This window comes from Lissotriton helveticus, chromosome 8 (assembly GCF_964261635.1).
Source record: "Lissotriton helveticus chromosome 8, aLisHel1.1, whole genome shotgun sequence".
NCBI classification, from domain to species: Eukaryota; Metazoa; Chordata; class Amphibia; order Caudata; family Salamandridae; genus Lissotriton; species Lissotriton helveticus.
In genome coordinates, this window is record NC_136069.1 from 655,024,450 (window position 1) to 655,096,538 (window position 72,089).

The following is a 72,089-nucleotide window of genomic DNA, read 5'->3' on the forward strand; positions in this document are numbered from 1 at the left end:
TTTGAATGCGGTGGTGTTGGACATTATAAAGGAGATGTCAGATGCCCAAAGAGACCACCCCCTCCCACCGGAGGAAAGTCACCGGGAGTAGCTAGTGTAGCGCTCGGGGAGGAGTTGCCCTTAGATAAGGGGGGTGAGTGGGCGGGTGTCACCTTAGTGTCCCTGGGAGAGCGGGAGATGGTTCCAAAGATCCAGGTGCCCCCAAATACTACAAAGTATGGGCAATGGGTTACCATCAATGGCCAAAGAGGGGAGGCTCTGAGAGATACAGGAGCCAGTATGACTATGGTGAGAAGTCAACTGGTGTCTCCAGAGCACGTTGTTCCTAATGTACTCCACCCCGCCGCGATGGCTGACGGCAGAATGGGCCACGTTCCCTTTGAGTGGGAAGGGGTTGCAGGTTCACTTCGAGTTGCTGTAAGCCCTGCCGTGCCAGTTGATTGTCTGTTGGGGAATGACATGGAGCACAACACTTGGAGAGAGGTGGAATACCGGACGCATTCTGCGATGCTGGGTACACCTGACTGGGCCTGTGTAAGCACACGGTCTGCGACTGCCCGGAGAGGGAGTTCGCCTGGGTTGGAGCCTGGAACAATGGCCCAACCCGCTGCCAAAAAGGGACAGACCCGGAGACAGGAAAAGCCTGCTTCGGCTTCCACGCCCCATGTGACAGATCGGCCACCTGCGGTGGTAGGCCAGGAGTCCATTGAGGGGGAAGTAGACTCTCTGGAGGATTTACCCATCCCTGCTGAGTGGCATGTGGAGGGAGGACCTACCAGAGAGGAATTCTGTAAGGGGCAGAGGGAGTGCCCTACCCTTGAGGGACAGAGGCGTCAGGCTGAAGCCCAGGCAGCAGGTGATGCTACGGGACACCACCATATTTACTGGGAGGATGGACTCCTCTACAGTGAACCCAAGGTACCCCTACCTGGCTCATCAAGGGCCTTGGTGGTCCCGCAGCAATACCGAGCCTTTTTGCTGGAATTGGCTCATGCGATACCACTGGCAGGACACTTAGGCCAGGACAAGACCTTTGCACGGCTTGTCCTCCACTTTTACTGGCCTCAGATGAAAGTGGCGTCCAACACATACTGTTGGACATGTGTATCCTGCCATGCCAGTGGGAAAACAGGGGTGAAGCTAAAGGCTCCCCTGGAACCACTCCCAGTCGTTAGCACCCCCTTTGAAAGGGTGGGCATCGACATTGTAGGGCCATTGGATCCACCAACAACAGCTGGTCACAGGTTTATCCTGGTTCTGGTGGATCATGCCACACGGTACCCAGAGGCCATCCCTCTGAGGACTGTTACTGCACCTGTGGTGGCTAGGGCCCTGATGGGAATCTTTACCCGTGTAGGATTCCCCAAGGAGGTTGTGTCCGACAGGGGGACCAACTTCCTGTCAGCTTACATGCGGACAATGTGGAAGGAGTGTGGAGTGACCTACCGGTTCACCACTCCTTATCACCCCCAGTCAAATGGACTGGTTGAGAGGTTTAATAAGACCCTGAAGGGCATGATAAGAAGTCTGCCGGAGAGCTTACGGAGGAAGTGGGACGTCCTCCTGCCTTGCTTGCTGTTCTCTTACAGAGAGGTGCCGCAGAAGGGAGTGGGCTTCAGCCCTTTTGAATTGTTGTATGGGCACCCTGTGCATGGGCCTCTCAGCCTGGTGAAGAATGGATGGGAGAAGTCTCCCAGAAAACCTCCTCAGGATGTGGTGAGCTACATGTTGGCCTTCAGAAGCCAGATGGCCAAGTTGTGGAAGCAGGCTTCTGACAACTTGGAGGCCAGTCAGGCAGTAATGAAGGAATGGTACGACCAAAATGCTCACCCGGTGGAGTTGGAGCCTGGCCAGAAAGTATGGGTGATGGAACCTGGAGAGCTAAGTGCCCTTCAAGATCGTTGGACAGGCCCATTTGAGGTGTTGGAGAAGAAGGGTAAGGCCACTTACTTGGTGGATCTTAAGACCCCGCGACAGCCCCTACGGGTGCTGCATGCCAATCGCCTAAAACCCCACCATGAGAGGCCAGAGGTCATCCTGATGTTGGTGACTGATGGTGCTGAGGAAGCAGAAAGCGAGCCTCTCCTAGATCTCTTTTCATGCCAAGAGAAGGATGGGTCGGTGGAGGGAGTGATTCTCTCCCCATCCCTAACTCCTGAGCAACGAGAGGATTGCCGCCAGGTATTGGAGCAGTACTCTTCGCTGTTCTCCCTTGTCCCGGGAAGAACCCACCTGTGTACCCATGATGTGGACACAGGAGACAGCCCCCCAGTGAAGTCCAAGACCTACAGGCTGTCAGACAAGGTGAAGGCTAGCATCCATGGCGAGGTTGCCAAGATGCTGGAGCTAGGAGTGATAGAACCTTCCAACAGCCCTTGGTCCAGTCCGGTGGTGCTAGTGCCAAAAGCCGCCCCACCGGGCACCACACCAGAACTGAGGTTCTGTGTGGATTACCGAGGACTGAACTCAGTTACAAAGACTGATGCTCATCCAATCCCTAGGGCGGATGAGTTAATTGACCGGCTAGGAGCTGCCCAATACCTAAGTACCTTTGACATCACTTCAGGGTACTGGCAGATCTCTTTGACAGATGGAGCAAAGGAAAGGTCAGCCTTCTCCACGCCTGAGGGACACTTCCAGTTCTGTGTAATGCCCTTTGGGCTCAAGAACGCCCCTGCCACATTTCAGCGGCTGGTGAACCAGGTCCTCTCTGGAATTGAGAGTTTCTCTGCTGCCTACCTGGATGACATTGCTGTCTTCAGTAGCAGTTGGGAGGACCATTTGCAACATTTGCAAGCAGTTCTCCAGGCACTGAAAAAGGCTGGATTGACAATCAAGGCCAGCAAATGCCAGATTGGGCAGGGGTCGGTTGTGTACCTTGGACACTTGGTGGGTAGGGGGTCAGTGCAGCCCCTGCAGGCAAAGATTGAGGCAATCATGGCCTGGGAACCCCCCAAGACACAGACTGAGGTCCGAGCTTTCCTGGGCCTCACAGGTTACTACCGTCGCTTTGTGAAGGGGTATGGCACTATTGTAGCGCCCCTCACAGAGCTCACCTCAAAGAAACAACCTCGACGGGTAGTTTGGACGAGGGCTTGTCAGCAAGCCTTCAAAAAGTTGAAGCAGGCCACGTGTGTAGCACCGGTCCTGAAGGCTCCCGATTTCTCCAAGGAGTTCATTGTCCAAACAGATGCATCCGAACATGGCATTGGGGCAGTGTTATCGCAACTAAATGAAGAGGGCCTGGATCAGCCTGTAGTCTTCTTATCCAGGAGACTGCTTCCCCGGGAACAGAAGTGGAGTGCAATTGAGAGGGAAGCTTTTGCGGTGGTGTGGGCTCTGAAGAAGCTGCGGCCATACCTTTTTGGCTCGCACTTCCTAGTTCAGACTGACCACCGACCCCTTCGTTGGCTGATGCAAATGAAGGGGGAAAATCCCAAGCTGTTGAGGTGGTCTATCTCCCTACAGGGAATGGACTTCCGGGTGGAACATCGGCCTGGAGTGGACCACGCCAATGCAGACGGTCTCTCCAGGTATTTCCGCCTTAGTGATGAGGACTCCCAAGGGGTTGGGTAGTTCTCCCCACTTTCAGCTGGGGGGGACGCGTGTTAGACCTGTCTGGATTTTTTGCGTAGTCCCTCCTCATTATTATTTATTTTGTCCCCTTTTTGCCCCTCATACCCTTAATAATTTTTGTGTCTACTACTTTTTATAGGTATTGGTCAAGGGGATAGGTGTTCTTTTTCCCCTCAAAATCTTTCACCTCAGGCCCAGAGGCCTGTTCTGACAGGGAAAGTTGGAACCACAAAATGGTGGCTACCAACTGCCCTAACTGCCAAGCCTAGAACTTGTCCATAGACTAGTATAGGGCGTTCCAGAACCTTCTGGTCCATTCTGGACCACTGAGGGGGCAGCCTATATAAGGCGGAATGCTGGACAGCCATTTGGTCTGTCAGTGAGGAGCAGCTAGAGTGAAGGTTGAGGTCTGGCAGGGGTAGGATCCTGAAGGGTGGTTTCCTCTACAAGAGTAGCCCTCTAGCTAGGTTTCTTCCCCCCCATTTCCTGTTGTCCTAGCCAAGTTAGCCCATCCTGCTGATCCTGGGCAGATAGGTGAAGGGGTTAATTCTGGTAGTTTTGGAAACTGAGAAGAGCCCTGCCCTGGGAGCTGAATTAAGAGTTCCCCTGAGCCCCTAGTCTGTCCAGTAAGGAGGGATAGGGGATTAGTGCTAAGAAAGTGCACTGTGGCTTTATCTTGAAGGAGCCCCCCCCCGTTTTCACCCCCCTCCTCTTCCTTATAGTGAAGAAAGGAAATACCTTCACTGAACAACTGTAATATTTCCTTACCATTGACTGGTCCTGTGGCGTGTGGCAAGCCCCCCTGCCTGTTGGGTGGAAGGTGTGAGGTGAAGAACTTGTTCCCTTCCTTGGACTGGGAGCGGGACCTCTGGAGCACCATTTGCGCTGTGTGCCAGCACCCCCCCGGGATCCACTGAGCCTGAGAAGCCTGGCGAGGCTTCCCTTCGAGAGCGGGACCCCGGGGGCGCCTACTGCGCTTAATCGCGTTGCCTGTAGCGACCCAGCTGAAGGGAGAGTGAGGGCGCCTACGCGCATGCCCCGTTGGATGTTGATGTCCCCGGAAGGAGGGGCAAAGAGGTGAGCAGGCCCAAGAGTAGCGTCCGTCTTCGGAGCGGGAGCAGTGGGAGGCGGCAACAGCAGGAGCGCTACCGCGCATGCCCGCCGGAGGAGTGTCTCCAAAGATCAGCGCTGAGGAGAGGCGCCGGAGGTTCCTTCAGCTGGCCGAGTGATCGGCTCGTTTTCCTCCTGCTCGAGCGCCGCGCTGAGGAGCCGGCCCGAGCTGAGGGGGAGAGATACAAGGCCCGGTAGAGGCCTGGGGGCATTGTAGTGTCTGACTATGTTGCTGCCTGCGCAAGTGCAGCGCGGAGGAGTCGGCCCGAGCTGAAGAGTCTTCTGAGGCGAGAGAGCCTCGTCAGCCTTGATTCCCCAGCCCCTCGCATTTGTGATTCCTCTACCTCTGGCGCAGGACTATCCCATCATCAACAGTGACAAGTAAGGAGGTAGTTATGTGGGGAAGTGCCTTCCACATGAGAAACTGGTGTCCTAGCTAGATACCTTACCAGTGAGTACACTGAGACTCTGTCCCCAGGAGTACAGGGTCCATGAGGAAGTCCAGGCAGGGCTTAATTAAAGGCTGATTTAAGTGGTTCTTAACCAATTGCTTTTAAACAGGATTAGAAGAAGAACTGTATTGTTATCCATGTAAAGGAAAGTGTTACTCTGATCTGATTTAAGTGTTGATCCTGCCAAACTTTAAAGTAATGCTGTGATGAGAGGTGATATAAAGTAAGCAGAGTACAGTAAATGCCTAACTGAGCTAAAAAAGTGTAAGAGTTACCTGCCAGTTTTGGTTAAGCGATCTGTCTATACTATAAGTGCTGGTTGTTAATATGATTTAGACCTTAAAAGTATTCTTGCTAAATTCCAAACCAACTGAAATGTAATTTAATAGTGAACTCTGAAAGTAAAAGTACAAAGACATTATTTTTATAAACCAGTACATATTTTTACAACAAATTGGTGTAGTGTCCTTTTTAAGTGCTATTGCGTGGATTTACTGCTGGGTGGTCTGCAACCTTCACACTGTGCCTCTAGAATTGCATGCCTTACCCCTAGGCCAGGCTACCCTAGGTAACCTGACATCCCAGGTTCCAACACATTCCATCCTCAAAGACTGTATGGCACTGGATAAAGTCAACAAAATCCCATGGTTGGCCTATATCAAAAACATCTTTTTTAAACTGGGGAGGCCATAATTATACCTTGCCGCGAGCACCATCAAGAAGGGTGACGTACTTTGAATCAAGAACAGTTTTCTGGAACGTGTGGAGATGGAACGGAGGAAATAGAGGTCCAAAAAATGGGTGTTAGGGCTAATTATATACTTCAGACCACCCCTAAATTGGAACCCTATTTGATTATTGTGACTAGGCCTTACCATCGTAAATTCCTTGCGAGATTCAGACTTAATATCATCCAGTATTCCTTGTGGAATTACCCAGTATGTCGAAAATCTGATACATCTACCCCCTGTAGCTGTGATAATTTTTCCGAACAGACACTAATGCACTTTATTATGTTTTGCGGCCATTATGATGAATGTAGGAAACTGTTTTTAATACCTATTTTGAGAGAAGCAGGGTTTACACAAGTTCGTCCCGCTCTCCGTTACCTACAACTTCTGAGTAGCATCAGAGTAATATTTGGGGTCGCAAGCTTTTTGGTTGCTGCTATGCGTATTAAGTCTAGAAAACTGAAGTTGAACAGTCCCCGACATGTGCTAATAACTACTATTTGTTAGTATAAATATGAAAGGCCCTAATTAATGTAAATATATGAATTGTTTTTATGAAATGTTTTTAATATATGGACTGTTGATTTTATATGTGATGGAACTGCTTTTATGATTTTAAATAATCGAATAAAGCTTGCATTGACTTGACTTGACTTATGGGAGATTGTAAAACTCTGAATATCGCCTGAAAGGTGCTAACTAAACCAGAGCAGATACATTTAAAAAAGTGACTACTCCTTTTGTATCAGACATGTTAAAGATACCTGGACCTGATCTCTAAAATGCAGCGGGAAATTAGTTTGGAGTAGAGCCTGTATCTCAGATGAGGTCCTTGCAACCTGGAGATCAAAAGTCTCTCTTGCTGAATTTAAGGCCACATCCTCTGTAAAAGCATGGCTTTCAGTTTGCTTAGGGAGTCCAATTTTATGTTGGAAAGATTTATCAAAGGCGATAGCGCTACCTCCCTTACTGTGCGGACAGGTGGAAACAGAACTTGTGTACAAAAAGTGAGTATGGAATTAACCGTTACTAGATAAGGGATGCCCGGTTCCATTCTACAGCAACCCTGATAATTCAGCATCAAAGAGCTCCCATTCGAGAGCAGCCTGAACACAGGATGAATCACGGCAGATAGCAAGACAAGTTCGCCATTGAAGCATGCATGCCCCATGGAGAGAATTGTCCTTGCAAGCTAAGGAACTGCTTAAGACATCTTCACTGTCATACTTGTACACATATCCTTCACCTAGCGCTTCATATCTGCCTACCTGTATGTATTGGAGACAATATTGGAATTGAAAGGTCGTGACCAGTAGGGTGATGTAAACATGGATTATCCAGTCAGTGGAGGTGTCTCCCCCACAGAGAAAGGTAATTTGTCCATTTTTCAAAGTGCAACATGGTATATTTTGCAACTCTATGTGCCAGTGTCATCTGTCTGTCTGTTAGATCATATGCTGAAAACAGATTAGTACTGTTAATGTAACACCATGGCACATGGCCAGAATGTAGCATTTGTAACGTCCAGCTAAATATTACTATTGCCCGTAATTGTGAAAGTCCCTGTTGTAATGTAGACATGTCTTGTTGTATTATGTCAATTGCAGAAGACACTATGTTTTCCAGTGAATACATTCTGGACGATAAGGTGGTAATACCGTTTTCAACCACAGCCAAAGCCTTTTCTAGATTCACTCTATCAATCTTTCGCAATCTCTCAACAGCTTCCTGTTGAGAAATCTTCCACAGTACATAGGATATTCCGTACAAAAAGCACTTTTGGCATGAGTTCTGGGGATTTAAACACAAGAAAACCTAGGGGTCTAGAGTGTGGTACCTTTCGTACACTTAAACCGCAGCGCCAGCTTGCTGGAAAACTCTAGTAGGGGTGGAAAACAGATGCATCGGAAATAAAGAGGTGTAAGTGATTGTAACAAAGAAACCCGCTCGGTTTAGAGGATTCCCATCAAACACTTGTATGATCAAATTCTATCATTTGGTCATCCTCAGGGGTCTGGTGTCTCTAGATCATTGAGACCCTGATATCCCCTGTAGTGGAGCGGGGTCAATGCCCACAAGCACTCAGTAACCAGTGATAGACTGAAGATGGGTATAAGTGCAGTGCAAAACTAAAGAAAGTGGTGAATTTAAAATAGAATAGAGGACAGAAAAGTAGATTTATTAAGACGCTGTCCTCTTCCTAATTAAAACAGCATGAACAGTGCAAGGATGCAGTATGGAAACAAATCACTGCATATCAGGCCAACATGTTTCAACCTCAAAGGGACGGACCCAAGGTTTTCATCAGGGCCCTGTTCACAACGTTGCTACTGCATAGTGAGAAACAAATAATTTATTTTCAAATATTACAGATCCAGTATAGTAACCAAACAAAAGGATACAGCGTTTGGGTTCAAAACTCCGCTGTGCAGAAGGTTCCAAACAGTGATCTACAAGAACAACACAGACACCCCAAATTACAGAACATCTCACATTTCAATCCTACACCCTCCAGTGTTTCATAAGGGTCAAAGAGTACCACTCACCCTATTCTGCCGGGGAGTAGACCTCACCTCACCTGGACTCTAACTCAGGAATAAAGGGGAGGCCACGCTCTAAAAAGGAAATACGAGGCGTCAGGAGTGGAAAAAAGTGCAAAGGTGTGCTACCCTGCTTAACATATTCTCCCTCCACATAAATGCGTCAAGCCTCTGTTCCTAAATACACTTCTTCGAACAGTTTACTCAAGAAAAACTAGCTCTACCTCATAACACTCCTCTCAACTAATAGTTAATGACCAATATGATGGTCAGCGAATTATGGACAATACATGTAATCATAAGTCCATCAAAGTACTACTCTTAATACACTGTCTGGTGAAAAGGTCCCAGTGTAAATGCAGCAAAGGCATGCCAGGCAAGTCTACTCAGATAAGCCCCAGTCTGCCCGTGACAAACCTTACCTCTCCGTCGTTGCCCCAGTCAAATGCTGAGTCAGGGGGAGGCAACGAGGGGGAGAAGTTCCGGTCATTAAGAACCGGCGCCGGGCCCCGCCCGAAGGGAGGTGCCCTAAGTTCCCGTCAATCGCGGGTCGTGTACCAGTACTGACCGCTTTAGGTGGAAAAACGGCCCCGCCATTACTTGTTTACACCGCGAGCCTCAGCGGTGATAGTGTGTATAACTACGCGCATGCGCAATGATGATTGGTAAAGTCGCGCGAGACATACGAACTATAGAATGACGTCAATCACGTCTCTTCTGTAGTTCGCCCCACTACGATAGCCCAAGGGGAATTAGAAAAGCACTATAGGCATAGCGGAACATTCTCTATTGTGCTAGGGACTATGTGGGCAACGGGTTAGTATACTAGAACACCGTAGTACCCACTCTCCGCTGTATGGAGAACTCCCAAGTAGTATTTAAGAAACTCTGCGCCTCTTCCTATAAATACAGATATCGCCCGCATGGTAGGAATCCCAATGGGGGCTTCAAAACCCAACCAATTTGCTGAGGGTGACCTACTCACGAGTTATTAACAGACAGTGTCTGCCTGGAAAATCTATAGGCAAACAGTACCTTGAGAAACCCTTTGAATAATGCACAAGTCTAGTGTTAAATGGACAGTACTACCAAGGTCCTTACAGAGTGGTCCACGGGATTTCATCATTAAGTCCCTGGCTCTCTAAACGTAATACATAAATCCATTTTTGTTCTTTCAAATAAAGAAAACGTGTAGGGTTCGTCACATGATTGGGTATGAATGGTTTCTCTAGAACAACCCAACTGAACTCGTCCTCTTTGTGATTGAGCTCCAAAAAATGTTTGGTTAGTTTGGACACCGTTTTCTTGCATTTGAAAGAACTTTTATGTTCAAGCATGCGGGTGCGTACTTTACGTGTTGTCATGCCCACATATCTTTTGTTACACGGGCACGTGAGAATGTATATAACATTTATGCTGTTACAGTTGGAAAAATGCTTTAGAATCCACGGGCGCCCAGTCCCTATATCAATTTGGCTTGTCTTCTGTGTCAACCCACACATTGAACATCCGCCACAAGGGTGGTGCCCATGTACCGGTGGTAGTTGCCACAGAGTGTCATTAGTCTCCCGCCGTACTTCACGTGGCCGGGTGTGTATCAAGCAATCCTTTAGATTCTTAGAGCGCTTGAAAGCGAACAGTGGGGGTTCAATCTTATCTGTAGTACTGTTAAGAATACGCCAATGACGTCTGACAATTTTTTGCACTTGATTGGATTTCTCATTGAAAGTGCTGACAAAAGTCATTCTGGTTAGAGGTGACTTCTCCACCGGTATCTCCAGGAGGGCTTCGCGGTTGTTATTGCTGGCTCGTTTCAATGAGCGCTTTACCAGGGTGGTGGGATAATGTCGAACCTGCAGTTGTCGACAGAGATTGTCAGCGTGTTTGCTATAGGTCTCATGCGTGGAACAGTTCCTGCGAACCCGGAGAAACTGTCCATATGGGAGGTTTTCACGCAAGGACCTCGGGTGTTGACTCTCGAACAGTAAAAGTGAGTTCCTCGCCATGGGCTTGCGGAAAAGTTCGCTGTGCAGGCCCTCAGATGTTGCAAAAATGGAGAGGTCTAGAAAAGTGATTCTCTCCTTATTCGTCTTGATCGCGAATTGCAAGAATCTGTTCCGGCTATTCAGCCATTCATGAAAGCTCATAAGGGAATCTTCATTCCCACGCCATACCATGAAAATATCATCAATATAGCGTTTATAACAAACAATTGATGATAAGAAAGGGTTGACAGATGCAAGTGTCTCCTGTTGTTCAAAAGTATGAACATATAAATTCGCCAAGCTCGGCGCAAAAATGCTGCCCATACTTGTCCCGGAGATTTGTAGGTACAGATTTTCTTCGTACCTAAAATAATTCTCTTTCATCGCCATTCTAGCTAGCGTCATTATGAAAGGAACCGGTGTAATGGTATCCAAGGTAGCGGAGTTCAAGATGGAACATATGGCGTTCAGAGTGTCATCCTGGGGGATGGAGGTGTATAGAGATACAACATCCATAGACACAAGGATGGCAGTCTCTTGGTTGACATCAATCCCTGGCAGCAGGCGCAAGACATCTTTAGTGTCCTTTAAATAGGAAGGCATGGTCAACACTATAGGCCTCAAGAAATAGTCCACGAATTCTGATAGCGGCTCCAGGACAGAGCCCTGCCCTGAGATGATCGGTCTGCCAGGCGGTGGTCTTTGTTCCTTGTGCACCTTAGGTAAGGTGTAGAAGTAGGGGATAACAGGATGTTCAACCTGTAAAAATTGAGACTCATGTGGTGTCATCCAGCCCTCTGCTAAGGCTTCTTCCGTAAGTAAACGGATTTCACCCATCAGTCTTTTCGTATGGTCAGTAGTCAGTAGTCTGTAGGAGCTCTCAACACTCAACTGGCGCTGACACTCTGCTCTGTATACCTCGGTGTCTTGTAGCACTATGGCACCGCCCTTGTCGGCAGATTTTATAACTATCGAGGGGTCACGCATCAGAGTTTGTACGGCCTGCTGGGCTGCCCTCGACATGTTGCAATATCCATTAGTGGAACCGCCTGTCCAGATGGCTTCAATGTCCTCTTTTACAGCCTTTTCAAAAGTAGCCACATGTGGCGGAACAGTGTGAATGGGGGGTAAAAAGGTAGATTTTGGCCTCAACCCTGTGTTTTTGTCGACAACCTCAGAAGTTTTGTCCCTGAAGAAGCAGTGTAGCCTCAACTTCCGAAAGAACTGCGCTAATTCAGTTTGTGTTCTGAACGGATCGCCTCGGTCAGAAAAGACAAACCCTAGGCCCTTATTAAGGACATGTTCTTCACTGTCACTCAGGGCGCGACTGCTCAGATTCACAACCAAGTTCTCCGCAGGTACATTCAAGTCTGCGGCACATTCCTTGCCGTCTGACTGCGAGTGCCCGTGTGTGGTCCAGTTGTGTCTTCCCAGTGTACCTGTTGAGGTGGTGGGGGTAGGTTTCCCCTTCTGCGGCCTCTTGCCCTCCTGGGGCCAAAACCTAAAAAAGACTGGTTATTCAAATTCTGGTACCCAGGATAAGGGCCCATCGGTGGTTGGAACTGGTAAGGAAAAGGAGGCGTGGGGCCCCATGGAGATGGTTGCCACCAAGGGGGAACTGGTCCTGGTTGGAAACCGCTGTGGTTCTGGAACCCACGCGACCTACCTCGCCCTCTGTTCCCTGATGGTGTGGGATTGTTAGTACCCTGATCGCTATCAGAGTCCGTCCCTGAACCTGAATAATTTGAACCATTCTTCCTGCCATTACTTTTATATTCTGGTGCTTTGTAAGAGTCACTAGTATATGGATATACCACCTCTAGTTTAAACTTTGCCAGATCTTTCTTAAATTTATCAATCTTTACTTGTAAGATATGATCAAAAAAGTCTTTATTATTTTTGTCCGACTCGTCCTTCTGTTTTTTGAACACAGTAGTGGTAGAAATGGTGGTTTTAATGTGTGCCTCAAGGACTTGGATCTCTATCAGTAAGGTGTCACATGTACGTTTTGCGGTACTTATGATCAGAATGAGCCAATCCCTCGTGCATCGCCATGCGATGAGGGACCAATCTTTTAGGAACACTTTATCTGTTAGAAAAAGACGGGGAGCATTAGTGACCAAAAGGCCTGGTGGTGCACAGCTAGCCCTCGCATATTCAGCCATCACTAATCCGTGTGCTTGGGTCCGGGAATGAGCCTTTTTTAACGTCAAATCCTTTGTCCAGTCATCCGCTGTCTGAACTATTGGTGTGGGGATGGAATCTAGGATACTAGGCATATTGTCCATAATGGACTGGAAAACAGAGTCATCATACGCCAGGCCACTGCGTTCGGCCATAGTGTTACAGTTAATAATAGAGTGAGAGGAAGGGTTTAGAGGGAACCAACATCCCCCGAGCAGTTGTAGGAAAACAAGGAGCTCAATTAAGTATAAATATACCTAATGTTGAATTATCAAGATAGTATAATCAGATGAAGACCCGCAGCCATCAGCTGCTCACAAAATATTACAAAAACAGGAGAACAGGGTCTAAGGGGAGTTTAACGACCAAGCCTAGGTTGAACCCCCAATGCAATGATTTAAACACAAGAAAACCTAGGGGTCTAGAGTGTGGTACCTTTCGTACACTTAAACCGCAGTGCCAGCTTGCTGGAAAACTCTAGTAGGGGTGGAAAACAGATGCATCGGAAATAAAGAGGTGTAAGTGATTGTAACAAAGAAACCCGCTCGGTTTAGAGGATTCCCATCAAACACTTGTATGATCAAATTCTATCATTTGGTCATCCTCAGGGGTCTGGTGTCTCTAGATCATTGAGACCCTGATATCCCCTGTAGTGGAGCGGGGTCAATGCCCACAAGCACTCAGTAACCAGTGATAGACTGAAGATGGGTATAAGTGCAGTGCAAAACTAAAGAAAGTGGTGAATTTAAAATAGAATAGAGGACAGAAAAGTAGATTTATTAAGACGCTGTCCTCTTCCTAATTAAAACAGCATGAACAGTGCAAGGATGCAGTATGGAAACAAATCACTGCATATCAGGCCAACATGTTTCAACCTTAAAGGGACGGACCCAAGGTTTTCATCAGGGCCCTGTTCACAACGTTGCTACTGCGTAGTGAGAAACAAATCATTTATTTTCAAATATTACAGATCCAGTATAGTAACCAAACAAAAGGATACAGCGTTTGGGTTCAAAACTCCGCCGTGCAGAAGGTTCCAAACAGTGATCTACAAGAACAACACAGACACCCCAAATTACAGAACATCTCACATTTCAATCCTACACCCTCCAGTGTTTCATAAGGGTCAAAGAGTACCACTCACCCTATTCTGCCGGGGAGTAGACCTCACCTCACCTGGACTCTAACTCAGGAATAAAGGGGAGGCCACGCTCTAAAAAGGAAATACGAGGCGTCAGGAGTGGAAAAAAGTGCAAAGGTGTGCTACCCTGCTTAACATATTCTCCCTCCACATAAATGCGTCAAGCCTCTGTTCCTAAATACACTTCTTCGAACAGTTTACTCAAGAAAAACTAGCTCTACCTCATAACACTCCTCTCAACTAATAGTTAATGACCAATATGATGGTCAGCGAATTATGGACAATACATGTAATCATAAGTCCATCAAAGTACTACTCTTAATACACTGTCTGGTGAAAAGGTCCCAGTGTAATTGCAGCAAAGGCATGCCAGGCAAGTCTACTCAGATAAGCCCCAGTCTGCCCGTGACAAACTTTACCTCTCCGTCGTTGCCCCAGTCAAATGCTGAGTCAGGGGGAGGCAACGAGAGGGGGAAAATCCGGTCATTAAGAACCGGCGCCGGGCCCCGCCCGAAGGGAGGTGCCCTAAGTTCCCGTCAATCGCGGGTAGTTGAGAGGAGTGTTATGAGGTAGAGCTAGTTTTTCTTGAGTAAACTGTTCGAAGAAGTGTATTTAGGAACAGAGGCTTGACGCATTTATGTGGAGGGAGAATATGTTAAGCAGGGTAGCACACCTTTGCACTTTTTTCCACTCCTGACGCCTCGTATTTCCTTTTTAGAGCATGGCCTCCCCTTTATTCCTGAGTTAGTGTCCAGGTGAGGTGAGGTCTACTCCCCGGCAGAATAGGGTGAGTGGTACTCTTTGACCCTTATGAAACACTGGAGGGTGTAGGATTGAAATGTGAGATGTTCTGTAATTTGGGGTGTCTGTGTTGTTCTTGTAGATCACTGTTTGGAACCTTCTGCACGGCGGAGTTTTGAACCCAAACGCTGTATCCTTTTGTTTGGTTACTATACTGAATCTGTAATATTTGAAAATAAATTATTTGTTTCTCACTACGCAGTAGCAACGTTGTGAACAGGGCCCTGATGAAAATCTTGGGTCCGTCCCTTTGAGGTTGAAACATGTTGGCCTGATATGCAGTGATTTGTTTCCATACTGCATCCTTGCACTGTTCATGCTGTTTTAATTAGGAAGAGGACAGCGTCTTAATAAATCTACTTTTCTGTCCTCTATTCTATTTTAAATTCACCACTTTCTTTAGTTTTGCACTGCACTTATACCCATCTTCAGTCTATCACTGGTTACTGAGTGCTTGTGGGCATTGACCCCACTCAACTACAGGGGATATCAGGGTCTCAATGATCTAGAGACACCAGACCCCTGAGGATGACCAAATGATAGAATTTGATCATACAAGTGTTTGATGGGAATCCTCTAAACCGAGCGGGTTTCTTTGTTACAATCACTTACACCTCTTTATTTCCGATGCATCTGTTTTCCACCCCTACTAGAGTTTTCCAGCAAGCTGGCGCTGCGGTTTAAGTGTACGAAAGGTACCACACTCTAGACCCCTAGGTTTTCTTGTGTTTAAATCATTGCATTGGGGGTTCAACCTAGGCTTGGTCGTTAAACTCCCCTTAGACCCATTTCTCCTGTTTTTGTAATATTTTGTGAGCAGCTGATGGCTGCGGGTCTTCATCTGATTATACTATCTTGATAATTCAACATTAGGTATATTTATACTTAATTGAGCTCCTTGTTTTCCTACAACTGCTCGGGGGATGTTGGTTCCCTCTAAACCCTTCCTCTCACTCTATTATTAACTGTAACACTATGGCCGAACGCAGTGGCCTGGCGTATGATGACTCTGTTTTCCAGTCCATTATGGACAATATGCCTAGTATCCTAGATTCCTTCCCCACACCAATAGTTCAGACAGCGGATGACTGGACAAAGGCTTTGACGTTAAAAAAGGCTCATTCCCGGACCCAAGCACACGGATTAGTGATGGCTGAATATGCGAGGGCTAGCTGTGCACCACCAGGCCTTTTGGTCACTAATGCTCCCCGTCTTTTTCTAACAGATAAAGTGTTCCTAAAAGATTGGTCCCTCAACGCATCGCGATGCACGAGGGATTGGCTCATTCTGATCATAAGTACCGCAAAACGTACATGTGACACCTTACTGATAGAGATCCAAGTCCTTGAGGCACACATTAAAACCACCATTTCTACCACTACTGTGTTCAAAAAACAGAAGGACGAGTCGGACAAAAATAATAAAGACTTTTTTGATCATATCTTACAAGTAAAGATTGATAAATTTAAGAAAGATCTGGCAAAGTTTAAACTAGAGGTGGTATATCCATATACTAGTGACTCTTACAAAGCACCAGAATATAAAAGTAATGGCAGGAAGAATGGTTCAAATTATTCAGGTTCAGGGACGGACTCTGATAGCGATCAGGGTACTAACAATCCCACACCATCAGGGAACAGAGGGCGAGGTAGGTCGCGTGGGTTCCAGAACCACAGTGGTTTCCAACCAGGACCAGTTCCCCCTTGGTGGCAACCATCTCCATGGGGCCCCACGCCTCCTTTTCCTTACCAGTTCCAACCACCGATGGGCCCTTATCCTGGGTACCAGAATTTGAATAACCAGTCTTTTTTAGGTTTTGGCCCCAGGAGGGCAAGAGGCCGCAGAAGGGGAAACCTACCCCCACCACCTCAACAGGTACACTGGGAAGACACAACTGGACCACACATGGGCACTCGCAGTCAGACGGCAAGGAATGTGCCGCAGACTTGAATGAACCTGCGGAGAACTTGGTTGTGAATCTGAGCAGTCGCGCCCTGAGTGACAGTGAAGAACATGTCCTTAATAAGGGCCTAGGGTTTGTCTTTTCTGACAGAGGCAATCCGTTCAGAACACAAACTGAATTAGCGCAGTTCTTTCGGAAGTTGAGGCTACACTACTTCTTCAGGGACAAAACATCTGAGGTTGTCGACAAAAACACAGGGTTGAGGCCAAAATCTACGTTTTTACCCCCATTCACACTGTTCCGCCACATGTGGCTACTTTTGAAAAGGCTGTAAAAGAGGACATTGAAGCCATCTGGACAGGTGGTTCCACTAATGGATATTGCAACATGTCGAGGGCAGACCAGCAGGCCGTACAAACTCTGATGCGTGACCCCTCGATAGTTATAAAATCTGCCGACAAGGGCGGTGCCATAGTGCTACAAGACACCGAGGTATACAGAGCAGAGTGTCAGCGCCAGTTGAGTGTTGAGAGCTCCTACAGACTACTGACTACTGACCCTACGAAAAGACTGATGGGTGAAATCCGTTTACTTACGGAAGAAGCCTTAGCAGAGGGCTGGATTACACCACATGAGTCCCAATTTTTACAGGTTGAACATCCTGTTATCCCCTACTTCTACACCTTACCTAAGGTGCACAAGGAACAAAGACCACCGCCTGGCAGACCGATCATCTCAGGGCAGGGCTCTGTCCTGGAGCCGCTATCAGAATTCGTGGACTATTTCTTGAGGCCTATAGTGTTGACCATGCCTTCCTATTTAAAGGACACTAAAGATGTCTTGCGCCTGCTGCCAGGGATTGATTTCAACCAAGAGCCTGACATCCTTGTGTCTATGGATGTTGTATCTCTATACACCTCCATCCCCCACGATGACACTCTGAACGCCATATGTTCCATCTTGAACTCCGCTACCTTGGATACCATTACACCGGTTCCTTTCATAATGACGCTAGCTAGAATGGCGATGAAAGAGAATTATTTTAGGTACGAAGAAAATCTGTACCTACAAATCTCCGGGACAAGCATGGGCAGCATTTTTGCGCCGAGCTTGGCGAATTTATATGTTCATACTTTTGAACAACAGGAGACACTTGCATCTGTCAACCCTTTCTTATCATCAATTGTTTGTTATAAACGCTATATTGATGATATTTTCATGGTATGGCGTGGGAATGAAGAGTCCCTTATGAGCTTTCATGAATGGCTGAATAGCCGGAACAGATTCTTGCAATTCACGATCGAGACGAATAAGGAGAGAATCACTTTTCTAGACCTCTCCATTTTTGCAACATCTGAGGGCCTGCACAGCGAACTTTTCCGCAAGCCCATGGCGAGGAACTCACTTTTACTGTTCGAGAGTCAACACCCGAGGTCCTTGCGTGAAAACCTCCCATATGGACAGTTTCTCCGGGTTCGCAGGAACTGTTCCACGCATGAGACCTATAGCAAACACGATGGCAATCTCTGTCGACAACTGCAGGTTCGACATTATCCCACCACCCTGGTAAAGCGCTCATTGAAACTAGCCAGAAATAACAACCGCGAAGCCCTCCTGGAGATACCGGTGGAGAAGTCACCTCTAACCAGAATGACTTTTGTCAGCACTTCCAATGAGAAATCCAATCAAGTGCAAAAAATTGTCAGACGTCATTGGCGTATTCTTAACAGTACTACAGATAAGATTGAACTCCCACTGTTCGCTTTCAAGCGCTCTAAGAATCTAAAGGATTGCTTGATACACACCCGGCCACGTGAAGTACGGCGGGAGACTAATGACACTCTGTGGCAACTACCACCGGTACAGGGGCACTAAGCATGGGCGGATCTAGCGGATCTCGCGTACGCGAACTTGCGGATTTACGGATTCGCAATCCGCGAAGATCCGCGAACTCTAGCGGATTTGCGGATTTTCCCGTTTTTTGTGTTGGCGCGCGTTCGCGCCGATTTTGGGACAAGTTCGCAATTGCGAACTTACTTTTCGGCTCGCAACGGCCGCGACTATGTTGTTTCTACGTCTGGTTTATCATCACAGGTTCACAGCACCCTCTGTTTCACCACTGCCACCCTCTGGGACACCCATGCCACCCTCTGGTACATCCTCACTGCCACCCATTAGGTTTATTTATCACTGTAGATTATGGTGGTTGAAAAAAGCAAGCACACCTGCCCTTCTTCAACTGCCATCAATTAATTTGTGTTTCATTAATGTGTCAGTAATTTTGAAAGTTCCAGTCTGGCTGGCACCTGCTTCCTTCCTTATCTGTAATTTGCTTTTTGTTGCAGTGAAATTTTTTTTTCACAGGACCTTTATGGTGTACTTGTAGCTATTCTATGAGCCTGCTGTTTGGGTCATAGCAGGGTCATAGAATAGTTGCAAACTCTGGAGGGGCCCATCAGGAAGCACTACCTTGAATGATACTAATGTTAAGTTTGAACTTTTGCACCTGCTCATTGCTTTCAGTTTAGCTAAAATCGTTTTTTTCTGCAATTTCGCACGTTTTTTGGGGCGCGAATCCGTGCGAGATCGATTTCGGAAGCCGCGAATACGTGCAAATACAAAATTGTTTTTTTTGCGACGTGTATGTTCGCGTGATCTTGCGCGTGTTCGCGAGGCGCTTCTAGCTATACGTTTGCCAAGTTACCCTATCGGTCGTACACGGGCGCGGCCATCTTGTTGGCGTGACGTAATTCCGTTTCCGCCCGCTATGTGTAATCTCGCAAAGTGTGCTGCTCGCTAGTACAATTTCGCGCGTACTCGCAAGGAAAATCTCGCGCGAACTTACCCACGCGGTCGTGAACGGGCGCGGCCATCTTGTTTCTCATTCATTGCTATGGTTCTGGGCATGCTTTCTCTATCCTCTCTCAATCTCTGCCATCCTTTGCTTGTTTGAAGTTTTTGTGATCTAATTTTACTTATTATCTATCCCTCTATTTTTCTAGCTCTATATTTTTGTGTTTTCTGCAGCTTTTAGTTACTTTTAAACTACTTTTTTAAACTCTTTTCTTTTCTTCTTCATTATTCTATTTCTTGTTTATCATTTAACTCTATTTCTGCCCAGACCATGGTAAAGGGAGCCGGGAAGCACCCTGAGAAGGGGAAGGGTCCCGCACCCCGTGCCCGGCTCCCGTGCGGGCGTTTAAGGGGGGAGCAAGTGGTCCCGAGGGAGATCTTCAGCGCGGAGGAAGTGGCGGCACTGATCTTCCACGTCCAGCGCCGCCTCCCCAAGACGATCCTGGGAGGCGGCAAGATCGCGACTGGCTATGGCATCCGGGAGCGTCGCAAGCGGTGGGAGAAGGTGTGCCGGGCCATGTACAAGATCTCTGGGGTCCGGCGCACATATAACCAGGCCACCCACCGCTGGACCGATGTCATGGACCGGGAGCGGGACTTGCTGGACGCGCTCGGCGTAGAGGTCCCCGGGCTTGGTGAGTAGTAGTAGTAGTACATTTACTACTCTGTTTTATCCTGCTCTGTTATTTGCAAATCTTTGTTCTTTACCAAGAGCAATAATGCTGCCGATTACATTGAGGTAAATTATATTTCAAAATCTTCTATGCATTTCAGGTGCACTGCTCTCCTTCTCAGTAGCCTTGCTTGCTACTATGCTTCTTTGTTTTGTATGTTGTGTTCAGAAGCATTTCATTGGCCTGAGAAATTATGTATGAGTGTAGTGTAAAGAAAAGAACTGCGTAATGCTAGACAGTAAGGGTCATATTTTCAATTACCGGCGCATCCCTGCAAAGTAGCAGGGATGCGGCAGTAATTGTGTGCCATGCCACCACCACCCATTGGCCCAAAACGTCACAGAAGCCTTACGCATCTGTGCTGTAAAGGCAGCGCATTGCTGGAGTTGCGTGCCAACGATGGCGCAGCTCCAGCAATGCTCTGGGGTACCCTATCTCCCCAATGCTGCATCAAGCCGTACGTCGGCTTCAAGCGCGCAGGGTTTGAGTCATGCATCATTGTCCTAAAAGTGACTGATTGACATCTTGTAGATTTCCCTCAGCCACTTTTAGGATTCGTTCCTGCGCAGGTACGCCCTCCCTTGCGCCGGAACGCCCCCTGATGGCGCAGGGCTTTACAACGTGATGCATCGCCCATATGCCCATATGTGTTTTTTTTTAATATATACGCCGCACCAACACCATGGCGAGTCTTTTGTTCTGCCGCTGCGTCACAAAAGGCACGCAACAATGGAGGAAAATGAGCCGCAACTTCCGCAAGGGACTTCTAAATCAGCCCCAACAGACTGAAGTCCAGTCCTTCCTTTAGACACATGGCTATAAGAAGAAATAGTGGCGGTGGTGGCGGGTGGATTGATAGTTTGAGTATTCACTGATCTGCAAGCAGGATGGACTTTGTCTGTCACTTCGCGTGCTGCGCACTGCTGCCTGCAGTGCCAGGCCTAGGCAAACCTCTTTAGTAGTCTGTTTATTGAGTTACATAGGAACTTTCTAAGTCAACGTTCCGCAAATCAGGCAATACGAATAACGTAGTATACCACATGAGATAGATCCCGTGGAATAGTGGTCTATCTATTTGCTATTTTTCCAAAATATTTTGTTATTGTTCTTTTGAAATGTTTGATTTGGTTGAAAAATCTCATCCATGTTTTCTGGTTTTTCTTTCTTTCATGTTGTACATCAGCTCCCCCCAAGGGCAAGAGGACACAGGGGGAGGGTGCTGAGGATGCAGGCCAGGATCGGGCAGGCGAGGGCTCCTTTGCTGGCCCCAGTAAGTTTACATTTTAATAAACAGTACCTATTTTTTCCTAGCGTTCCTCATTCGATTTTTTCTAAATCGTCTTTGATCTTCTTGTAGACTGGATATAAATTCTTATCCTGCCTCGAATATGACTCCCTGTGGTATTACTAGACTATTCTTATTAGTCTGTCTGTGTAGCTAACTAAGATTGGACATTTGGCAATTCCATTGGACTCCCATTATATTCAGCAATACCTCTATGCACTGTCTCCTTACTGACTAGATAGTGTGGCAGAGTCATTCAGCTCCCGAAGTCACCGATTATAGATCCCCAATGATCTCTAGATTATCGTACGCAGGACAAGAGAGTAGTACGGAGTCACAGCACAGTCAAGAAGTGTCAGAGGCACTCATGCTTGCAAAAATTCCAAAACCTTTAGCTCATCCACTCTAGTCTAGAGGAACAAAAACCACAGAGTCTATTTAAGTTTAAAAGCTTTATTAAAAGTAAACACATTTATTAAAATCTACTTTGTCATAAAACTATTTAACTGAAAACGGAAAAGTGGTTAGTGCTGACGATTAATTGGACACATTTCTTGTGGTCGAGCCGAGCTCTCACCTTGTTTGAACTTGATCCTGGTCGTGTTCTTAGGAGTCAAGCTTCTGTCTGTTAGGAGAAAAAGTGGTGCGTGTTAAAAATCAAAAGCAAGCATTCATCAGTTGTGCATAAAAGTGCAGCAAGACAACAGCCTTCCCTGGAAAATGGGACATTTTTACTATGGAGTAGACAGTCACAAATTATTACATTGTATTCTGTTTTTTTAACATTTCTCCTAGACCAAATATTATATAGTAGTGAGTGGTGTATTCTAACATTCTTAAATGTACTTTGTAGGTGTAACATCTGGTGACGGGGCCAGCGCGGAGGTGGCTGTGTTGGGCGAGGACTCGGAGGCCTCTGGGGAGGAGGCGGTGCAAGAGCCGGTGGACGGTCCTGTGGGGGATCAAACGGCGGTGGCGGAAACAGGTAAGCTATATATTCCTTACTTATTGAGATTGAAGACTGCATAGTGTGCTTTCTGCACGGGTGTATTACAAATCAACCAGGTAGTAGCCTCCTCGAAATGTACTCCGACTTAGCTGTGAAGTTTTTCGTGAGAAGAATCCCAATAAGTTCTTAGACGAACGTGATGGATGGGATGAACGAAAAGCGAAAGAAGGGTGTAAGTAAGTGGGACGCGAACTTGTATGATGGCTGGCAAAGAAGAACGATATGTGTTTGCTTGGCCCCCGAGGTGGCTTGGAAGGAAAGAATATGGTATGGTGCATGGCTGGGTCAATGATGAAGCAAGGATGGGTGGAAGGACAGCAGCCTGGGTGGGTGAAACAGAAACTGTATGTGTGCGTATACTTGGACTGAATGGATGCCTGGAGCATGGTATTCTCTGACTCTTAGATAGCACATGTGTATCTAGAGAGAGTAGATGGTCGCCAGGTGAAGTAAGTGTTACCTTGAAGAGCATGTACCACCGCACCCGCACGTCCGTTCCAGTGCAGGGAAGGCAAGGAAAAGAAATTGTAAATGTGTCCAATACTACCATGAATAGTAGCAGTACTTTGTATTGCGTTTGCAATCACAGCATATATCTGGTTATTACGGTGGACACTCCGTACCTCTCTTAATAACTTTAGTTTACTTGTAGTACGTCATTCATGTGTGGGTGTATCACTGTTCACTCAATATTAAGCAAAGCACCTAAAGTCATCTCATCTGTCATTAAATACGTCCCATGTGAAGTGATAGATAATCAAATTAGTTAGCTTCTTCATTTTCCTTTTCTAGTACTCATTTGCACTGTAGGGTGAAAGGTAAATTAATTAAGCAGTAGCCCTTGTAACAGAGTATTCTCAGTGCCACCCGTAATAGAAAAGTAATAGCTTCACCACCTGCATGTACTGGACCGGTACAGTAACGCAAGTCTGTCTCACTCATCATGGTGTGCAACTTTTTTTCTCGGGTGCAAGTTCACTGTGCTGTCCATGTCATTCTGCCGGTTTGCATAAGATAACGTACCAATTTCCCTAAACAAGAGAGAAGAAGAAGAATAAGACTGGTGTACTGTCATAGTCGACTGTAATGGAAGTCCATAGTGGTCGTAGAATTTGTTCATTAAACTACCACTAATGTTAGAGCAAGGATGCAGAAGTGGGAGGTTACATAGATACTGTCCTCAATAGTTATGTACTGTGCTTTCAATTTGCTACTTGTACTCTGTGACCCAACTTTCGGCTCAATCACTTTGTGTTATTAATAAGGAGCATTGGTTACAGACTATGTCTTTCTTTCTTCATATAGTTGCTCCTTCCAAATCAACAACAAGGAGGGAGCAGTCTAGATTGGCCCGGCAACGGAGGCTGGAGGCCACTGTCGCCGAATATCGGCGGCTGGTGGCCCTGGAGGAGGAGGAGGACACGCAGTCGAGCGGGGCAACAACGACATCCTCGACTGTGACCACTGCATCCTCCTCCGTGACTAAGCCAGCGGGACCGAGCCGGGCTAAGAAAGACGACCGCCACCGCCAAGCAACCGAAATACCAGCTGCCCCCCACAGGAGCTGCAAGGACCGCCAACGCCGCCTACGAGTCCGCATGTCCAACCTGGAGCAGGAGGTCCTGAGGTATAAGAACTTGGTTAAGGGCCTCCGCTCCGAGCTTGCCACCCTCCGCAAGGAGTATGATGCCCATGCCGCATCATGCACCAGCACCAGCACCCTCCAGTAGTGGAGTGTCCCTTGCCCTTTTTTTATAGACTTTTGGGGGGTGGGATTTGGGAGTTGGGATCGTTTTGGGACGTTTCAAAGACAATCGTTGGGGTTAGGGTGGGTGAGGGAGATTATTTTGTTAGGGCTAAATAAATATATTTTTAAACTTTATCTGACCATACCTGTTTTTTACTGCTTTTCAGTCTGGTGGGTGGGGGGCGGGGGTGTAACAGTAACTTTGTTTTCCTGAACAGTCGTAGGACTTTAGTAGTACAACCGTCAATCTCTTGTCTACTCCGAAATAATACTCCATTATACTACCTCCCACCAAACGCTTATCTTACCTGTAATTTGTGTTAGAAATTAGGCCTAGGCCCAGGGCTGGCTCCAGGTGAAATGGGGATTAACGTTGTCAATCCTGGGCGGGTGACATTTCCTCATTGCGGTGGTACTAGTGGTGTGACACAGTGGCAGTTGCATGCCTATGGAAAAAAAGAAAACGAAACCTTGTTTGTCCTCCTTACTGTAGCATTACAACGGTTACGGTACGATCGAGAAAATAGCAGGTGACAGTACACTAGAACAGTGCCATAATGTAGCCTAACAAATGGTAAAGTATTTGCTTGCAAGTATAACTAGTACTTGCGTTGAATTTATTTGACATTGGCTACTACTACTAGAAGATATAGTACTGAAGCTGAGTAAGTCTAGAAGATATCCTCGTATTCCTTCACCAGCCTGTTGCTATGACCTTATCCTCCCCAGCAAGTGTGTGGAATTATTGATGTCATTTTAGTCAGACATCAAGCAAAACAACACAGCCCGGGGGAAGAGGGTTAGGGTTTGTAAAATGGATGGGAATGGGGGTTTCTTTTTGGGTAGGTTTTGTTGAGAGAAGAAAAAAAAAGCAGAGCATGGACAAACAATAATTGAAGATACAGACAATCTTTGGTTACAAACTAAAGGTAAGCACATGCAGTCACACTCATAGAATAAAAGACAACAATGGATACTGTATCTGTATTGCGTATGTTGTTGGAGTTGTCCTGTTGAATTTGGTAAGTAAGTGGCATGCAGCAAACAATTCCTCTTATTGGCGGCACTCCTCCATTCCAGCTGACGCTTCGTCCATCAATGTGGTGACCACTGACAGAAGACACCCTGTCCACTGCCTGCCTGGCGGATGTTGACTGAAACCCGGCCTGTAATTATTGAACGGAAAACAGGAAGTGCTATTACAATACCACTGATAAATAAATAAAAGGTATGTACGCTGTGTGGTTCAAAAAGTGACACTTTGATTTCCCTAATACACAGTACAATATTTTTGAAATTGCGTGCTCTGTCTGAGTCACCTTTTTAAGGATCAATAAGTATGGCCAAAATATTATAGCAGATCTTTCCCCTCAAGGTAGGTGTACTACTGTGTTTTAGAACAAAATTTGACCTTCCCAGCAATGCTCCCACCAAGACCCTTACTAAAGCCAGTCGCAAAAATGTAGAAGAACCCCAATCATATCTCCAAAAACGATGCCTAGCAGAAAAATGGTTACAAAACGTACTTTGAAAGTAACAGTAGGCCCAAATACATACCGTGGATTGTATTCAAACCACTTGCAAGCAAGCAAAAGTATCCATAGCCAGCATCGCTCCAACAGTGCTCTACAACAACAGAACTGCGTTGCAATAGAACCCCCCGAAACACATGCAATCCTGCTGCTAGGGCTAACCCTAACGAACCCTAACTTACAAAACGTGCCAAAACTGGTGTTTCCTTATGGATTTTGTCCAACAAACTTCTAGCCGGTATTAGACCTTCCCAGGAATGCCCCAGGCAAGACCCGCCAACCCACCCGCAAAAAAACACCCGACACAACACCCCCAAACAGCGAAAAAGCTAAATCTCATACTTACAATGTCTCTCGGCCTTCGGTCCAAACGCGGCGCTGTGCAGCTAGGTCATCATCATCATCAATCATCATAACTCCTGTTTTCCACCACGGATTTCCTGAAAAGCAAATGCAATCAAGATTAGACTGTCGCAGCAGTGCTTCGACAGAGACCCCGGCCGCAACCCACCCACGAACAGCAGGAAGCCCCCCAAAACGCTACATTGAGCAAGATGTCAGAAGAAATAGCAAAAAAAAGGCTGTTCCTTATGGATTTTGTCCAAAACACTTCTATCCGGTATTAGACCTTCCCAGGAATGCCCCAGGCAAGACCCGCCAACCCACCCGCAAAAAAACACCCGACAACACCCCCAAACAGCGAAAAAGCTAAATCTCATACTTACAATGTCTCTAGGCCTTCGGTCCAAACGCGGCGCTGTGCAGCTAGGTCATCATCATCATCAATCATCATAACTCCTGTTTTCCACCACGGATTTCCTGAAAAGCAAATGCAATCAAGATTAGACTGTCGCAGCAGTGCTTCGACAGAGACCCCGGCCGCAACCCACCCACGAACAGCAGGAAGCCCCCCAAAACGCTACATTGAGCAAGATGTCAGAAGAAGTAGCAAAAAAAAGGCTGTTCCTTATGGATTTTGTCCAAAACACTTCTATCCGGTATTAGACCTTCCCAGGAATGCCCCAGGCAAGACCCGCCAACCCACCCGCAAAAAACGACCCGACAACACCCCCAAACAGCGAAAAAGCTAAATCTCATACTTACAATATCTCTCGGCCTTCGTTCCAAATGCGGCGCTGTTCAGCTAGGTCATCATCATCAATCATCATAACTCCTGTTTTCCACCACGGATTTCCTGAAAAGCAAATGCAATCAAGATTAGACTGTCGCAGCAGTGCTTCGACAGACACCAAAAATTACCCACAAACACCCGGAACCCCGCCAAAGAGCACCTCAAAGGCAAGCAAGTCAGCAAAAACGGCAAGAAATTTCCACCTCATATTTGGTCCAAAACACTTTTGTCCATTATTAGAGCTTCACAGCAATGGGCCCAAATCCGTCAACTCACCCGCAAAGAAGTACAACACCCCCACAAGTGCTGAGTCTTTCTTCATTGGGCATAATCCAGCACTCTGCTTGGAGGGAAATCGCAGTCTGGAGGAGGAGGATAGAGGAGCATGTTCTTCAGAACTTGTGAACCTGAGAAATGTAGACTGCGGCACCTTCAAATCAATAAGCAAACAAGTGAAGACAGTTCTGATGATGGTCTTGTTTTTGGGATTAGGTGATTAAAGTTTGAATTAAATTAACTGTGCAAAACAAAGAAAGAGAGACACAAAGCACACAGGAATAAAAGTGAATAAGGACGAAAAAGAAAGTTCTTGATTGATTGTCTCATTTTCAGGGCTCGGTGTCAGGGAATAAGAACAAGATTTCGTCATCATACTCTGCGAATTCAGGCTGGATGAGGTCAGTGCCACCGAACAGAGAAAAAATCCCCTCATCTACGTTGCTGTCCTCCTCGTCTTCATGCGGCGTGCTTTCTCGTACTTTGTAATCTGGTGGTATGAGGTGCTGATTCATCTTGATCATTGTCAGCCGCTCCACATTTTTGGGCGAGAGGCGGCTCCGTTTGGGAGTTACAATGCCACCAGCAGCACTGAAAACACGTTCAGAAGACACACTTGCGAGTGGGCAAGACAAATAGTTTATAGCCAGGTTGAAGAGCTGTGGCCACAATTGTTTTTTGCCATGCCAATACTGCAATGGCTCATCATTAAGGAAGACCTCTGTTGAGTCATTCAGATAGTCCTGCACCATCGACTCAAGGTCATCAACTGTTCCTCCACTTTGCTTACTTTTTGCTGTGCCTGTGACATTTTTTCGAGAACCATACCCCATCAAACTTAGCCAATCCTCCTCCGCAGCCACTGTTAGTGTTGTCATTGTGTGTGGTGCAGATGATCCAGTTGCCGGTGTCTTTAACGGCTGAGAGGTCACTTGTGCCCCAGCCACAGGTGCAGAAGTGGATTCTTGTGACTGCGGATGGCCTGCTGATGCTGATGCTGATGTACTGGCTTCTCCTTCAATAACCTGCCGTTCTTTTTCAAACCTCTTGGCTGACCAGGCTAACCAATGTTTGTACTTTTGAACATCTGCATCAGCAAAAGGAAAGAATGCTTCGCCTGCCAGCGCCTTTTTGTAGCGTGGATCCAGAATAGTAGCACAAATGTAATGCTGATCTGACTTGATGTTTTGAAGACGTTCATCACCACGTAGGCGATCTAATAATTTCTCAGACAAAATGAAATGGTTTTTTTTTTTTCATCTTTTTCAAACTCAGAAGACACCGCCATCAGTTGGTGCTCCAGCATGCACAACAATGGGATAGCTTTTCCCAAATTACAGTCCTCCTGGCTGACTGCACGCGTGAAGAACTCAAAAGGACGAAGCATGTCTGTCAGGCTTTTAACTATGTCCCATTGCGCCGCACTCATCCGCAGGTCCTCCTTCTGAGATGTAGCCTCTGTGAAGAAATAGTGATCGAGTACCGTATACTGCTCATACAGACGCTCAAGCATGTAGAAGGTTGAGTTCCAACGTGTTGCCACCTCCTGGATGAGTGCTTTCACTGGCATTCTACGTTGAAGTAGCAGTCTCCGCAGATGCTTCCGGGCCTTAAAAGAATGGCTGAAATGGTTGCACATTTTGCGGCAGGTGGCCATTACCTCGAACGCTGGACTCTGTTTATCACTCAAGAATTTTTGAACTACCAGGTTGATACAGTGCGCCAAACACGGCACTCTAACATGGTCACCCATGAACATGGCCTTAACTACATTGGCGCCATTATCCGTGGAAACATAACCAATCTTGCGTTTTAGGGGGGATAGCATTGTCAAGACCTTTTTGTTAAACTCTTCCAAAAGGTTTTCTGCTGTGTGACTTTTCTCCAAGCCAAACATGGCTAGTGTTGCATGTTTCCGAGCAGCTTTGAAAACTTGGTCCGGGTCAACACCTGCGTTTAGCTTTGCTTTAACACCTGAAAAAGAGACCCAGTGTGCAGTGATGCACATGTAATCATCGCCTGGGCCACTGGTCCACATGTCTGTTGTCAGATGTATTGTGTGAACAGCACTCTTCTGCAAAGCTGCCCCAATCGCCTGCAGCACATCTTCATGTAGTGCTGGAACCGCAACTCTGGCAAAATAGAACCGGCTCGGAACCTTCCATTTAGGGCAGAGCGTTGCCACTAATTCAAGAAAACCTACCGCTTCTACAAAAGAAAAAGGTAGAAGGTCCACAGCTAGCATTTTAGCCAGCTTAGTGTTATACAGACGCGTCAGTGGGTGGTTGCGTTCATATGGCACGTCTGAAGTAAGCATTGTTCTAATGTTGCCCTGGACCAAGCATTTACGGGCTGATAATGACTTCGTTGACCCAATTTTGCTCGCTGGTGAACTTTTGTGCGTTGGTGTCTCACTCGCTCCAACACTCTTAGTGTGCCTCACATTGGGTGTGCTGCTGACAGGGGTACTGGGTGTAAGGGAAGTCTTTGACACGTCTTCTTCCTCCTCGTCATCATCAGATGAAACATCAACGTTTCCTTGAATTTGCCCTTTCTTGATCGCATCTAGGTGCGCAAACCATCTGACAGTGTGCTTTCTCTCAAGATGACCTCTCTGGCCGCCGGTACCATAGTTGGTACCTGACTTACCACGACTAACTGCAAGCTTACAAAGGGTACAAATGGCAAACTTTGGATTTTTTGGACAAACAGTAAAGAAGTCCCAAACTGGGGACTTGAAGTGTCTGTGGGACCTGGAGGAGGCGGCGATACTGGTGGTGGTGGTCATGAAGCTAATGCCAGATGAAGTGGAGGATCTGGATTGCCCAACTTTTGTACGTTTTGCACTTTCACCGCCACTAATTAAGGTCGAGGTTGACGGAGGTCTCTTCTTGCCAGAAAGAAATATGGAAGCGGGACGAGTTGGTGTACTACTTAACTCCAATGATTGTGGTGTTTCCACTGCCTCCTCATCGACAACATCATCATCATCATCACGCTGAGCAGCTCTTCGGGCTAGGGTCAAAATGTCTGTTTGCTGCATGCCCGCTGGGGCTGCAGTGACCTTTATGATGACTGGGTCGTCGTTGGCAGAGTCTTCATCAGCAGCAGTATCCGCCACTTCTTGTTGAGCCTCATCACACTCCATAACTCTGAGACTTTGGACGAGCTTCCTTTTACGCTTAACTACCTTTGTTGGATCATGGTGTGCCTCACTCTCAGACGGCTGTGGTGCTGGTTCCCAAGTTTGATCCGTATCATCAGAAGGAGGTGTGCTTGAAGAGGATGTAGACACCACCCTTGATCTCTTCCTTGCTAGGGGTGCGGAAGACAATGAAGGATCATCAGGAGGAGTGGCTTCCTCAAATGATACCTCGCCTTGATTGTCGATTTCCTGATGTGCCCCTACTTCGGGAGGAACAACTATTGTGGGCACTTGTGACCCTCCATTCACCTCTGCTTGCGCATCTCCTTGCGCTGCCTCTCCTTCCACATGTACTTGGGCTTGTACTTGCACATGTGATTGTTGTTGCGGCTGTGGTTGTTCAACAATCATCAGATGAGCTACAACAACCTGTGTTGATTGAGGGACATTGCTGCTGCTTTCTTGCGATGAGCCAACATCACTGGTCGATGGTGATTGAAGAACTATACTGGCTGCCTCTGCAGCACTCAAGGGCTTGGACTTCAGTTGGCATGGTGGTGGTGGTGGTGGCACTGAGCCCAATGGAGCGGGGGTGCTGCTGCCAGCTTGGTCCCCAGCAGATCCCGCTGCTGCTGCTGCAGGCATACTTTTTTTTTTACTCCCAAAAAGAGGGGCGGGCGGCACACCAGTGTCCTTGGTAACTTGCTTCTTCTGCTCCTTACTGGCACCTTTCTTGCTAGAGGAGCTACGGGTTACTTTTTTTGGGGCCATCTTCTTCAGAGCAGGTCAGCAGGCAGCAGTTGCACGAGTTGCAGAGGGTTCTGTGTCCAGACGTGACGTCGCGTGACGTTATGCTGCACACACCGCTGCAGGACTTCTTCCTGGCACTGGTGGTTCTCTTGAGTCTTCTTGTGCACCTAAAAGCAATGGAAGACAGAGGAACATCAGTTCAGTTATACACCCCAAAAAATCGACAAAACACAGAAAAATGAGCACAATCCCATGCCATCCATGATGTTTACATTGAAGACACCCCACAGAAAGACTAGGGACATGCAAGTATGCAACACTCACTACCCCTGGGCATAATGGATGAAAAGTAGGCAAAATAAGTGCAGGCCTCAGACACTGCCTCTCCTCAAAATGGCCCCTTACACCCCAAGCACATGTTGCCTGTTCCAGCCAGCACTCAAGATGGCCACCACCACCACCCACATGGCCAGTCCACATCAACAGTACACCCCCAAAAAACAGAAAAACAGCCAGAAATCACCACAATCCAATGCCATCCATGATGTTTACATTAAAGAGAGTGAGACCACACCACAGGCACACTCAGTCCATGCACCACCACCCCTGGGCAAAAGGCCACACCAGCAGCCCCCCAAAAACGACAAAAAACAATACAATAAGCACAATCCCAGCCCATCCATGGCCTCAATTATGTTTAAATTCAAGAAGACACCCCACAGAAAGACTAGGCCCATGCAACACTCACCACCCCTGGGCAAAGGGCCCCACCAGCAGGCCCAAAAAAACGACAAAAAACAATAAAATCAGCACAATCCCAGGCCATCCATGGCCTCAATGGTGTTTAAATTCAAGAAGACACCCCTCAGAAACACTAGGCCCATGCAACACTCACTACCCCTGGGCATAATGGATGAAAAGTAGGCAAAATAAGTGCAGGCCTCAGACACTGCCTCTCCTCAAAATGGCCCCTTACACCCCAAGCACATGTTGCCTGTACCAGCCAGCACTCAAGATGGCCACCACCACCACCCACATGGCCAGTCCACATCAACAGAACACCCCCAAAAAACAGAAAAACAGCCAGAAATCACCACAATCCAATGCCATCCATGATGTTTACATCAAAGAGAGTGAGACCACACCACAGGCACACTCAGTCCATGCACCACCACCACCCCTGGGCAAGCAAAAGGCCACACCAGCAGCCCCCCAAAAACGACAAAAAACAATAAAATAAGCACAATCCCAGCCCATCCATGGCCTCAATTATGTTTAAATTCAAGAAGACACCCCACAGAAAGACTAGGCCCATGCAACACTCACCACCCCTGGGCAAAGGGCCACACCAGCAGGCCCAAAAAAACGACAAAAAACAATAAAATCTGCACAATCCCAGCCCATCCATGGCCTCAATGGTGTTTAAATTCAAGAAGACACCCCTCAGAAACACTAGGCCCATGCAACACTCACTACCCCTGGGCATAAGGGATGAAAAGTAGGCAAAATAAGTGCAGGCCTCAGACACTGCCTCTCCTCAAAATGGCCCCCTTACACCCCAAGCACATGTTGCCTGTACCAGCCAGCACTCAAGATGGCCACCACCACCACCCACATGGCCAGTCCACATCAACAGTACACCCCCAAAAAACAGAAAAACAGCCAGAAATCACCACAATCCAATGCCATCCATGATGTTTACATCAAAGAGAGTGAGACCACACCACAGGCACACTCAGTCCATGCACCACCACCACCCCTGGGCAAGCAAAAGGCCACACCAGCAGCCCCCCAAAAACGACAAAAAACAATAAAATAAGCACAATCCCAGCCCATCCATGGCCTCAATTATGTTTAAATTCAAGAAGACACCCCACAGAAAGACTAGGCCCATGCAACACTCACCACCCCTGGGCAAAGGGCCACACCAGCAGGCCCAAAAAAACGACAAAAAACAATAAAATCTGCACAATCCCAGCCCATCCATGGCCTCAATGGTGTTTAAATTCAAGAAGACACCCCTCAGAAACACTAGGCCCATGCAACACTCACTACCCCTGGGCATAAGGGATGAAAAGTAGGCAAAATAAGTGCAGGCCTCAGACACTGCCTCTCCTCAAAATGGCCCCCTTACACCCCAAGCACATGTTGCCTGTACCAGCCAGCACTCAAGATGGCCACCACCACCACCCACATGGCCAGTCCACATCAACAGTACACCCCCAAAAAACAGAAAAACAGCCAGAAATCACCACAATCCAATGCCATCCATGATGTTTACATCAAAGAGAGTGAGACCACACCACAGGCACACTCAGTCCATGCACCACCACCACCCCTGGGCAAGCAAAAGGCCACACCAGCAGCCCCCCAAAAACGACAAAAAACAATAAAATAAGCACAATCCCAGCCCATCCATGGCCTCAATTATGTTTAAATTCAAGAAGACACCCCACAGAAAGACTAGGCCCATGCAACACTCACCACCCCTGGGCAAAGGGCCACACCAGCAGGCCCAAAAAAACGACAAAAAACAATAAAATCTGCACAATCCCAGCCCATCCATGGCCTCAATGGTGTTTAAATTCAACAAAACAGTTGTATCATGCACCCATAACCAACCCTGGTCCTACTGGATACTGTGGCTACCCACAATATAATTTATTTAATTTTCTGAAAAAGTTCAAAAATTGTACTTGCAGCAACTGTAATGCCCCAAACAAACTTACTTGTGAAAGTTGATTTCTAATCCAAAAGTGATCCAAAGACAGTCAAAAAGGCCTCAAATCCAAATATCCAGCAGCACCCACAAAAAGTAATCCTTCCAGCTCCAGATCCAAATGAAAGTGACCAGGAGATGGACAAAGCACTGGGAGGAGCCTGCTGGACAGGAACAGGAAGTTGGAGACTGTGGGGCACTTCCTTCCTCCCCCCCCCAAAATGGACTCCTTGCAAAAAAAAAGGCCATGCAAATGTCAACCTGAGGAGTGATTCTGATAAAAATCATAATTTTCTGAAGGTTTATCCTGTTTGCTGGTGATTTTCTTGTGCGAAATTGCAAAATCTCTATTTCGCAAGTGCGAGATTGTTCCTTTCCGCCGCAACTACGTGTTCGCAATTGCGAACTCTCGCGAGGTGTGCTGTGCAAGGTGGCAAGCCGCGAGTACGTATTCGCGGGCGACAAACTCCCGCGGGAACACGCAGCAAGATCTAAAATGGCGCGTCACTCGCAAAGAAAAACAACTCGGCAAACGCAAAAATGACGGAAAGTGAACGCCGTGCACCACGCCGCGCGCCGCAACCAAGCAAAAAATCCGCCGCGAGCGGATTCACGGATTTTCGACAAATTCGCGAGCGTTCGCGGATTGCGAATTTGCCGAAAATCCGAAAAATCCGCGAGCGGAGCGGATTTTACGCCCATGCTTAAGGGGCACCACCCTTGTGGCGGATGCTCAATGTGTGGGTTGACACAGAAGACAAGCCAAATTGATATAGGGACTGGGCGCCCGTGGATTCTAATGCATTTTTCCAACTGTAACAGCATAAATGTTATATACATTCTCACGTGTCCGTGTAACAAAAGATATGTGGGCATGACAACCCGTAAAGTACGCACCCGCATGCTTGAACATAAAAGTTCTTTCAAATGCAAGAAAACGGTGTCCAAACTAACCAAACATTTTTTGGAGCTCAATCACAAAGAGGACGAGTTCAGTTGGGTTGTTCTAGAGAAACCATTCATACCCAATCATGTGACGAACCCTACACGTTTTCTTTATTTGAAAGAACAAAAATGGATTTATGTATTACGTTTAGAGAGCCAGGGACTTAATGATGAAATCCCGTGGACCACTCTGTAACGACCTTGGTAGTACTGTCCATTTAAAACTAGACTTGTTGTGCATTATTCAAAGGGTTTCTCAAGGTACTGTTTGCCTATAGATTTTCCAGGCAGACACTGTCTGTTAATAACTCGTGAGTAGGTCACCCTCAGCAAATTGGTTGGGTTTTGAAGCCCCCATTGGGATTCCTACCATGCGGGCGATATCTGTATTTATAGGAAGAGGCGCAGCGTTTCTTAAATACTACTTGGGAGTTCTCCATACAGCGGAGAGTGGGTACTACGGTGTTCTAGTATACTAACCCGTTGCCCACATAGTCCCTAGCACAATAGAGAATGTTCCGCTATGCCTATAGTGCTTTTCTAATTCCCCTTGGGCTATCGTAGTGGGGCGAACTACAGAAGAGACGTGATTGACGTCATTCTGTAGTTCGTATGTCTCGCGCGACTTTACCAATCATCATTGCGCATGCGCGTAGCTATACACACTATCACCGTTGAGGCTCGCGGTGTAAACAAGTAATGGCGGGGACGTTTTTCCACCTAAAGCGGTCAGTACTGGTACACGACCCGCGATTGACGGGAACTTAGGGCACCTCCCTTCGGGCGAGGCCCGGCGCCGGTTCTTAATGACCGGAACTTCTCCCCCTCGTTGCCTCCCCCTGACTCAGCATTTGACTGGGGCAACGACGGAGAGGTAAGGTTTGTCACAGGCAGACTGGGGCTTATCTGAGTAGACTTGCCTGCCATGCCTTTGCTGCAATTACACTGGGACCTTTTCACCAGACAGTGTATTAAGAGTAGTACTTTGATGGACTTATGATTACATGTATTGTCCATAATTCGCTGACCATCATATTGGTCATTAACTATTAGTTGAGAGGAGTGTTATGAGGTAGAGCTAGTTTTTCTTGAGTAAACTGTTCGAAGAAGTGTATTTAGGAACAGAGGCTTGACGCATTTATGTGGAGGAAGAATATGTTAAGCAGGGTAGCACACCTTTGCACTTTTTTCCACTCCTGACGACTCGTATTTCCTTTTTAGAGCGTGGCCTCCCCTTTATTCCTGAGTTAGAGTCCAGGTGAGGTGAGGTCTACTCCCCGGCAGAATAGGGTGAGGTGTACTCTTTGACCCTTATGAAACACTGGAGGGTGTAGGATTGAAATGTGAGATGTTCTGTAATTTGGGGTGTCTGTGTTGTGCTTGTAGATCACTGTTTGGAACCTTCTGCACGGCGGAGTTTTGAACCCAAACGCTGTATCCTTTTGTTTGGTTACTATACTGGATCTGTAATATTTGAAAATAAATTATTTGTTTCTCACTACGCAGTAGCAACGTTGTGAACAGGGCCCTGATGAAAACCTTGGGTCCGTCCCTTTGAGGTTGAAACATGTTGGCCTGATATGCAGTGATTTGTTTCCATACTGCATCCTTGCACTGTTCATGCTGTTTTAATTAGGAAGAGGACAGCGTCTTAATAAATCTACTTTTCTGTCCTCTATTCTATTTTAAATTCACCACTTTCTTTAGTTTTGCACTGCACTTATACCCATCTTCAGTCTATCACTGGTTACTGAGTACTTGTGGGCATTGACCCCGCTCCACTACAGGGGATATCAGGGTCTCAATGATCTAGAGACACCAGACCCCTGAGGATGACCAAATGATAGAATTTGATCATACAAGTGTTTGATGGGAATCCTCTAAACCGAGCGGGTTTCTTTGTTACAATCACTTACACCTCTTTATTTCCGATGCATCTGTTTTCCACCCCTACTAGAGTTTTCCAGCAAGCTGGCGCTGCGGTTTAAGTGTACGAAAGGTACCACACTCTAGACCCCTAGGTTTTCTTGTGTTTAAATCATTGCATTGGGGGTTCAACCTAGGCTTGGTCGTTAAACTCCCCTTAGACCCTGTTCTCCTGTTTTTGTAATATGAGTTCTGGGGACCCAGGAAAAAGTCCCTGAGATTCATGTCATCAGAAAGAAGAGACAAGTATGGTTTCACCTGGGAGAGTGTTGAGTTTTTTAGGTAATCTAGGCATAACTTCCCAACACTATATGACGTGACCATCCCGAATGTTCTGCATGTACATATTGCTGTTCAGGCCTATTGATTCTAAAGCATTCGGTGTTACCCAGGAATCTAGATTTGCACCCATCTGTGTCCACAAGCTAAACCAACCAACCCTTCCAATTGGGGTCTGATGAATTGAAAGAACCATTTTGTATCTTTGTTGTCTAGTGTATCCTCACTAAAGTGTGTAAAGTGCTGCCAATTCTAGAAACGTGAGAATGCGGGAATACGTGGTGCAGTTAAGTCATTAGTATTGCTATACCCAGACATGAAGTTTGTTGCACTGACTTGTTCAAGAAAATGATTTGATGTGGTATGAGGCATGCTCTAAATAAGGCCCCTGTCCCCTGAATCTGCCCATCTTTTGTCTATTGTGTCTTTCCAAAAGTCGAAATCCTGTATAGACAGCTGGAAAATAAAGGAAGCAGAGTTTATCAGCTTGGTATTTGTAAGCATTTTTTCTTTGCAGATGTAGGTGCAAGCCTATAGAATTATGAGGCTGGGTCTGATGTTTCAAAACCTGAAAAATAAGCAAACTTTTGTGCTAAAGTCTTTGAACTACCTTTCGGCAGAGGTGGGCAGTGTTCCTGTTGTGTGTGATTATAAACAGCATGTGGGGTACCGGCTTTATGTAAAAAATGGTGACCATAATGCTGGTAACAGAACATGTCTCCAAAATTACTTGTACCATCATGCAAATCACCATTTGAAAATGCAGCTAATTGCTCTAAATCTGAAAGCAAATTATGCACAGTTTCAATGTTTAAATCATCAGAGAAAGTACAAGAGGTGATGATGTCATTTAAAGAAATTATCAACAAAAAAGGAATTTTCATTGTCATTCACAGCTTCTGTTTGGACAGTGGAGTCTTCAGACGATATCCAAGCTTCCATCTGAACTTCTTGTACGGTATCAAGAAGAGTACAGTGGCTATCCAGGAGCCCTTGTGTTCAGACGTGCCACATATTGTGGTTTGATTAGATCAATCAAGACATACCTTTTGTCTTGGAAGACTGCAAGGGGCGGAAGAAGGACAGTTCTTGTTCCTTTTGACAGTTAGGACAGGCACAGGCTCTGTAAAATGGTCCAAATTCTTTCTTGTCCACAATTTTCTCTCTGACCAGGTCCTCAATCTCCGTGACCCAGGCAGGTCTTGACGTTACCCTCTTCACTTCCACAGTGGCAGTGCGTTTTACTTGGACATTACTTTGTAAAGCTAAGTATTTATAAGGTCCTTTAAAACATCAAACGCTCATTGAGGTCAAACTGTGTTTCAATTGCCACTGTGCTGACACTATCGAGGACGGGTACACACATTCTTACCCCAAAAAGGAATCCATAAGGTGTACGACCCCCCAGGGATTTTGTTGGCATGCTGTTATCTGTGACTGGGGTTGAGCGTCTGAAAACATTCAGCAGTCTGTCCAGTCCTCTGCTTGTGTTTGCAATGTTGTTAAGTGCCCTCTGGACCCCATATAGGTGATTGACCAAACTACCACCCGAGCCTATGTAATACACTTGCTGTTAAGGATTGCTCACCGTTTTTCCTCTCGACTACCGAATTTCCTTCAAGATCATAGGGGAGGAGTACTGCATGGCCACACCCAAACTTTCCATGGCGTCTTTGTAAGCCCAAGACCTAAACTCCAGACCCAGGTCAAAATGTAGTGTGCCAATTGAGTATGTGCTGATAAAGACTCGCAAATCCTTTATCAAGCGTCAGCCGAGTGCTGGGGACAAAGAAATAGGAATCTGGAGCATGAATTTACTGCCAACAAAATGTACTTGTAAGCCCTGTCCGAGTAGACACATGTTTAGAGGTTTGTCTGAGATCAATACAGATGTTTGAGGTGGACGTGCTACAGCGGAGCCCTTCATCTGGTTGCAGTTGTCGCACTTGAGGGAAAAGTCATTGGTCTGCTTTGTAAGACCTGGCCACCAATAGTGTGCAGCTAGTACCAATCCAAATCTACAATCATTGGTTGGTATTACTCTATAACCTGTCCTTGAATCTGAGCATATGGAATGTTTTAGGCATCTGACTTGTAGGAGGAGTGGAAAGCCTTTTGGCAGGGCTGAGCTGTTGCATGTGGCATTGACAGCTATCATAATTGTTCCTTCTATCCTTACACTAGAGCAAGTTATTGCGGCAATGGCAGCAGTGCGTACTATTGCCTAGGTGGCATCATCCGCCATCGAATTCCCTTCAACATGCACACCAAAATATTGATAAATTAATGCATTAATAACATGAGCCCGAGGCAGGCCTTCTTTCAGCTTTGCCACTTTTTCCCAAAGCATCTTGGGCTTTACTGTGCATCCTTTTTAATCTCTCAATCAATAATGGCCTCAATATTGTAAATATTCATTATAGGACTGAACACAGTAAAATGAATCACACACTATACTTGTGGGGAATTCATGATCTGTATTTTGTAGAGCCAGTATCATGGCCTTTACTTCCACCAGCTGTGCCGTCCCTTTTACAATTGCGCATGCCACAGAATATTGCTGTTTTGTACCTACGGCTTTCTGGGCAGATCCATCGGTATAAATGATACATTCATACCGAACTTGAGGCATTATTTAATTGAAAATTGGGTTTCTGGTTGGCTGAGGTATGCACCCTGTTCAAGTAGGAACCACAATCCTAATCATGGCAGTCAGATGCACACCATAAATTAACCTGTGCTGGCCCTCTGGTTGCTTGGCCTAGAGCAGGCAGGCTTACGGTAAATGTGTAAAGTATTTGTGCAACACTTCAAACAGTAACATAGTGAAAGTACCACAAAAAGACTACACATAAGTTTAGAAAAATAGTAAGTTAGTTCAGTCCTTCCTCAGCAGGGCAGAGGGTAGGAGGCAGCAGGGCAGCACGGCAGCACGGCATGAAAGCAGTTCTTCCAGAGCAGCAGTAAAGGAGAGTGGCAGTCCTTGTAGCACCACATCAGTCTTTCCTCCTGGCAGAGCTCTCCACAGGTCCAGTAGTGTCTGATTTAGTGGGGTCAGAGACTCAGTTATTATACCCATTTGTGCCCTTGACGTGGAGAAAACTTCAAAGAAGGGCTCTGAATTGCGCAGAGGACATCCCTCCCAACTCTGGCTCCAGACTCACTACAGGGGGGTATTAAGCCCTTTGTGTGAGGACTAAACTCTGCCTATTCAGTTGTGCCTGCTCCTCCCTCCATCCTGCCCAGAATGATCCATAAATATGTGGATGACCACTCAGTCATGCCTAAACTTTAAATGTGTGTGGCTGTCTAGAGAGAACATATGAAGTCCAGCCGTCACCCACTCCAGATGTGGATTGGAGACAGGCTGCAGACACACTGAGCTAAGAGCAGGGCAATGCCATATTTCTAAAATAGTTATGACAAATTCAACTATGCCAGAAAAGAGGATTCTTCATTACCATTCCAATGATATGAAACATAATACACCCACTCCTCAATCAGGAATTACACCTATAAATGTAATAAGGAACTCCCAATGTTAACCTATAAGAGGGATAAACCTCACAGTGGTGAAAAATGAATGTAGGTGTTTTTCAGTACTGGGACATGCAAAAATAACGGTACATGTCCTACCTTTTGATTACACAGCACCATGCACTATGGGCTACCTAGGGCCTATATTGTGGCTCACAGAAATAATAAGAATGGAGTTTAAGGCTTAGCAAGGAGTTTTAAATGGCAAGTCGACATGGCAGTGTAAACTGCACACATAGGCTCTTCATTGGTAGGCCTGAGACATGTTTAAACTGCTACTTGTGTGGTTGGCACAGTCAGTGCTGCAGGCCCCTTAGTACCTTTTAATTTACAGGCCCTGGACACACATAGTGTACTCTACTAATATGCCAATTGTGGATAAGTCAATCAAACCATGTTTTAGGGGAGAAGCACATGCACTTTAGCATTAGGTTGGCAGTGGTAAAGTGCTTACAGTGCTAAAGCCAGCAAAAACACGGCCTGAAAAAGAGAAGGAGGAAGGCAAAATGTTTGGGGTAATACTTCAGATAGGCCATTTCCAAAATGTATACATAAGTGTCACTAACTTTTGTAGTACACCAGTCTTACTCATCAATCAATCAATCAATCAATCAATTATTTCTAAAGTTGGTAAACAACATGTGAGGGTCTCAAGGTGCTGACGTTGCTAGGGGAAACCAAGGAGAAGGCACTGAAACTTGGGGGAAAAACAAAGAGAACGTAATGAAAATTAGGGGAATGCAAAGAGAAGGCAATCAAAAAACAAAGGGATAAGCAGGGCGAAAGCTGTGAAAACCAGGGAAAAGCAAGGAGAAGGCACTCAAAAAGCAGAGAAAAAGCAAGTAGAAGATAGGAGCAAGAGTGATGCAGAAGCACGGGGGAGATGGGCTGGGGCCTGCTCAATAGGGCTTCACTCCATTCACTAAGTTCTGCGGGGAGGTACTGCCAGTGGAAGGCTGTGGGAGGGGCTAAGCAGAAGACAGGGAAAAGGAGGCAGGCAGGAGTAGCAATGATGGAAGAAATAAGGAGAAAGTAAACAACGAGGGGAAAACAAGGAGAAGGTACTCAATAAATGGTGGGAAGGCGAGGAGAAAACAATGAAAACAAGGAAAAACAAAGAGAAGGCACTCAAAAAACGGGTGAAGAAACAAGGAGAAAGCAATGAAAATGAGGGTAAAGCAAGAGAGGGCACTCAAAAAGCAGGGGGGAAGCAAGGAGGAGGCAGTGAAAACAAGGGAAAAGCAAGGAGAAGTCACTAAAAAAACGTAAAAGTGAGGGAAAATCATGGAGAAAGCTCTCAAACCGCTGAGAAAAAGCAAGGTGCAAGAACGATAAAGCAACACAGTGATTTCTGAGTCTGGGCCATTCTCAATGGGGTTGCAAGGTGGCCTCCATTAAGTGGAACCTGGGAGGAGAGAGCTGCACTGGGAGGCTGTGGGTGGTTCTAGGTGGTAAAATGGTAGCAGGCTGGAGCAGCAATGATGTAAGATATAAGGAGAAAGCCATGAAAACAAGGGTAAAGCAAGAGAAGACAGTAAAAACATGGGGAAAGCAAGGAGAAAGCACTAAAAAAGCAGGGGGGAAAAAGGAGAAGACAGGAGCAAAAGTGATGCAGGAGCACCAGGAGAGCTGGACCTGGGGTCTGCTCAGTGGGATCATGGTGCATTAAGTGGGTTCTGGGAGGCGGTGCTAAGCAGAAGCAGGAAAAAGGGGAAAGGCAAGAGAGGAAATGATGGAAAAAAGAAGGAGAAAGCAATAAAAACAAGGGTAAAGCACTTCTTAGGGTGTATCTATTCACGCTTTCCTCAGTGTGACTTAATCTCCCTTTATCCTAATTTTTTACTGGGGCAAATGATTTCTGTCTAGAGACTTCAGTACTAGTGCTGTTATCAACTGCCGTCCAGTGAAGCCCGCTCCCTCCTCCTTACCGGGGTCATCGGGGGTTCTCTGGTAACATCTCCTGACTTCTGCTGATTTACAAGGGAAGTCTTAATTTTAAGTTTCCCCAAGCCAATATCTCCTGAAAACAGGCACAAACTGATCCCACTCACTGGGAAGCCGATCCTCGCAGCAGCGCAGTGGCTCCAGCTGATCCGCGCTGCAGCCTTCACCCACTTCCCTCACAGCAATCCTGGACGTTGTCTACTGTACTGGATCAGAGCAGAGCCGGCGAAAATGATTATAGCAACTTCGGACCAAAAATCACGACCTCCAGCCCCCGCGCAGTCCCTCACCCTACGAACATCTCCCCCGGGAAGCCACCGGTAGGTTAAAGAGTTTTGCCGTTCTGCCTGCCTGGGAGAGCTCACGACCGGAGCTAACTAGCAGCCACCATGTTCCCCAAGCCCAACCCAACCATGCAAAGCATTTTTATTAATTATGTCATTTCCTATGTTGCAGTCATGTTATCAATGATGTCATTGAAAATGTCATGAGAGATGTAATATGTGAGGTCCTATGCAGTGCACAGCCAGTGGCCATACCCTGCATCCAATGCCCTGCTTGCCCACTGAGCTGAGTATGTGTAAAAATATGAAGAGTTGTGTTTTATATAAGGCAAACAAACTGATTTGTAAAAAAATTAAAAATAACTATAGTCATATATATATTTCATAAATTCACATATATAATAGTGACTGTCATAAAATATTTTGAAAAAAGAGTTTAAAAAAAACCCTAACATGTCACTGAGTCATGCTTTTAACATTTTATTAGAACACAAAGTGCAACCACCGAATCAACCTCTTGAGGTCTCATCATGCCCCTGAAGAACATAAAGCTCCAGATAGAAGTGTTTTTAAAAAATTTGATAAGCCCTTTGGGGTCATGGATTTAATAAGCCAGGAGACTACAGTTTATTTTATGTAGCTGGAAGGCTGCTTTACTCCCTGCAGCTCCCGAGCAACATAAAACAAATAGTTAATGGTGCCCCTGCCTCTTCTGGAGGCACAATCTGCAAGAAAATATGTACTTGAAAAAAGCCATAAGGCATGATGAGCTGCTCTTACAGCTTACTTCTTATTAGTTTTTCCCTTTCTTTATATTTTAATATTCTTCTGGATGTCCTCCCCTGCCAGCACCTGTTCTAAGTTGGGTGCCATAGTCGCAAGGAGAGCGATAGAAAAGGGGATGATGGACGGAGCGTTTGAGCAAATCAAATACTCACCCCCATTCAACTGATCTGGGTTTAATCCATCACCATTCTTTAGCTCACTCCGCCACCCCAGTTCAGAAATGGCCATATGCAAATCAGTCTCAACTGGGGTGGCGGAGTGAACTAAAGAATGGTGATGGATTAAACCCAGATCAGTTGACCGGGGGCGAGTGTTTGATTTGCTCAAACGCTCCGTCCATCATCCCCTTTTGTATCGCATAGTCCCAAGCAGGGCATCAATCAAAATAATTAAGTTAGGGTCTGTGGGTGGAGGCCCGTGGTTTCTGCAGCCCCACTGGCTCCCCTGCATGCATAGATCCTTGGTGCAACAAGAGCCGGCTTCTGCCAGGTGAGAGCAGGTTTTTTATTACTCTGCTCCTGCCTGGTGAGAGCAATCTCTGTTTCCTTACCCGCAAGAGTGCGGGAAATAAATGTGTGCTCCCACCTGGTGGGAGCATTTCTGCAGCTCTCGCAGGAAGAGATAGTGTCTTCTGGATGTCCTCCCCTGCCAGAGACTGTTCGAAATTGGGTGCCATAGTCCCAAGGAGAGCGACAGAAAAGGGGATGATGAACGGAACGTTTGAGCAAATCAAACACTCACCCCCATTCAACTGATCTGGGTTTAATCCATCACCGATCTTTAGCTCACTCTGCCACCCCAGTTCAGACATGGCCATATGCAAATTAGTCTGAACTGGGGTGGCAGAGTGAGCTAAAGAATGGTGATGGATTAAACCGAGATCAGTTGACTGGGGGCGAGTGTTTGATCTGCTCAAACGCTCCGTCCATCATCCCCTTTTGTATCGCATAGTCCCAAGCAGGGCATCAATAAAAATAATTAAGTTAGGGTCTGTGGGTGGAGGCCCGTGGTTTCCGCAGCCCCACTGGCTCCCCTGCATGCACAGATCCTTGGTGCAACAAGAGCCAGCTTCTGCCAGGTGAAAGAAGGTTTTTATTACTCTGCTCCTGCCTGGTGAGAGCAATCTCTGTTTCCTTACCCGCAAGAGTGCGGGAAATAAATGTGTGCTCCCACCTGGTGGGAGCATTTCTACAGCTCTTGCAGGAAGAGATAGTGGCCCCAGAGTGGGCTCCCCAGACACAATGAATTGAGCTGACCACCGGGACTCAAGGCCCTGGGGCCTTTTAAGGTTAGAGGAGGGGGCCCCAAATTCTCCTCCTGTTTTAAAATATTGGAGATGGGGTATTAGCCCCCTATGTCTTTCGAGGCTCCAGGAGTAGGCACCATGCCCTCTTCCTCATAATATAAATTCCAGCCCAAGTGTGTAGGGTGCCAGGGACTTCTGAGTCTGAGGGAGGAGGGCTGAATGCCACTTCCACTTTAATTCTGCATTAGCACTGAATATTGGAGTCCCTTGATCCTCAGTGAGGGGGTTGCAAGCCCCTTCTATTTAATTTAGCATTGGCCCTGTGTGGTGGGTTTCCCAGGACCTCAAGGAGGTATGGGGATGGGGCCCGCATGCCCTACCTTCTATAAAATATAATGTGCCAATCTCCCCAAGGACCTGAGCCACCAGTGGTCTATTTTTTGAAGCGCTTTCTTTATAAAATGTTACCACTTATTCATGGATCCTATGCAAATTCACAGTAACATATTTTTATTTTTAAAAAAATTCTTGGGAGGCAGGGTATCCCTACCCTGGCCTCTTATATCTTTTTATAACCTTTTTGCTGGGCCGGGAACTTAGTCTCAAAGTATTAAAATGGCTGCCACCGCATCTTTGTTTTTGAGCCATATTTTCTCAAAAACTACTGAAGGATTTACACCGAGATCTAATTTACTGCCAAATTTGGTGGATTCTATTAAGCAGTATTTGCGGTATCTCTAGTAAATTTTCCCACTGAATGGGGAAAAAGTCTTTTGGGATCCACCCTTTTTTCATGGCTCTGCCTCAATGGATCGCTTCAACACATTCCAGAAAGGAGCCGAGGTAGATGAGACCTTTTGTAAAGTTTTATGAAGATTCATATGACGACCCCAATGTATAACCAAACCAAAAAGTGTTTTTCCTATGGAAACACTGACGAAAAATAAAAGAGTTCCTTGTGGAAGGAATATATTGTCTAATGCAGAGATTCTTAGCCTTTGCTCTTCCGTGGACCCCCCACTGAGTTAATTTTGGAACTTGAGGAACCCTGTTTAAGCAATTTCTAAGTTTTGAACCTGAAAACAATGCACAAAAATACCAAACAAAATAAATAGCAAGCATATAACCGAGCAAAGGATCAAATATTGAAGTCTTTTATTTTATTCACAATGAAATATAGAAAAAGCTTTCACATTTTCAATTTTGCTTCATTATTTGTATATACTTTATTAATTGTAATATATGAATGTTAATAATATTTAATTTTGTAAAACCTTCACGGATGCCGTGAGAAGTCCATGTGGATCCCCAGGCGTCTACAGAGCACAGGTTAAGAACTACTGATCTAATGCATATATTAGTTCCTGAAAATGCTCAAAAATATATTCCTTCCATCATTAACTACTTTGTTTAAAAAAAAGAAGCTAATTTAACAACTGTGCTCCGCAAATATTCACAAGGCAAGTATGAAGATCATGGTTGCTGTTTTAAGACAGCCATTAGAATAGTTACAAATGCAAGTGTGCTTCTTTTATTTTAATTTCCATTTTCCTGGCTTACCTAATGTTTTTTAAAAGAAAACCAAGTAAGTCAATTACTGACTACATTTCCCTAGATGCAACAACTGTAATATACAAATTTGTTATTTTTATTTCACAACCAAACCATGCTCCCTTTCTCAATGAGAATCAGCTTATCCTCTAGCAGGAACACTCACATAATTAACATATAGTCACAAATGTATTGTGCCTCCTGCACAACTAATGCGTCAGAAAAAGAAACATCAATAAAGTCTTGATTAAATATTTAATGCACTTTGCTCACTTTGGCCATACCCCTAATTGTCTCTCCCACGGATGACTTCACTCATCAGCTGTTAATGAATATAATAGCACACATCTCTGATTTATTTTTGCAAATAGTTTTTTTCTTGTACTGCTTTTTAGCAACATGGTGTGCTTTAATTTAGGGGGATTATTAATATCATACTTGAGTTTAAATCGTGGCGTTAGCATCATTGACATGTAGATTAAGAAGCATACGTTTGATCATCTATCCTATAAAAAGTCATGTTTAGAGATATGCAAAATTACAAAAACATCATGTTTGCCAAACACGCTTCTTTATATTGTTAATATATCATCTACCAGCCATCAGCAAATGCCGGGTGTACTAGACTGTGGAAATGAAGTCACTCAGTACAAGCATTAGGTAGGTTTAGTATGCTTTACACGAATCTAAGGGCCTGATTGCGAGTCTGGCGGTCCATGGAGCAGGCGCAACTGCTCCAAAGTTGTAATCAGACCCTTAGTATCACATGATGTATTAAATTATTGTATGTGTTTGTCCAAATATAAAGAAACTATACTTCCTAGGCTTTTTTTAAAATATATAGCCATTGCAATCATATACATTGCCAAGAATTTCGAAAGGGAGCATAACATACTGCTGGACATTCTTTGGGTACAAGGTACTGATTATGGTTGTGTACATTGTAATAAAGACATATGTTTCTACAACATTTTTAGGAAGTCTGAAGCACTAGCTGGACTCTGAGGATAAGAGAGGAACAAACAGGATCTGATTTAGACATGAGCTGATAATTGATTCAAACTGTGTTACAGCCAAAGTAAAGGAGTTTGGCACCAACCAGAATGTTCGTTTCAAAGACTACACATTGAATCAATGAGAATTATGCCAACTTATTAGTTATAAAAGACGATGACTGTTGGCGACAAGAAGACTTTGAATGCAGGACTGAGCATGGCACTGTTTTGGCCCGGAACTGTGACACTGGTTGTGAAAGCCAAGGAGAGATCTCTGGTATCACCTAAAAGGATGTCAGAGATGTTATCTTTGTTATCCGCATTGTCATACTAAAAACTGTTTGCCCTCCGTTAACATGTACTGGTAAGGTATACCCCTGCAAAATGTAGGATATTGCTTTAATTAACTAAATCACTGCTGTTATAAATTAATTTGCATTAAACATTACATTACATACTGTCAGATATATATCAAAAACGATGTGCAATATTTTTTATATTTTATTAGAATCCAGCTTTGTCCCAGTTGACTTGAAGCAGGGCACGGTAATGCCACTCCTGGAAAAGATGAGTCTAGATCCCAATGTGCTATGGCACTATAGAATTGTCACCCTTCTACTAGCAGTGGATGAAGCATAAGAAAAGCATGTGACATCTCAGGTAGGTATTAATAATTATAGAGGAGAATATATTTCTTGATGATGCTCAGATGGGATTCAGAGCCAATACAGAAGCAAAATTTGCTTTGATAACTTCAATAGACGACCTTCAGATGGCCACATATTCCAAGAGTATGATTGCCTAGATACTATTGATCTCCCCACGGCATTCAATTCAGTTCACTACACTGATTCAATACATCAGATCAAGCAATCGTATTAAAAAGATTGGAAGAATGCAGTCTAGCAGGAAAAGTCTGAAACAGACTTACTTCCTCTTTACATGAATGATAACGACTAGTTATGCACAAATTCTCCTCCCCCACCAATCATTGATAATTGGGGTGCTTCATCAACCTACTCTTTCTCTCTTTTTGTTTAATATTTATGTATGACCTTACGAGATTATGTTGAAGACACTAATATTAAACATATGCAGATATCAATCAACTGATTTTCAGGCTGTCTCAATAAAACTTCTATTGCTTTATTTCAAAGTGCAATCTCTTAGAATTTTAAAGATGGTATGAGTTCAAACTGGCTTAAGGTCATTCTTAAAACATAGAAATTTTGACCTTTAGATGGAACGTCCATCTGTTTATCACCCCATTTTTTAGCCAAATATTTGTGGTCCTTTTCCTGTTCCATCAAACAAGGGTAAATGTCTAGTAATATGTCTACAATTGCCTTTTTTATGGTAACAAAGCACCCCTTTGTAGCACTTGTCTATCTCAGGGTAGAGAAGATGAACAGCCCAAGTCCTACTTGGGTGAGATGGTGTGGGCTAGAAATCCCAGCTCTTTGGTATGCAAAAGCACTCAATAAATTATTGTCCAGTAGACCTTTTAATATTACGAAAAGGTAAAGTAATTTATTACATACAATAATAAATACTATGGGGCTTCTTTACAAGCCAATTGCACCTCCAGTGCGTCACATTTGACACACCAGCAGTGTAATTGGCTTCCCCATATTTTCATGGCCTTGTAAATAAATGTCCCTTTCATGCATAACTCTGTGTGAAAGGGGCGTTCCTTGGGTGTTGTTGTGGGTGTTCCCACATAACATCCATGGAACTTAAATAATTCCAAGATTCACAACATTTTGTAAACCTGGGAATGCGTCAGAATCCTGCGCCTCCCATGGGAGGTGTAAGAAGGTTGTTTTTGTGAAGGAAGTACAAAAACTAATCTGGATTCAAACTAACCTGGCTGATGAGGGGTGATACCTCTAAACCAGTCCCAGGAAGCTTGTTTCTGGTCCAGGAAGGGCCTGGCTTGGCAGTTCGGGGTGGACTGTTCTCATGAGGAGCAGACTCAAGACTGATTTGCATATGGTTGGGTCCTAACTGGGGTAGCATGGTGTGCAAAAGAACAATGAATTCAACCCAGATCTCTTGACTGGGGTTGAATGTTTTATTTGTTCTTCATTCCGTCCATCATTTATGTGTCTTTTGCTTTCTCGCCAGAAGTGCGCCAGCTATGCCTAGACGTAGGTCCCATGTTCACTGTGCCACTGGATTCAAGCTAGCCAGGCTAATGAGTGGTGTCACCCCAAAATTCGTCTTAGAAGTCTTGGTTCTGGTCAATGGAGGACCTGGCTTGGCAGTTTGGGCTGGACTGTTCCCGTGAAGAGCAGGGTCAAGACTGATTTGCATATGCCTGCGTCTAAACTGGGGTGGCATGGTGAGCAAAAGAAAGATAGATTTAACCCAGATCTCTTGACTGGGATGAATATTTGATTTGTTCTGTAATCTGTCCATCACTTGTATGTCTTTTGCTTTCTTATCCTAAGTGTACCGGGTATGCTTAAACGTGGCCCTCGGGCTCACTGTGTCTAGTATAGCTTATATGGGGAGATACTCTAAAACCTGTTCCAGGATGCCTGTTTCTGGTTCAGGGAGGGCCTGGCTCAGCAGTTCAGGCTTGACTGTTCCCATGAGGTGCAGGGTCAAGACTAATTTACATATGGCTGGGTCTAAACTAGAGTGGGCTGGTGGGCAAAAGAACAATGATTTAACTAAGGTCTCGTGACTGGCGGGTGAATGTTTGATTTGTTCCACATTCTGTCTATCATTTGTGTGTCTTTTGCTTTCCCACTCCAAGTGCACCAAGTATTTACAATATTCAGTGTTCCCCCCATCATCTTTTCTTGTGTTGCCATTGTTGCCCTAAGTGGGAAGGATATGTCCAGACGTGTGTCCCGGGCTCACTGTGCCACTGGATTCAATCAAGCCTGGCTGAATAGGACTGATATCCTGAAACCAGTCCCAGGATTCTTGTTTTCAGGTGCAGGGAGGATCCGCCCTGGCTGTTTGGTTTGGACTTTTCCGACGGGAAATAAGGTCAAGACTGATTTGCCTTTGGCTGGGTCCAAACTGGGTTGCCATGGTGAGCAAAAAAACAATGGATTTAACCCAGATCTGAGACTGGGTGTGAATTTTCTTACAATGTTCAGCGTTCCGCCCATCAGTTTTTTTTGTGTTGCCATAAGTGGGAAGGATATGCACAGACATTAGTCCATGCTCACTATGCCATTGAATTGAAGCTTGCCCGGCTGATGAGAGGGATAACCTGAAACCGGTCCCAGGACTCTTGTTTTCCAGTCCAGGAAAGAACTGGCCTGGCAGTTCGGGCTGGACTGTTCCTAAGGAGAGATGGCTGGGCCAATACTGACTTGGGTCCAAACTGGGGTGGCATGGTGAGCAACAAAACAATAGATTTAACCCAGATCTGTGACTGGAGATGAATGTTTGACAATGTTTAGCATTCCGCACATCATCTTTTTGTGTTGCTGCAGTCAAAGAACTGACCACAATTTCACTATTTTTCAAGGCACACAATATTTTAATACTAAATATGTATTTATCTAAGAAGGACCAAATGAACTCAAGGTTCCCATTCTTCTGTATGTTCTTTGTATTTTTTCTTTTGCCACAAGCCAGCGCATTTCCTCGCAAAGGGGTTTACCCTTGTGACTTCATCAGGGCTAAAAACAATAGAAATACCACTTTTGTAATACATGTTCCAAATGATTTCACATACAGTTACATAGCAAGTGGTCATTATTTACCCAGTGCAGCAGAGGTTCCATAAATCATTAATCGTGATTTACAATACCCGTTTTCATAATTATTTTTGCCGAAAAGGAATCTAATCATTTTTGTAATTTTTAATAGATGTATTTTCATACATTAAGAGTTTACACCATATTCAACTGGTAGTGTGGGAGTGAGAATACGTATAGTACTACCTAACTGCACACCAGCAACCAAATGTATAAGGTGATGGAAAGTTAATTAATTTTATGTTTTCATCTAATCTGTCCAACGAACGTGCTAGAGGCAGAAGAGAAATCTGAGGAGGTCAATGTGAATATCACATGATTAACCTTCTATATGAAAGTCGATATTAAACTTATCTCAGCAGCTGCAATAAATGAAGCATTATATTGAACCTTATCTTGCTTACCTCCGTAAATCTGTCTATCAATAGAGGTCTCTCTTATATTTCAAAAGTCAATCCTCCGTAACCGTGCACTTATTTTTCAGAAATAAATATCCAGTGGACAATATTATCAATATTAGCATTTGCCATCGTCAATTGTTATAGTGACTATGAAAATGTCCACCCCAAATTTATTTATTCTGTCCTTACCGATCCGCTTTCATTGCGGTTTGTAAATATTCAGCACGGCTGCCTCAAACGCCGTAAATGTATTGTGCTGTTCGTATCTGAAGTGAAAAAGATAGTATCCATGTTTAAGACCTACTCTGCCTTGTACTCGATTCAAAAAGTTAACCAGAGACCTCGCTTGGGCTCTTGCTCTGACCTCCATCAGCTATGGATCTTCCGTGTCCTCTGCCCGATTACAGGTCACGAGTTCAAACTCTTCCTTCCCCTTAATTCAAAACCGACAAAAAAGACAGCAGACTCCAGCATCATGCTAAGCATATTAACAGGCGCCCATCTTGGACTAGTACACCCTAATAACAACCATCTATTAAAAAAGATTCTAGCTTAGTTCTACTAGAATAGAAGTACATATATTGATTGAAATATGAATAACAGGTTTTGCCAAACAGACCCTATTAATCTGAGCACTATCGTGGGTCAATACCTCATGATTTCATGTTTAATCATTACAATATCACGGGCCGATCGTTGTTTTTTAATCGTATTCATAGTTACAAAAAGTCTAAGGTATCAGATATTCTATTATGAGTGCCCAACGAAGAGCATCTAGTTTAATAAATTAGGGACTCCTTATTCTGAAGTACACTCTCATATTTGATGTCCTATTCTAACGCTTTTTGATATAAATATATGTTGAGAGATGGTGACATCACTCGAAATAGTTAACCTAACTTCACAAATACGAACTAACTTAGCCATCATTTAATACAATATGATTCACTATCAAAATCTAATGTTTTGGGCTAAATAGTAGTGTGAATAAACCAAAAAGTATTGTGCTAAAAGTTTTAACAAGCCCCTTAAATAAAAACTGGCCTCACAAACTTTTTTCAACATTGTCAGATAAAAATATATCTCTACTGTTTTCATCATGTAGACATTTTCTTTAATAATGGCGGAGAAAAAAAATGGGACTTGAAGTTAGTCTCTATTGAGAGACCTCCCGTATTTTTGTTGATTCAGATGTATCATCAATCGCGCTCGTTACTCGCTTCCTACGGTTAACTACCTAGAAAATATTGCAGCTCCTGTACAAAGTTCAAACTGTCTTCCACTGCTCTTAAGCGCATTATCCACTCTGCATCATGCCTGTGCACTTTGAGCTCTCCGTTTCCTCTCCGTGGGTCAACCGGCACCGGCACCCTGATGATAGATTGTTAAAAAAGAATTGTAGTGTAATCCATGCGAGCGCCATAAAACCTACACACCTAACCATAGTAAAAAAAGAAGTGACCACATAATGCCACCATACTCTAGCTCCCAGGAGTAAAAACTCCAGCTCCAAGACTGCTTTAAAACAATGGCCACCGTCTTCCCGGGTCAGGGATTCAATCCTCTGGGTGAGGTAGGTTGATGTTTGTAAAACATAATCTGGGGGGTACTTCAACTTCTGAAGCCCCTCGCAACACATGGGTAATATATTTGTGGTTGGACTCTGCCTCTCCTTGAGGAACCCCGAAAAAGATATGCAAATTCTAGCTCCTTCGCAGGGCCTTATTGGGGGCTCCATTCGCATGCGCCTTTAATGTTTGATCTTGGTCTGCTCTTTGTTTGCAGAGCATCCTTGCGCTACATTTCATTTTCCTTTTTTCAGCAGTGCTGGGTGCTCTCACCCAATCGGTCACCCAGATTGGGATTTTGGTTGATGGATGTGAGGGTCCCAAGGCCCCTGCAGCCTATGCCTGCTCCCTGTGCATCCTGCATTTCATATGCAGTGTATGGAAGCCAGCCACACTGTGCTGTTCTGCTCCCACCCAGATGGAGCAATTTATCTTGTGCTCTCCCCCAAGAGCAGGAGCAGAGCAGTCCCTGGCCCACCTGGTTTATGGGCAGGGAGAGGAGAACCAGATGTGACCCACCCGCCCAAACATAAGCACAGGGACGGCAACCATGCCTGGGAGAGGGCCCCATGAAAGCTCTGTCCCCTAGAAAGTTGTAGATGTGCTGTCTACGGGCGACTTGGCACTCCCTAGAGGAATTTGACGGAAATTCAAGTGGAGCACTATTTATGCGTGTAGTTTTGTGCTCTCTCTGCCTAAAAAACCGAACTTTAATTAGGCATGTGCCTGGCCCAATAGAGACAATTTTGGTGATCTTTAGCTCATGTTGGGGCATATTATCAAGGACGGCGTTACAATTATCGCTGGTTTAGCGGCAGAAGAACACTGCTGCTAAAGCAGCAATAATGGGCTTGATAATATGTCCTGGAGAATTCCAGTAGGAGCCCATTTTAACACCAGAACGACTACAGTCTTTTACTGAAGAAATCGATAAAGAATTTAAGTAAAAACAACGCTGCTGATTCTGAAATCAATAATTTGGTGTCTGATAATCATTGTTACTGTTTAACTTTTATGACAAAATTTGTGTGCTGGACCAATTGTGTGTTATATTTAAGAATAAGACAGTTTCTGTCTTAGGAGATTTAGGGGATTTTGAATCTGCGGTCCGTGGCACCTAAAGGATTACATGAATAATCAACAGAGACCACCTGAAAATAAATCAGTAGATATTCCGATGTTGTTGGAATATACTCAGTGTGTTAAAATACCCCTCACACACCAAAAGGGCCCTTGGTGTCATGCTTCATCATCGGGGTCTTCCCGCCCCCGCTGCGGGACGGGGCAGTGCTGCGACAAGCGACTACGCCGGAGCACCTTTTTATTGTGAGTGCTATGTGAGTGAAATGAGGTGAGTGTCAGTGGGGTCAGGAGTGCTATTACGAGTGAGGATTAAAAAATACCTGGCCTAGTGGTAGAAAAAACTATTTAATAGGCACTGGCTGGTATTGTTAAAAGGGGGGAGGCGGAGGGCAAGAGCGGGTTACTAGCCTTGCTCTCCTGTGTGGGTCGACATGTTTCGGGGCGACATGCCCCTTCGTCAGGACCGGGTATAGATCCCCCTGTCACTCACTAATGTGCTCCCACAAATTGAGAGTGTAATGTATTATCAATGTGTATAAATATATTTTATAGATACACGTGTTAAAGCTAACTCAGAAATTCTGATGATATAAGCCTGAAAGGATAAGAACACAGGTTTTAGAAAGAGCGCGGATCCCAATGCGCTGGACTAATGAGTGCCTGTAGGGAAAGAAAATGCAATAAAGAGGAAAAAAAAACCACACTTGTAGGCTATTACATGACACGCCAGAGGGTCCTTGGGAGGGCCATGTTGCCAAATATAGTGATCGTGGGAACGAATAATTAGACACACATTTATACACACACAACACTGTAGAGCACCATAAGCTAGCAGAGAGATGTATACACATCAAGATACATACTTTAGAAATGAGGAGACAGTGCCCCATGAGCCATGCTGGGCGAAGGGTACAAGGGGTCCAACTGTAAGAAGGAATGGAAAAGGGGGAGAAAAAGAAGAGAAGGTATTGCTAGGACCTAGAGTGGCTATATATACTAAGTTGTTCAATGTAGTGGATTCCAGGTCGGTTCCATAGGCTATGCCGTACTTACTCAACCCCAACACCTCAGTGCTTCCTCCTTCGTCAGTGGCTTCCGTGGTAATGGTAAGCCAGAGCGGGGCGGGTCTTTTTATAGTCTGGCTGTAACAGGATGATTGAGTGCTGATTGATTCACTCGATACCGGTGTGAGCGTTCGATCGAGTAGTTATGTCAAGTAACCAGGGCGGCCATTGTTAAGTGTCCGAGAAAGGCTGGGAGGAGGCGCGTTTCTGAGATCGTTATTAGGATAGGGATGTCCTATAGTTTTGTTAATTCGTGATAGGCAGGTGGTATAAATAGGCAGGTAATATATACCGTGATACGCGCTGAGGTATACTCGGGCGTCTAACAAACACAACCGCGCATGCGCGGAAAAGCTCTGTCTGCAGTTTTTTCTCAGCGCATGCGCGGGGGAAAGCGTGCCTTCGCGCTACTCGATAATGAAGGTCTAAGCTGCAAGGGAAATTCCCTGATTTCTGAAAGAGAGGCAAAACACGCAGCGTTTTGTTATTACAATATACCTACAGAACAGGGGAAAATTCTAGTTTTTATCATTGTAAATGTTATACACACTATACTAACAACGGGTATAAATACAGTGCATTATATCAAATCCTGATTCACATAAATCAGCCAGCAGATTTTTGGGGTGGCGGGGGGGAGAGAAAAGGGTTGTTTTTCTGTGATTTGACACTGTGTTCATGTTCAGATTATGTGAGCTGGGGCTCACATAGTACCTGGGATGGGTTATACCCTGAGTTGGGACCAGGGAATATCATCGTTCAACCCTGTTAGGTGGGTGCCCAGGCGGTAAACCCAACGTTGTTCCTTGGCTAGAAGGTCCTTGTCACTTCTGTAGGCTTCTATGACTGTCCATTTAAGGTCATCCACACTGTGACCCATTGTTGCATAATGGGTGGCCATTCTCGTGGTAGTTTTTTTACAACGTACGTTGCTGCGATGTTCGCCCATCCGTATTTTGACAGGCCTTGTGGTAATGCCTACATATTCTGTTTTGCACGGGCAGATGATCAAATAGACCAAGTTCTGGCTGTTGCAGTTAGTGAAGGAACGTTGTTCCCATGTGGACTGGTTGGAGAAAGTGATATTGTGACTTTTCTGCGTGTACTGGCAGGATGTGCATGAGCCACATGGATGGTGCCCGCCAACAGTTGAAAGTTTGGGGGGTTCCTCGTTTGTGAGTTGTTTTGGTCTCATGTGGACCAACAGATCTTTAAGGTTCTTACCTCTTCTGTGTGCAAACATTGGTTTTGGGAAATCTAGTTTCCCGCAATTTAGTATTCTCCAGTGTCTGTTCACAATCTTTGTGATTTGGTTCGAATTGGTGTTGTATGTTGTGACACAAATGGGGCGTTGGTCTTGTTCCTTTTTCACTGTGGGTTCTAATAAAGCTTCCCTGTTGTTGTTCCGCGCTCTTTTAAAGCCCTTATTCACCACCTTACTAGGATAGTTTCTGCTACTGAGCTTGGTTTTCAAGTCAGCTGCTTGGGTCTTAAAGTCTTGAATAGCGCTGCAATTACGCCTAAGGCGGAGGAATTGTCCGTAGGGTAAATTGTAACGTAGATGTCGTGGGTGGAAACTGCTATATAGCAACAGACTGTTTTTAGCTGTAGCTTTTCCGCGCATGCGCGGTTGTGTTTGTTAGACGCCCGAGTATACCTCAGCGCGTATCACGGTATATATTACCTGCCTATTTATACCACCTGCCTATCACGAATTAACAAAACTATAGGACATCCCTATCCTAATAACGATCTCAGAAACGCGCCTCCTCCCAGCCTTTCTCGGACACTTAACAATGGCCGCCCTGGTTACTTGACATAACTACTCGATCGAACGCTCACACCGGTATCAAGTGAATCAATCAGCACTCAATCATCCTGTTACAGCCAGACTATAAAAAGACCCGCCCCGCTCTGGCTTACCATTACCACGGAAGCCACTGACGAAGGAGGAAGCACTGAGGTGTTGGGGTTGAGTAAGTACGGCATAGCCGATGGAACCGACCTGGAATCCACTACATTCAACAACTTAGTATATATAGCCACTCTAGGTCCTAGCAATACCTTCTCTTCTTTTTCACCCCCTTTTCCATTCCTTCTTACAGTTGGACCCCTTGTACCCTTCGCCCAGCATGGCTCATGGGGCACTGTCTCCTCATTTCTAAAGTATGTATCTTGATGTATATACATCTCTCTGCTAGCTTATGGTGCTCTACAGTGTTGTGTGTGTATAAATGTGTGTCTAATTATTCGTTCCCACGATCACTATATTTGGCAACATGGCCCTCCCAAGGACCCTCTGGCGTGTCATGTAATAGCCTACAAGTGTGCTTTTTTTTCCTTTTTATTGCATTTTCTTTCCCTACAGGCACTCATTAGTCCAGCGCATTGGGATCCGCGCTCCTTCTAAAACCTGTGTTCTTATCCTTTCAGGCTTATATCATCAGAATTTCTGAGTTAGCTTTAACACGTGTATCTATAAAATATATTTATACAAATTGATAATACATTACACTCTCAATTTGTGGGAGCACATTAGTGAGTGACAGGGGGATCTATACCCGGTCCTGACGAAGGGGCATGTCGCCCCGAAACATGTTGACCCACACAGGAGAGCAAGGCTAGTAACCCGCTCTTGCCCTCCGCCTCACCCATTTTAATAATACCAGCCAGTGCCTATTAAATAGTTTTTTCTACCACTAGGCCAGGTATTTTTTAATCCTCACTCGTATTAGCACTCCTGACCCCACTGACACTCACCTCATTTCACTCACATAGCACTCACAATAAAAAGGTGCTCCGGCGTAGTCGCTTGTCGCAGCACTGCCCCATCCCGCAGCGGGGGCGGGAAGACCCCGATGATGAAGCATGACACCAAGGGCCCTTTTGGTGTGTGAGGGGTATTTTAACACACTGAGTATATTCCAACAACATCGGAATATCTACTGATTTATTTTCAGGTGGTCTCTGTTGATTATTCATACTTTCGTAAGAGGAGGATGAGCCCACCGCGGTGCTGAGTAGCACCACCTCTTCACTCCCTTCTTTTGATATCCCTTAACCTAAAGGATTACATAAGACAGCACTCAGGATAGGTGTAATTGTGCTTAAGCCCCATTCCCCGGTTCCACTTTTTTACATGGACTTCTATTGGAAATCTCCAGGGCATATAATCAAGCCCATTATCGCCGCTTTAGCGGCAGTTTTCGGCCGCTACACCGGCGCTAATCTTTAACGCCGTTCTTGATAATATGCCCCGCTGCTCCTGATAACCAGTCCTTGCCACCAGAAACATTTTTTCCTGTCTTTCTGTCCTATAAGGGGGCATGTTTGTGAAAACCTGGATTTCCTGGCTCTCTGTGTCAGATCTGTCCTCTGCCTGGGTCCTTGTTGCTCCCTCCATTTGGGGGCCCTCATCCATAGCCCCTCCACAGTGAGCCAGCAGAACACCCTCCATGGGGCACATCTCATATCACAGAGCCTTTTGTCTTCCTGAACGACACCCCTGAGTCAGCAGAGTCAAGGACCAGTCCATATTAGTCCTAGAGGACCATCCGAGACCCTCCAGCAGGATGTTAGGGATATTAAATCTACAAGTGGGATGCATGTTAACCCCAGATTGATACCTCACTGGTAGGCCTAAATGGAGCAAAAACATTTTTAGCCCAGATGTCCTGTATGATATAGTTGAAGCACTGTAGACGTCTCGCCCTAAGGCCCTCCATGGAACTGCCCCTGGTTATTAAAGGAAGAATCTTAAATAGTATAAGCCCAGTAGATCATTAAGATCAGCCAGTTCCAGAACAGTCAGTGTTCAGAAAATCAGGAGATCCAACTGGGTGAGTGGGGTAGAAGTTCATTCACACCACAGTCTAACCTTTCAAAAATGTCTTAAAACCTGGCTATTTTCCGATTCTTAATGTTGAGATGTAATGCTGGTCAACAATAGATAATTCAGTCAGCAGGTCACATTAGCACCAAGATGCCATTGGCATTCCCGCACTTTCCAAAACATACCAATATCAATATGAACCCCTTAGGTGCTTAGGACGGGCCCGGCCATCACACATCACGGTGGGTGTGTGCTAACGATGGTTGTGGGCCGTCCAAACCCCGCCTGCTCATTCATTCTACCGCACCGTGGGAGAATTATTGCAGCTCGCAAGTGGTGAATATAAATATTCATGTCAATCACTACAGGCCTTTACTATGAGTGCCAAAATATCTAAGTCCTACTCCAGGTCAGCACCGAAAAGTCCCTTCTGTGACAGGCTGCCTCTACTCAGATACCTGGCTGCACAAGACAAGAGTTCCATATGTGTAGCGCGCACATGCTCCCACATGCGTGAGCTCATGTGTTCCTGTGTAACCAGCCAAGAGTCTCTTTTCTTACCTGCCCAGCAGTGACTTTATCTTAAAAGGCAGAGTCTGATGGTTGGCAAGCTCAGTACAAGTACCATAAATGTACAGTGAGTGAGACTCAGCTGGTAAGACTCACAGTAAAAGTCAAAAAAACGGATTTGCCATTCTCACCTAAAAGGATTGATAAAATTTGTAGTGCTGTCTCTTCATGCAAATGCACAATAGCAAGCCCATGTTAACCATTTTAACACCAGAGGGCAGAAGGGCAGATATGGAAGCCTTGGTTGGGCTGAGACTGGCTTATTGTACTGAGTTGTATGTAGGCTTAAATAAATTACTTTTTCACTAACTTTAGATAACTTAAAATCAAGCACCATGGCTGACTATCTTTGCCTGCTCTTTGCCTCAGCTAAATCTATTCTGGCAAAGCTACATTGATTTCCAATTCAGGCCAGAGTCCACTTTAAGACTCTTAGAGGCTGATTAGGCTTTGGCGTGTGGTAATTACTCTGTCAGGATGATGGTGTCATATTCCTTGTCACCCAGATGAAGTAACTATACTTGGGAGATATCTCCGTGAATATCTTTGAAAATTAACAGGAACTACCATAATGGAAGTTCCTGTCAATGTTTAAAAATGTTGACAGACTATATCAACATCATGGTACTGTAGGAGCAAAAATGGTACCAAAAAGGGTACCTCAATATTTTAAGACACTCCAACATTTTAAAACCCTTACAGTTTACCTCAGACGATTCTCTCATGAAAACGAATTGCACAAAAAAGGAATCCTTCCCGATATCTGCTTACCAAAGCATCTATATAAAAAGGAGACAACTCAATAATTGATTTTTAGATCAGAAAGACAAGTTATAGTTCTTTTTTAACAAAAAATCTTAAAATCAAATGGTACAGAATGAATGCAATGTATACATGACAAGCAAAGTTCCAGGTTACAGTGCTTGAAATATAGTTGAAAATCTTCTTGTTTAATTATTCTTTAAGTGATATTCAATAGGATTTTAACACATATGGAAAACATGATGTTTTGAAACAAATGTCTTGCAATACTGGTTGTGGGAAAGCATTTTTCAATAGTTCAGTGTTCCTCTTGCTATGTATTCTAAACCTGATGAAATAAGGGTGATGTATCTCATTTTTTGTGGATTTTCCTCTCCAAAGTCACTATGTCTTGCAAGCAAGTATTCTCTTCCCAGTCTTTCTGTTCACTATATCAACCACAGTCTGTTTACAGAGCCATAAACACTTAAAACAGAATAGTATTAATGAGGTGATTAAGGAGCAATCCCTTTCTTGTTCTAACATGAATGAAATCTGACTGTATTAATAAGGTTTTAAGAATTGTGGCTTTTGTAGGTGGATTTAAAGGGAGTTTCCGCTTTTTTGAAAGGTGAATACGGTACACATTGGTACATCGTGTTGAGCTGCCTGCTCTTTACAGCCCTTTATCGATTTCAGCAGGAGCTCAATGAATACACAGGATTAGCAGCTCGTCGTCACATCTTTGTCTCAGATAGCTCAGAACAACTAATGATGACAGAACTCTGATGACAGAAGCCTAATTTTTGAGCTTTTAAGCATTGGGTTCTTATCATTCTGAACCATCTTTGGATCTCGTTGAGTACTATCCCGACTCCAAGGTGGAGCCTTTATGATTAACATATAGGACAAGGCTCTGACTATCTCAATAATCATTTTCACTAATCATAGTCACCATCATATTCTCAGCATCACACATTCATCGAATATACATTTTTGGAGTTGGAATTCCTGAGGAAGGCAGCGTGGGTTGCCGAAACGCGCGTAGAGACAGAGCTTGGAAAACCACCTAATAAATTGTTCTATGGATGTTGTGTTTAACAACTTTAATTGCTGATTATTTGTATGTTTTTTTATCTATATGAATTATCATATTTGAAAGGTTGAATAATTGACGGAAGTACTTAACATTGCTCATGTCAATCTTTACCTGGAGATGTATAATCATTATACAAATCTTTTTAGAAATACTGCCATGTTTAACAAATAAAATAATTGTTGTACTTTTCTGTATATTAGTGTCACTGTTGATTTTCTGTTTACACTTTATGTACTAATCTGCTACTGTTGAGTTGTTTATTTAATTGAAGTTGCCCTAGTTCATTTACAGTATTGAAAGGGAACAATAGTAACAATAACAGTTCAATCTAGCTTAACTTGCCATAGCAGTATTGCATGACATAGCACAGTCACGATGTGTGAACCTTATATCAAACTTCCTGACAATCCAGGCATGTTTTCTGGACAGGATTCAGGATTTCCAATGGTAGCTTTGAGCAGCAAGCACTGTTAACTGTCAGAATAGCGTTGGAATTTGAGGGTACATAGTATAAAATATATATGAATGATCATAATGAAGGTTATGCACACCTTTTGATATATTGCCAGCTGTTGCTCTTGCTCCATGAGTAATAGTGACACTTACATTCTCTACTCAGAGAGTATCCCTGGCTCAGTGTTTTATTTACATTTATTTGATAGCCTCGGATGTTGCCACTTTACACAACTTAGAACGAGGGTTCCAGGTCTAACATTACCATTACATCATTTTCTGGTCACACCGGGGGTGACGTTTTTGGTGGGAAACATCATTTATCACGAGGTTGGAACCATGCAATACCTTAAGCATGCCTCAATTACCACATAAATGCTTTTGCCATGCATGCTTTTACGACAAATGCCTCTACCATGTATATGTCTTTACCATACATGTGTTTACAACCAGATAAGAATATATAATGAGTATTAAAGGCATGCCTGGTAATGGCATATGCGTGGTTAAGATTTGCGTGGTAAAGACATGCATCCTAAAGGCAATTGTGTGATAATGGATGCATTGTAAAAGCATGTGTGGTTATTCCATTTCATGTCCCTACCTCACTGGTTTCAGAAGCAGCCTCGAGACCTGGCTGTACAAGTATCCCCACCCCACGCAGTGCCTGGATACCCCTCGGGTTGATTAGCGTGCTCTACAAAATATTGATTATTAATTGGTTCGTCATACATCCATTTTTGGCACCTGGTCTGAGCCTGCATTTAGATGTTTTCTGTTTTAAGATTACTGCATTCCGAAGTCTAGAGGAACTGTCCTTTTTGACAATAGACTGCTGGAACTTATGCTGTTCCGACACAGCACTTCTTCAGCCTTTTCGGATCATGTGACATGTCACACCCTGTCAGGGCCTCTTTTCAACTTTTTAAAAGTGTGTGCTTGTCTTGTCTTAAGGCTTGGGACCTCAGGTTTTTGTTTGCTGAATGTATGACTGATACCTGTATGATTGGGACATTTGTATTTTAAAGGGTCTACATATCTGAGCATTACACACTATGGGCCTCATTTATGAAGGCCCTGCGCTACTAGTGCGTCACTTTTTCCCATTTTAAAAGTGACGCACCGGCGGCGCAAGGCCTTCATAAATAAGGCCCTATGAACATGAACTTGATTCATGCATACCGGTGGCTATTCCGGATGTTGTGTTGTGTGCCTAGTGTCAGATTACCCTTCTTTACCAGTATAAATTTAACAAGAACATTAATATGCTGATTTGAACTTTTTAATATTATTCATCGCCTTGCACTGGTCTGTCTAATGTTTGACAAAGATGGGCCAATATACCCTGCATATTCATATAAACGTGTTTAGAATTGTGAAACCACAGTTGGGTGTCTCTTCCTAATCTGTATTACGCTATGATCCACTATTTTGGGCTTCTGGTGGCAGTCTAAGTTTGATCATGCAGTCAGAATACTCAAAAGATATGGAAATGAGTGCTGGAGCTCATTAATTAGCTCAAGCCTCCAGATTAGCTCTCTATCTACTTTTGTGGTATAATGATTGTTTTGCAATTGCGGACAGTGATGGTAAAAGTCCCATTGATTTTGGACCAGCATTTGTATCATTGAATGTATTTTTACTAGTTCCCCTTGTTTGCTCTTCAACGCATACTTTATTCTCAGAGAGAAATTTATTAGGTCCTGAAGAATGGCCCACTCCTTGTAGGGTCATTAGGATTGGAAGAAACATGTTCACCCTACAATCTTGCACGGGGTAAAGTCAAATTCCTTTTTGTGCTTTTAATGTGCTCCATTGGGTAATGTATTACAATTGATGTTGGTTCCACCATGAGGCATTCTTAACTTGTCGTCACGTCCTTCTTACATACACGCTGTTCACTCTCACCATCACTATACAGCTAAAATTGGTGTAACCTCTGATTGACATACCATCCTCAAGTGCTCCTCTTATTTAATGTAGTTCTACCATTTGTGCTAGTGGTATGAGGAGGAATCTGCAATGAAGCATGGCACCCAAGCGTAGGTGAGGGTTTATGTCCTAAAAACAAACATTTTGTTTTGTTTTCCAGACCTTTTGCTCTTTCAAAGAGACAAACTTTGGAGGCAAGAGTAGTTAACCTGTTGCTTCAGATAGATGCCCCCCAAGCGTGGATGAGGGTTTTATCATCAAAAAACATTACTTTTGTTTTCTTTTTTTTTTTCTTTTTTAAGTTCAAGTTTATTGAAATCAAAAACACAGCATAACATACAAAATGTAATACAGATAATCAAAGAGAGGCATAAGAGGTACACAAATGAAATTCAAAAAAAGGGGGTAATAAAATGGAATCAATAAACACATATACCTAAAGCATGAGAAGAAAAAGCAGGGGATGGAAGAGAAAAGAAAAACAAAAATAAGAGGGGAATGGAGTATGACAAAACCTAAAACTTAAACATTGTATGCAAATACTAAGTGTAAGTAAAGAAAAAATGTGATAAAACAGCAAGCAATAACTAAGCATGAAAAACGTTGTAAATTGAAGTAAAAAGATAAATAAGCAAAATCATGGTGGTTTGTGAACATAATCGGACGGGTTTTGGTGATGAACAATAACAGTTTGAGGAGAGGGAGAGGACTTGGAAAGGTAAGTAGTGAGAGGAATCCATAATATGTCTCGTTTAACAGCTAACGAAACGGGGATAACATAGTTGGTATCGAGTCTATGGTGAAAACAAATAACATTCCACCAGGCTGAATAACTAACCTTAGTGGAGTCTTTCCAATTGGAGGTGATGAGATGAAAGGCAACGGCCAAAAACAAGTCAAGCAACTTATAGTGGGAAGGGGAAAGTGGTAAGTCAGGGGATAAGGAACCTAAAAGGACATTAGGAAGGGAGAAAGGGAATGAAAAGTCAAAAATTTTGTGTAAGCGAGACCAGACCAGTTGCCAAAAGGAAGCAATGGAGGGACAATGAAACATCATGTGAAGTAAATCTGCATGTTGACAGGAACAGGACCAACAGTTAGGTGAAAGATCTTGGGAAAAGGTGGCTAACTTCTGTGGAGTGAAAAGTAAACGATTGTATAAAAAGTAAAGAGTCTGGGTGGTATTAGCAGCTCTGGATGTTTTGTGTATTTTTAACCACAGCTTATCCCACAGAGAGATAGACCAGGATATTGACAAATCCTGTTCCCAGGCCAATTCAGTCTTTGATTTGAGTCAGTGAGGGGAAGTCATAAGACATTTGTAAAAGAGAGAGGCGGGCGGGGAGGAATCTAAAAGTGGACGAATAGAAGAGTAAGAAGAGGGAATCTCAGAAGAAGAAGGAAGGGAATGAAGATATTGAAGAAGAGCAGGAAGTAACAGATCGTATTGTTTTCTAAAGGAAGCAGGAAGAAGGAATTGAGATCGATGGTCTGTAAAAGAAAGAGGAATGTTCTGAGAAAGAAGTTGGGAGATCCAAGATAAACCCTTGGATTGCCAGGATTTCCAATAAAAGGAACGATTCTTAATGCGAAGTAACTTATTATACCAGATAGACTGGGACGACAAAGAAGTGAGAGAGGGATAAGAAGAGGGCAAATTGGGGGTTAAGAGACGACGGGAATGAGTTATGGTTTTCCCCTTCCATATCAGACACCTTGAAGGCTAATTTTGATTATATTACAAAGAAACTGAATGATTCTATTACTAGATGGCATCCCCTTTTTCTTTCATGGTGGGGTCGTTTGGACTCCATTAAAATTATGTTGGCCCCTGTCATCTTATACTTCCTATCCATGATTCCCGTTCGCATACCCTGTTACTATTTTAAATGGCTAGATTCACTCTTGGTAAAATTTCTTTGGAAAAATAAGCCCCCTCGGATCGCCTTGTCTTCCCTCAAAAAAGATAAACAATCCGGAGGTCTTAAATTTCCTAACTTTAAGACGTACCACCAATCTTTCATCCTTAAACAAGCCTCTCGCTGGTTATCTACAGATAGTCCCACTTACTCTCCTGTCTGGTTCACTCTGGAGAAATCTCTCATCTCCCCATTTACTTTTTTAGAGATTCTTGCTTTTTTTATTACTTTTGTTTTCTAGCCCTTTTGTTCTTTCAAAGAACCTTTTATTTTGGAATCCATAGTATTGAGCCTGTTGCTTCCGATAGTTACCCTATGCCTTTTTTCTGTTGTGACAGAGAAGCAATGCCTGTATGATTCACTCAAACACCATGCCAGCAGACATCTCAGCAGTTGTGAATACTGTGTCTTTAGTATATTCTGTCATATTTAGTAGCACTACTTTCCATTCTCGCAAATGCAATTTACTAACATGTGGGCAGTGATTAACAGCTAGAAATCTCTGCCACAAGAATATAGAATTCTGCAAATGGAGGTATACATTTTGGAGTAAATGTCAGATGGACAAGAGTAATTTTAGGAAAACTAGAAAATAGGAAGGGCAAATGGAAATAATAGGGATCCCCAAAAAACTAGACCCCTTAATGTATCTGACATAGACATTCACTTAGGTGTTAGTGGGAATATGTCAAGTGTAATTTAGGCAACACACAGAAAATCTAGCAGACACTGGAAAATATAGTGTGAGTTATTTTGGCTTTTAACTGCACAATACTTTGCAACCAACTTTTCAGTCCCTTACCTTTTTCTTGCTTTTCCTTTCTGGTTCCTCCATTGATAATGCTTAACTTATCCTTTGCCTATTTTACATCAATTTCTCCCTTATTGATTCCTCATCCTCCTTTCTGGATCTCTGTTTCCTAGCAATAGCATATTTTGACTGATTGTCTTGGCGACCTGTGGCATTAGAATGGATTCATTGCCAGCCTGGGGCTTGTAACTGAATTTTTGGAACAAGAGTCTGACATGTCAAGATAGAAATATATTTATACGTAACTTGATTTCTAGATACGGTTATATCAGTTGCAAATGTTATCTTCTTACCTTATAGAAAGTTGTTACACACGTGGCCATTGAGAACATATCTGTGGTTGGTGATTAGTCAAAGTAGGGGGTGACTCCAATGCACTGCACAACATAATTGAGTCCAGTGTTTTCTTTTAGCGTTTTGCTACCTAGCTTTTGCTTGTTGTACCTTCATTTATATTGTAGGTGTGCAGTGTCACTATCCACCCATATAAGGATATTGGGACAGCAGGGATTATCAGTGTGACGAACTGCCCAACCTGTCAATTTACCCAAACCTTAAGACATGGACCCATCTGAGAACCCCTCACAGATAATGGCTTATGTGACTACAAAAATTCAGGAGAAAGTAAATATTGCCCAACACGCAAGGGTTTGCCTTCTACAGTGCAGTATTCAGAACCTTCCAATGCTCACTACAGGAGATGACACATTAATGGCTACAGACACTGTCCACTTAAGCAATACAGCAGCTTCGGGGAATACTCTACTTCCCACTTGGAAAAATACCTTAAATTTGGCACTTTGAGAGGACTACAACCCAACGTTTTTCTGAGTATATTCACTTTTTTCTCAGAGACAAGTGGGAGACATTGGGGTTTCCAGAATGGTGCATTAACAAGCACTCAAATCAAAAATGCACTGATGATTACTACGCTCACAAAAGTATATGTTTGAGACCCGCGTTCATCGAAGTCAACCTCGTTAGACAACAGCTAGTAAAGCTGGGCCTCAATTTCTTATGGGAAAAATTTGCACATCATACAAATCTGTCAAACACGACCATCACCACAGATCCTGCCAAACTGTTTGAATATCTTTTTGCTCCATGTTATGAGGTGTCCAGCTGCAAGCTTTTAGTAATGACGAAACCTTAGCGCTGTGTAGGAAATAAACAAAAGTGTACCCCACAACTTCTAACAATTTAAATATCTTCATAACCAGTTTCACATCCACTCACGCTCATTTAGAGCTTTAAGATGTGATAGATAAACTTCAGGAACTGTGTCTGTATCACGACATTGACTCTAGTATTTTTGTGAGCAAATTAGGGAATGAAGATCTCCAGCTTGGTGATTATCTAGTGGATTTGACAAGAGAACTTGAAAATGATGTGTACACAGTTGAGTTCAGGTCATCTGGTCCCAAAATCTATTCTTACAGACCTTCGAACAATGCAGTATGTATGGAAGTCAAATGCATCACCTTAAATGATAACAACACTGTAAAAATCAATCTTGACTGTCTAAAGGATCTGGTGAATGACTATTCTACTTAGAGCGAATGTGAAAATGATACAACAATCGTTGTAGCATAGTCTGGTCCAAACAACAGTGGGAATTTACAGCCCAGCCATTGCAAAAAACCTTCCATGTAGTGTTTGATAAAAGGGTCCTGACTGAAGACTACAAAACCCTACTGTATTGTTATTGAAGGTGCATCAGAGTCTCACAACCCTGACTATGGAAACCAGGGGGCATATTATCAAGGGGGTTTATCTCCGCTTTTTTGGCTTTAAAAGCCAAGAAAGCGGAGATAAAATTATCTCCCTATTACCTAGCTGTCGCTAACACGAGTTAGCGACAGCTAGTAGGAGATAGCGACCATCTTGGGCCCCACTTTGCACTAGTAGGAGATAGCGACCATCTTGGGCCCCACTTTGCATGTCAGTGATATTTATCACTAATTACATGCAAAGTGGGCGTGCCAAGATGTTAGCGACTGGAAACAGTCGCTAACATCGCTATCTCCTATTACCAACTTTTGGAGATATTCGCACTAAGCGCGAATATCTCCAAAAGCTAACACCTGCCCTGAGCAGTTCTTAGCCATGTTATCCAATGGGAGGTGGATAACATGGCTAAGAGCATTAGCTCGGTAATGCATGAATATCGCTGACTTTTCAGCGATATTCATGCATTGCGGCCGTTTTTTATCGCATTTGCGATAAACCTTGGTAATACCAAGGTTTATCTGCGATAAAAATCGCCGCAGCTCAGCGGTAAATTTTTGTCTCTAACCAAGCAATAGCGATAATTATCGCTATTGCTTGGTAATAAGCCCCCAGGTTACAGCAACGGTTCTCCTGTGATTCAGCAGGCCCTTCAAATTGTGGTAAATACTATTTTATAACAAAAACAATAGAAAATTCTCCCAGTGTTTTATCCCAAGCCCCTAAAAATATTTTGTTTGGCTTTTTTCAGGGCTGGCAAGATCTTTATACAAGAACGATTCCTAAGGTTCTTCCACATCAAATTTATAGAAGGCATACTGAATAAGCTCATAGATGATGCATTGTTACCTTCAGGCCCTGTAAACATGGTGATTGTAGACAACCTTATAAGCGAAGGTGGGGACCACCCTTCGCTAGAGAAAGCTTTTACTCAATATTCGAACCATCACAATATAAGCACATGTACATTGTGCAAAACGTGTTTCATAAGGGTAAGAGCAGTCGTTCCATAGCTCCATGGCAAACAACAGATATCCATTATAGCTAAACAGATGTACCCTAGAAAGACACAGTTTTGGAAACCTTTACTGATGCTACTGAGAAACACCATGGTTAGTTACTGGTAGACTTAAAACCTAATATTCTGGAAGCCTACAAACTGCATGCTGGTATTTTCCAACCCAATCTCCCCATCACTTTAACACTTAAAACCATGTCCAAAGCCTATAAAAATAATTCTTAAAGAGTCTCCTGTAATATTTACACAGTAGAACTTATATACCCAGTAATGATCATGTCAGCGGATCTATGCTGTAATCTAGCATTCCTAAAAATGCTCATGACAGCTACCCTCCAGCCTACCCTACATTTTTGTCTCTAACCAAGCAATAGTGATAATTATCGCTATTGCTTGGTAATAAGCCCCCAGGTTACAGCAACGGTTCTCCTGTGATTCAGCAGGCCCTTTAAATTGTGGTAAATACTATTTTATAACAAAAACAATAGAAAATGCTCCCAGTGTTTTATCCCAAGCCCCTAAAAATATTTTGTTTGGCTTTTTTCAGGGCTGGCAAGATCTTTATACAAGAACGATTCCTAAGGTTCTTCCACATCAAATTTATAGAAGGCATACTGAATAAGCTCATAGATGATGCATTGTTACCTACAGGCCCTGTAAACATGGTGATTGTAGACAACCTTATAAGCGAAGGTGGGGACCACCCTGAGCTAGAGAAAGCTTTTACTCAATATTCGAACCATCACAATATAAGCACATGTACATTGTGCAAAACGTGTTTCATAAGGGTAAGAGCAGTCGTTCCATAGCTCCATGGCAAACAACAGATATCCATTATAGCTAAACAGATGTACCCTAGAAAGACACAGTTTTGGAAACCTTTACTGATGCTACTGAGAAACACCATGGTTAGTTACTGGTAGACTTAAAACCTGATATTCTGGAAGCCTACAAACTGCATGCTGGTATTTTCCAACCCAATCTCCCCATCACTTTAACACTTAAAACCATGTCCAAAGCCTATAAAAATAATTCTTAAAGAGTCTCCTGTAATATTTACACTGTAGAACTTATATACCCAGTAATGATCATGTCAGCGGATCTATGCTGTAATCTAGCATTCCTAAAAATGCTCATGACAGCTACCCTCCAGCCTACCCTACATTTTTGTCTCTAACCAATCAATAGTGATAATTATCGCTATTGCTTGGTAATAAGCCCCCAGGTTACAGCAACGGTTCTCCTGTGATTCAGCAGGCCCTTCAAATTGTGGTAAATACTATTTTATAACAAAAACAATAGAAAATGCTCCCAGTGTTTTATCCCAAGCCCCTAAAAATATTTTGTTTGGCTTTTTTCAGGGCTGGCAAGATCTTTATACAAGAACGATTCCTAAGGTTCTTCCACATCAAATTTATAGAAGGCATACTGAATAAGCTCATAGATGATGCATTGTTACCTACAGGCCCTGTAAACATGGTGATTGTAGACAACCTTATAAGCGAAGGTGGGGACCACCCTGAGCTAGAGAAAGCTTTTACTCTATATTTGCACCATCACAATATAAGCACATGTACATTGTGCAAAACTTGTTTCATAAGGGTAAGAGCAGTCGTTCCATAGCTCCATGGCAAACAACAGATATCCATTATAGCTAAACAGATGTACCCTAGAAAGACACAGTTTTGGAAACCTTTACTGATGCTACTGAGAAACACCATGGTTAGTTACTGGTAGACTTAAAACCTAATATTCTGGAAGCCTACAAACTGCATGCTGGTATTTTCCAACCCAATCTCCCCATCACTTTAACACTTAAAACCATGTCCAAAGCCTATAAAAATAATTCTTAAAGAGTCTCCTGTAATATTTACACTGTAGAACTTATATACCCAGTAATGATCATGTCAGCGCATCTATGCTGTAATCTAGCATTCCTAAAAATGCTCATGACAGCTACCCTCCATCAAGAAAGGTCATCCTGTGTGCGACTTCGGACAATTTAGTGGCTGCCATTTCAGAAATCACTTTAAACACCCTAAAAGGTAATGTCCTTATATCAGAGCGCCAGTTCCGTGTTTTGAAGAAGAATTATTTAGAAGCTCAGCAATAAAAGGGATTCCCTCATTTCTAAGAAGAAACTAGTAAAGCAGTTGAGAGGTTTTATAAGTCCTATGTTGGGAATACCTATACTGCTGATTACCATTCTCCTAACCGGGAACTGATGTATTACACCCAAACGATGTACATGGTACCATGGCAGCAGCTGGAACAGTTGGGTATGTCTACGTGCGACACTCTTCAAAACTTTTCAAAATATTACAGGCAGGGTACTGCTGAAAAAACTGTTTGACTCTATATGCCCCCTACTCTGAACAACCTCCACTACCCCCTTAAATGCCTCAAGAACCACCACCATCCTCAGACATCATTGTTGAACAACTTAAAAAAAAATACAAGTCAATGGTACAGATGGGCCACGTAAATGTTGCCAAGTAAAATGTGAGTTTCTAAATACCTGTCCTCATGGAATAGGAGAGGAGAATTCCTCTAAAGATGTCAACTAATTGTTGGATCTCACATGCTAGACATTGTCAAAGGTCTTATGCACCCCAAAACACTATCACTCCAGAAAGGGCCTAGAATTTGGGAACAGTTTCTGCGAGGCTCTGCAGTACTCAACATTCCTTCGAAGATTGTCAGTAATGCTGAACACAAACGGCTGCTTGAAAGTTTGAAATGTCCGACTCTTACCTCCAAGTACTCCAACACCTGTTTTTTCAAACCCCCATCTCTAAGAAGCCAGCCTCCCCTTCCTTTCCCTGTCTAAACCACACATTGGAACACCAAGGCTCTGCTCCTGGAACCTAAAAAAAAGTCATTGTCCAAAATGAACACATGGTTAAATGTCTGATGTTTCTTCTGATCTATGATCTGATGTATATGTGTGCCAATGTTTGTGTTTGTAGTCTTGCCATAGTTAACATTTTGAAATTGTTCTTCTTTTATTTTTGTAGTATGTTTACTAGTATGTTGCTTGTACTATGAAGAAAATATTTTGATAAGAAACCTTTTAACTTTTAAGTGATTCTATCTTCTTTTTAAAA